Source organism: Salmo salar, chromosome 09 (genome assembly GCF_965601325.2).
Source record: "Salmo salar chromosome 09, fSalSal1, whole genome shotgun sequence".
Taxonomy (NCBI): Eukaryota; Metazoa; Chordata; class Actinopteri; order Salmoniformes; family Salmonidae; genus Salmo; species Salmo salar.
The window spans coordinates 128714814-128775761 of record NC_138299.1 but is presented as its reverse complement, the minus strand read 5'-3'; the positions used below and the strand labels follow the sequence as shown (position 1 = coordinate 128775761).

Genomic DNA, 60948 nt, shown 5'->3' with positions numbered 1-60948 from the left:
GGGCTGCTTTGCTGCCTCAGGGCCTGGACAGCTTGCTATCATCGACGGAAAAATGAATTCCCAAGCTTATCAAGACATTTTGCAGGAGAATGTAAGGCTATCTGTCCGCCAATTGAAGCTCAACAGAAGTTGGGTGATGCAACAGGACAACGACCCAAAACACAGAAGTAGATCATCAACAGAATGGCTTCAACAGAAGAAAATATACCTTCAGGAGTGGCCCAGTCAGAGTCCTGACCTCAACCCGATTTAAAATGCTGTGGCATGACCTCGAGAGCGGTTCACACCAGACATCCTAAGAATGAAGATGAATCGTCCAACATTCCTCCTGACCGTTGTGCAGGTCTGATCCACAACTACAGAAAACGTCTGGTTGAGTTTATAGCTGCCAAAGGAGGGTCAACCAGTAATTAAATCCAAGGATTCACATATTTTTCCCACCCTAAACTGTGAATGTTTACACGGTGTGTTCAATAAAGACATGAAAACGTATAGTTGTTTGTGTGTTATTAGTTTAAGCAGACTGTGTTTGTCTAGTGTTGTGACTTAGATGAAGATCAGATCAGATTTTATGACCAATTTATGCAGAAATCCAGGTAATTCCAAAGGGTTCACATACTTTTTCTTGCTACTGTAGCTCAGCATTTGTATTATTTATTTTATAGTCTTTTTTGCTCATCTTTATCAAGGGATCCAATAATTTTGGACCCCACTGTATATTATAAAGGGGTGGCAGGTAGCCTAGTGGATAGAGCGTTGGGTCAGTAACCGAAAGGTAGCAGGGTTGAATCCCTGAGCTGATAAGGTAAAAATCTGTCATTCTTCCCCATGAACAAAGCAGTTAACCCACTGTTCCCTGGTAGGCTATCATTGTAAATAAGATGTTCTTAACTGACTTGACAAGTTAAATATGTCTTTTTAATATGGACAGAGTAAAAAACAGGCATTGCATGCAAACTATTGAGATGTAATCAGGTCATAGTGCAAGCCAATGTCCTGCACTGTACTGTATGTATATTGATGGTGCATGTGTAGTCTCCATGCCAGAGAATCTGCCAATCACTGAAAATCACTGTTATTGACACAAATTGGTCAAACATTCACAAGACTTTAACTTCAATCATTCAACCTGGCTACACCAGTTCGTCTGCTTGTACTCTACACAGTGCAGTAGGGAGGCCTTGCCAGTAGGAATACTGGGACATAGGTTGACTTGGTGTTTTTTATTTCTCTCATTGAGTCATGGTTCCTTCTGGGCTTCACGTTTGGAGATGGATATTCTTTGCCTGCTTTCACTGGCTTTGTGTCTGTCAAAACACTCCAAGACCGTAAGTAAATCTGCACAGTCAGTTAGAATTTAGTAATCAGACGTGGCGTCTCGTCCTGAGCAAATTTAGAACTGTTTTTCATCTACCCTTTCTGCAGATATTTGTTCTGTGTATTTCACCTATAAGTATAGGCTTTTTAAAAAGGAATCTTTATTTTTTTATCTTAATTATTATGATTGAATTTTTTGGGGGGCCCAAAATAAACTTTGTTTTTACAGCTTTTTATTTTGTTGTTACATGTACTCTCTACACACATTTTACATGCATGGCGCCGCAGGAAATGCAGACGAGCATTGTGTTTGACATAAATTAATTGAAAACCTGCACTAACACATGGTTATATTTACAAGTATTGCACTTTTCATGCAACCTGTAGCCTACTTTTGTCCAGCTAATTGCGGAACCACATATCAAGCAACATTATGGACAAAACATTCAAATCGTGTTGCTGCAGGATTATTTTGCAATAACAATACTTGTGAAATTAAGATCCTACATCTGTAGTTTCTTGTTTAGAGGTGCACTCTCATTTTGTACTGATTTTCCTGTATGTTTGCTGCTGTGCATGCATATGTTCTCTCTAGGGTTTACATGGTAGCCATTCCTGCAGTGATCCAGGCAGGCTCAGAAGCCAAGCTTTGTGCTAGTCTTCTGCAGCCCAACGAGACCCTGGTCATGACCATATCTCTGATTGCCGATGAGCAGAGCAAAATTCTTCTCCAAGAGAGTTCTGACCAAGAGTTTCACCGCTGCTTCCAGTTTCAGGTCAGCCTAGCACTGGTGGACATCCAGAACCATTCCAATAAGAGTATACAGTACTTTTTAGCTTTGTGATACATCTCTTCATTTTGCGTGCAATGCCAGGTTATTTTATGGGAAATATAAATGTGGTGGCTTACTATAACTTTTCTGGAATTCTGGCTGAAATTTGACATAAAAAAGATGACATTAACTACTAAAGAAAAATAATTTTTAAAACACACTGATGAAAGGAGAAGTGATTGAATCTTCACAACCTTGACATTGTTGCAGCACCTTCTTACCAACTAAGCCACACTGGATCATGTGTTATTGGTTCATTGTCTCCCTGACAGGCCCCTCATGTGGAGAGTGACGAAGTGCAAAACTTTAAGGTGGAGGTTCGAGGTGAAACGTTTCTGTCGACAGAGGAGAGAAAGGTCATGATCAAACCGTACAGCCCGATGACATTCGTCCAAACGGATAAACCAATCTACAACCCGGGACAAACAGGTAATTTTACATAGAGCCAGTAACCTACACAATTAGTCTCCTTGCTAAGAAACAGGACAATTAGGTGGGAGCATGTTTCTATGATGGTTTGCTCTGTCATCCCAGAGACACTTGAAACAGTACCATCAGGTGCAGATAAAGAAAAAAATCCGCTGTGGGTTCACTCAGAATATGTACACTGGCATTTGAGCCAACATATCACATGTTACAAACTGTTCTTCTCCTGGACATTATCTGTTGATTCCAATTGGCTCATTCATCACTCCTACTCTCCCCTGTAACTATTCCCCAGGTCATTGCTGTAAATTAGAATGTGTTCTCAGTCAAATTATATTGATAGTGTAAATATTTTCAGCGAACTCAGTGCAGTTTTCCTTTATCTGCAATTGATTGAATTGGGGCCTTAGTACCAACAGTGTAAAATACTATCCAGAGTAGCTGTCAAAAGTTTGTCTTGCAAAATTCTGGTAACTTTCCCAAAAATCCCAGGTTTTACAGAAATCCCGGTTGAAAGATTCCTGGAATCTGGGAATCCTTCAACAGGGATTTCTGGAAAACATGGGAAAGTTAGCTAAATTATGCTTCTAAATTTCTCATTGACGCTTTGTCTTTTCATTGTCTTTTTACAGTGCAGTTTAGAGTGATCACCTTGGATACCAATTTTAGCCCTGTCAATCAGCTGGTGAGTCTTGAAAATGTGAATAATTGAATATTGAAAACAATGACCTGTATTTGGTCTTCATTTAGATCAGTATCTCAATTACTTAAAAAAAAAGACAAATACAGAAGAATCTCAAGGAGCACTTCACATTACTGTCTGATAGATGTAGCAATCAGGTATCATGTAACACTATGTACGATATTGTTCAACCAACTCAACTCTGCGGCCTTGTGGTTAGTGTCCTCCTTGAGAATGGAAGGTTTAGGGTGTCGAGCCTTACCAAAGAACGGGATCAGATGCCTCTCTACTTGGCACTGAACATTAAGGAGATGGATTGAGGTTAATGCCCAGCAATAGACAAGCGTCCTGTCCAGGCTCCTTCACTCTACAGAAACAGGACATAGGCTCCTGCCTTATGGACAGGGACAAGGCTTATTATGGACAATATACTGTAAATGGTTATTTTAATTCAGTAATCAACTAGCCACAACATGTTATACACATCTCGTTAGTACTCCATGAACAATAAGACTTTGGAAATGGGAAATGTTTTGAACAACTATGGGGCAAAATCTAAATCTTTAGGCCATGTCTGTTTGATAAGGCTACACAAACATTTGAGACCCATAGCACTCAGTGCAAAGGTTCTGCAGAGGTTCTCTAAATAAACCTGTGTGGGTGGATTTTAGGGTCCTCAAACATTCACCACAGGACATGGGATTTTCCATTCATTTACTGTAGGTCAGATTGGAATGTATGGGATTTTTTTCCTGAGATTGAATGAATCTACTGAATTTATATTAAAGTCCCAGTGCAAATACTACTTGTGATATTTAGTTGAAGAGACAAACCCAAGCACCTGCCTAATTCCTATAGTTGTAGACAGCTTTGCTCCTCTGTTCATTTTGGGGGAATTTGAGTTATTCATTAAACATTAACCAACCTTTTGTCTTGCCCTTCACAGTACAATGTTGTGGAACTTGAGGTAAGACCTTTATTAGTAATTTACTTTATGATGAGTGTCACTAAATACTACAACATGATAAGACGATGACTCCACCAGCTAGGTAGGTCATCATTCATTTCCACATGGCAGTTACCAGAAGCCTCCATATCAGCTTTATGTGAACACATCTGGGCCACCTTCAGTAAGCAAACTTCAGAACGTTGCAGATAGAAATGTCATGAATAGAACTGACGTGACTCCTTATTCTACATGTCAGACAGGCATGTTTAGCCTACATAACATGTTTGTATCTGAACGTTCCACAGTGTTGTGCCCTGCTAAATGTGTCCCTTGTTCTATGATGATTAAACAGGATATTCATCAGAACAGGATTGGACAGTGGGTCAATACATCATCTAGTGGTAACATTCTGCAGCTTTCTCACCCCCTGAACTCTGAAGCACCCATAGGATCCTATGCTATTGTAGTGTGGATTGGTGATAACAAAATATACCATCACTTCAAGGTAAAAAAATATGGTAAGTTGAGCTTCTTTATTTTACCTTTCATGCTAGGTAATATTATGGATCTGGCAGTTGAATCAATGAATCACAATTCAGGAACATTCATGAGTTAACTGCTGTTCTTTTATATCTAGTTTTGCCAAAGTTTGAGATCAAAATGAACCTCACCGATGAGATCAGCATTGTTCAAGAGGAGTATAAAGTAGAAGTGTGTGCAACGTGAGTCTACACTATCGCCGTTTTGCAATGCACTGTTGTTATGTGTAACTCCACTAATGTCACTGTCTAATTAATCGCATTGCGCTAATGCAGACCTTGAGTCAAATACCAATTTAATTACTTTAATTACTTTTGCATACATTTCAAAGTAAGTATTTACCGAGTGGCGCAGTGGTCTAAGACACTGCATTTCAGTGCAAGAGGTGTCACTGCAGTACCTGGTTCAAATCCAGATTGCATCACATCTGGCTGTGATTGGTCCCATAACGTGGTGCACAATTGGCTGGGGTAGGCCGTCATTATGAATAATAATTTGTTCTTAAATGACTTGCCTAGTTGAATAAATACATGTTTACTTTTTTTAAATACAAGTAATTCAGTATTGGAATGTATTTGGAAATACTGAAATACATTTAAAATACAAATATTTTAATACTCCATACATTTCAACCCATGTCTGTTTGCTCCTAGGGGTATTTGAAATAGTGTATTTGGAAACAAATACTTAAATATGCATGTATTTGAACCCAGATCTGTGCTAATGACAAATACTAATTGAAGACCTGCAATGCTACTACTGCTCAATGTTATAAATTGCATCTATGAGTACCCTGAAAATTTAAAAGTTTGGGACAGTGGCATTTACATGAACAGCTGGGCCTTTAGTCATAAAGCATCTCAGAGTAGGATTGCTGATCTAGGATCAGGTCTCCCCCTGTACATGTGACCAAACGATTACACTGATCCTAGATCAGCACTCATACACATAGGCTTTATCAATACAGGTCTAGATGCATTGACAATGTTGAAAGTACTTGACTTAAAGAAAAACTGCAGGAATAATGCATGGTCCTGTGTGGCTCAGATGGTGTTTGCAATGCCAGGGTTGTGGGTTCAATTCCCACAGGGGACCAGTATGGGAAAAAAAAAGATGTTTGAAATGTATGCATTCACTACTGTAAGTCGCTGTGGATAGGAGCGTCTGCTAAATTACTAAAATGTAAATGTATTTTAACTTGTTGTAAGCATGCGTGTATGAGCCTTTGTAATGTCTCATATGAGGTTTATAATATACAGTCTCTCTAAGTCGGAAATCTTTTCATTATGAAATAAAATCAGATACACGTATGGACAGCCTGTACCTGGAAAAGCAGAGGTAGAGTTGTGCCGACCTTTAAGGAACGATGTACTTATATCAATGAGATTTGATGTGGAAACTCAACAAGGAGTTCCTGATTATACAGCCCCCTGCCACAAAGAGTCAATAGAGGTCTGTATGCTTTCCTGAAGAAACTATCATCAGTATAATTGTTTTTACCAACATATTACATTTAAATGTGATGTGGTTAAATGCATTTAAATCAGTTCTTAATGTGTGGTTTTGCATGCTTTTCCCAGATGGACCAAACTGGCTGTGCTTCTCATGTCTTCAACATGTCCATTTTCACAAAGAATGCCGGACAGAAAATGCTCATAGACAGGCTTAGTTTTAATGCAAAAGTAGAGGAGGAGGGGACAGGCAAGTAATTTATCACAAAGATTTGGAGTTGGGAAAAGTGATGACAACATTTGCTGATTTTGTACGTTTGCCCACTGACAAAGAAATTATCAGTCTATAATTTGAATGGTAGGTTTATTTGAACAGTGAGAGACAGAATAACAACAAAAAAATCCAGAAAAACACATGTCAAAAATGTTATAAATTGATTTGCATTTTAATGAGGGAAATAAGTATTTGACCCCCTCTCAATCAGAAAGATTTCTGGCTCCCAGGTGTCTTTTATACAGGTAACGAGCTGAGATTAGGAGCACACTCTTAAAGGGAGTGCTCCTAATCTCAGCTTGTTACCTGTATAAAAGACACCTGTCCACAGAAGCAATCAATCAGATTCCAAACTCTCCACCATGGCCAAGACCAAAGAGCTCTCCACGGATGTCAGAGACAAGATTGTAGACCTACACAAGGCTGGAATGGGCTACAAGACCATCGCCAAGCAGCTTGGTGAGAAGGTGACAACAGTTGGTGCGATTATTCAAATGGAAGAAACACAAAAGAACTGTCAATCTCCCTCGGTCTGGGGCTCCATGCAAGATCTCACCTCGTGGAGTTGCAATGATCATGAGAACGGTGAGGAATCAGCCCAGAACTGCACGGGAGGATCTTGTCAATGATCTCAAGGCAGCTGGGACCATAGTCACCAAGAAAACAATTGGTAACACACTACACCGTGAAGGACTAAAATCCTGCAGCGCCTGCAAGGTCCTCCTGCTCAAGAAAGCACATATACATGCCCGTCTGAATTTTGCCAATGAACATCTGAATGATTTAGAGGACAACTGGGTGAAAGTGTTATGGTCAGATGAGACCAAAATGGAGCTCTTTGGCAGTATCTCAACTCGCCATTTTTGGAGGAGGAGGAATGCTGCCTATGACCCCAAGAACACCATCCCCACCGTCAAACATGGAGGTGGAAACATTATGCTTTGGGGGTGTTTTTCTGCTAAGGGGACAGGACAATTTCACCGCATTAAAGGGACGATGGACGGGGCCATGTACTGTCAAATCTTGGGTGAGAACCTCCTTCCCTCAGCCAGGGCATTGAAAATGGGTCGTGTATGTGTATTCCAGCATGACAATGACCCAAAACACACCGCCAAGGCAACAAAGGAGTGGCTTAAGAAGAAGCACATTAAGGTCAGCCTCAACCTTAATGACTTGGAGAAGATCTGCAAAGAGGAGTGGGACAAAATCCCTCCTGAGATGTGTGCAAACCTGGTGGCCAACTACAAGAAACGTCTGACCTATGTGATTGCCAACAAGGGTTTTGCCACCAAGTACTAAGTAATGTTTTGCAGAGGGGTCAAATACTTATTTCCCTCATTAAAATGCAAATCAATTTATAACATTTTTGACATGTGTTTTTCTGGATTTTTTTGTTGTTATTCTGTCTCTCACTGTTCAAATAAACCTACCATTAAAATGATAGACTGATCATTTCTTTGTCAGTGGGCAAACGTACAAAATCATCAGGGGATCAAATACTTTTTTCCCTCACTGTGTGTATATATATATATATATATATATATATATATGTTCTTAATCATGTTTCAAAATCTTGCGTAAGGTGCACTGTAATTGAGCTCCTGCATTGTGAACTGTCATTGTGCATCATGGTGGCATGTGTTCTTGTTAAATAAACCATCCTATTCTCATTTGTTTTCCTTTAACAGGTATTACACGGTCAGAGGTAAAACAAATAGCACTCTCCTATGTGATTGGAAAACTCACATTTGTCGACACACCCACAATCTATGAACATGGATCAATTATCGAGGGCAAGGTAAGTCCAAATCCAGTGTTATTGTTCCTTGTACTTTGTTGAATTGTGGATGCCATTTGTTCTTTGACATTTCTGTTTACTTAACTACTAATGGTAGGTAACAGTGACACATGTAGCATCACATTCCTCCTTTTTTCCTCAGATAAACGTTGTTCACTTCAACAACACACCTATCTCTGACATGTTAGTCTACCTGTTGGAGAAGAAAGGCTGGTCCTCACATCGTCTCCAGAACCTAACCACAGACAGTCATGGTATTGCCAGTTTCTCCCTCAACACAACCATTATGCCCAAAGAGGATATTAACCTCATAGTAAGTATGATTCCTTCTAGGTTTTGAAAGACTCCGAGACTCTTTATGCTCAATCCCAAATCACCCCATTGACCCTACACCCTGAGGTCTATCATGCTCTTGTGGAGATCTGAGGAGATTCCATTGGTATAATAAGCAATATGGTGAAACTTCCACCTATCCTATCAGAGGGTGAGGTGGAGCTCAAAGGGTCGATTTGGGATTGGGCCTTTAGTTATACTCTCTCTTCCCTCTGTTGCTTTCCAGGTTAGCAACACACCAGAAGCGGAGAACACTGGATACATGGTCCCCTATTTCAACAGAGGGCAACACACTCTCTCACTGATCCAGCCCATCTCCCCTCACAGTAAAACGTCCAGCTCTCTGGCTATTCAGAAGATGGAGAAACCACTGGCATGTGGGGAGGAAGTGTCAATCACCATCCAGTACGCTATCGTAGGGGAGACCGTCCCAAAGGGCTCCGTGGATGTCGTCTACCTGGTGAGTAGAACCAGAAACAAGTTGTGACAACCTGCAAACCCAGGGTGCGTCCGAAATGGCACCCTATTCTCTTGTGCACTATTTTAACCAGGGTCATTTCAGACATAGTCCCAGCCTCTCACCTTTAAAGGAAGGATGTCCCTATACAACACCAATATTCCTCATCATCTCCTTATTCCTGACTTGATGGGAAAACTGTTTTTCCCTCCTCCAGGCCTTATCCAGGGGGGCGATACTTCAGCATGGACATATGAAGGTTACTGTACAGCAGGGGAGTCCTGGTGAGGAAGTTTTATTAAGTAATTATGGACGTACTGGGAGGTGCTTGATGACAATGACAGTGTGTACGGTTACATGCGCACAATAATGCGATTATTGTGGCTAGGCAGATTAATATAACACTTAGATTAAAACGTTTACATGCTTTGCAAGAAGAACACTTTCCCTAATAATCCTGTTTACATGGAAGTCTGAAATCAGGCTACTGATAAATAAACGTTCAGCCAAGTTCAAAATAAACATTTTACCACAGCGACCATGCTATTTTTGGGAAGCATATTTGATTCTGAGTTCGGACATATAAAGTTTGTATGTGAAAACTACTTCTAAAACACATACATTCAAACTCACTTCCTTTGCGCTAAAGAAGGCAGATCGCTCGGCTGGTGCTAGCACATGAGCAGATCAAATACACTGCTGGAACACCATTAAGGTGTTTGCATCACCGAATAAGGTTTTTACAAATACTAATCATTTGAATGATTGTACAGAAAACCGGGGGCCTCATTCATAACCGTTGCGTAAATTTAACACTAAATATCTGCGTGCACCATTTCTGAAAAGACTGCACATACACACAAATATTGAGATACATAAACTTGGTGCATGCCATACATACGCATGTTTCTGATTATACATCAGACCTGTTATAAAACTGTGCGCGCATCAACGAGCATTATAACTCCGCCTAGAAAACGCTCATCGTTTACCTTTTATGGTATTAGAATTTGGCCAAGACAGTAACGACAGGAAATAGTAATGGCGAACTTTATCAAATGTCTTTGGAGGTGTTGCCAGAATTATTTATTTTGCAGTGACATTTGCTGTTGGCTACCAGGCCATTTCTGAAAGACAAAACCAATTGAAAATTGTTGTGGACCTCTAAACAGATCGCAGGTCGCAGTTGTAAATGAGAACTTATTCTCAACTGGCATACCTGGTTAAATAAAGGTGAAATAAAAATATATAGTTTGAATGCAATAATGTTTTGCATAATTATTTTCCAAAACATAAATATGCTGCACAGCCCACGAATTCTGAAACATTGTCTAAAATGAAAACTACAGTATACCTAATTACAGTGGTAGCCTACCCACTTCAATACAAACAATCAACTGCTGTTCACCTGTTAAATTATACTGCATGTTATAAACCGCGCTCCCTGTCCAATGCGATGAGTAAAAACATGAAATGACAGTATAATAGCCTATCTAATAGGCCCAATTACATGAGCGATGCACATGGTAATTTCTTGTATGGCTACTTCGGGAATATGAACTCATTATGACCAGAAAATGTGAGGAATTTATTCTGCATGATATGTATTATGTTTGAGAAATTCAAGTAGCCTATCCTAACTTGCTGTAGGCCTATAGGCTATTTCGGGGGTAGCCTATGAAACCATCACAGCCAGAAAAGGTGAGGATTTATTCTGCAATGATCATGGTAATGAAATGAATAATTAGAAATAGGCATCTTTTAGAATGCAAAGATAAAATACATTGATTTTCGCTCTTCTCGCTAAGGGAAAATTATTATTAGTAGTATTATTGTATTTAGCTACCTGTTTTTTGTTATAAATAAGTGTCATATATTCCTGCACAATGCTACTTTTGCCATCTTGCAATGCAGTACTTCAATCACTAGAAACTGTGCGTACGCATGGTCTGAAGTTTACAGGAGGATAAGCACATTCTCACTTCAAGTTCAGTTTTTATAAACACCAACTTTTGAGTGAAAACTGGGCATGCATGTTTAGGGGCATATTTTGTGCATACCCAACGTTTTATATGTCCCTGGTGTTTTAATCGGTGTATGCTTTCTTTGATTTTGGCTTTACGCCGATTAAGATAAAGAGTATGATGACTATTGCATAATCTGTTTTCAGCCATAATCAGTTTACTATCGAATTATTATGGTGCATGTAAACGTACTCAGTGTCATATGCTCTTGCTTTGCAGTAACTGAGGGTGAAGTCACCTTGAAGTTGGCAGTAGTTCCAGAGATGGCGCCATTGGTACAGGTCCTGGTGTACAGTATGCTACCCAGTGAGACTGTCATCGCCCACAGCATGAATTTCCCCACTGAGAAATGTTTCAGACACAAGGTGTGTGTGTATGCATGTGAAAAATATGGGTCGTTTATGAATTCGAAGGACCAATAAAAAACTTAGGTGCTGGATTTTAGGCTCGTTGTAACAGCTGTCGTATAGAGGGGACCAAAGCGCAGCGTGTTGAGTGCTCATTATGATATTTATTAACTCAAAAAACACTAAAGACAAAATAACAAACGGAAACCGATCAACTTACAGTTCTGTCAGGTACATAGACTAAACAGAATGCAACTGCCCGCAAACACAGGTGGAAAAAACCCTACTTAAATATGATCTCCAATTAGAGGCAATGAGGACCAGCTGCCTCCAATTGGAGATCAACCCCTCCCCCCAAAAAAAACATAGAAATTGAGACCTAGAATTAAACATAGAAATAGAAAACATAGAAAACCACCCAAAACCACCCCGTCACGCCCTGACCTACTCTACTATAGAAAATTACATCTTACAAGGGTCAGGACGTGACACTGGTAGCAACCACCACAGGTGCCCGTTCAGAACACGAGGAAGCAGTAGTTCTAGTTCAAGGGTTTAATGAAGATCCACACACAGAAATACAACACCACCCTCTCTGATACTAATTGTGGTTCTGTAAAAAAAATAAAAAAATAGGAGAACTTAGGCTATAGCACAGTATGGGAAAAATATGCCTATTTGCATGTCAACAAACTAAACAAGCTATGTGGACCCAAACACATGCTAGATGCACAAATAAACAATAGAGCAATGTAGAAAGATCAACACATTATAAAACATAATAAGCATGAGCGACCTACAACCAAAAATAGCCTAGCACCACAGACAAAAGCTAACAGATGCTAATCGCTAATAAGCATGCTAAATAGTAATGCATTCCCGACGACAATGCTAATGCTAACGCTAAAGGGAGTACGCGAGCTAGCTAGCTACCGCTTTAACACAAATGGTACATATTTACAACAGACACTAAAGGTGTATCATGTACACGTATGTATGTCCTGTGTGCCAGGTGTTGGTGGAGTTCTCACCCTCAAAAGCAGTCCCAGGGGAGGAGAACACCCTGCAGCTCTCGGCCCAGCCCGGCTCCCTCTGTGGCCTCAGCACTGTGGACAAGAGTGTTCACATCATGGAGCCAGGGAAGAGGCTGGATGCTGACAAGGTAACAGAGCTCACTGAAGTGAATGTCAACAGTCATACCACCATATAAACAAGCTTTTGTGGTGCTGGCCACAACAACCAGCTTCAGGGGAATAAGAAGTGACTACAGCAGATATGGAGTGGGTCTGTTTACAGTGGGCCATTTGGTGTGCTGGAAAGCATATCCCTATTGGTACTTCAAGTGGAAATGTGAGTTATGGATCTACGGGAATACAAGTCTAAGAAACAGTATATCTGTTCTATGTGTGCTATTTCTATTTTACTTTTGGTTTTGTACACCGTCTTCAAACAGCTGAAACACCAATATTTTGGATTATGGAAAATATATTTCACAGTGGTTTAGATGGTTCAATGATTCTCTACACTATACTCACATGAGCCAGCAGCATACACTACCGTTCAAAAGTTTGGGGTCATTTAGAAATGTCCTTGTTTTTGACAGAAAAGCACATTTTTTTTGTCCTTTAAAAAAACATCAAATTGATCAGAATTATAACGTAGACATTGTTAATGTTGTAAATGACTGTTGTAGCTGGAAACTGCAGATTTTTTTATGGAATATCTACATAGGTGTACAGAGGCCCATTATCAGCAACCATCACTCCTGTGTTTCAATGGCACGTTGTGTTAGCCTTTTAAAATTATAAACTTGGATTAGCTAATTGATCATTAGAAAACCCTTTTGCAATTATATTTGCACAGCTGAAAACTGTTGTGCTGATTAAAGAAACAATAAAACTTGTCTTCTTTAGGCTAGTTGAGAATCTGGAGCATCAGCATTTGTGGGTTCGATTACAGGCTCAAAATGGCCAGAAACAAAGGACTTTCTTCTGAAACTCGTCAGTCTATTCTTGTTCTGAGTAATGAAGGCTATTCCACGTGAGAAATTGCCAAGAAACTGAAGATCTCGTACAACGCTGTGTACTACTCCCTTCACAGAACAGCGCAAACTGGCTCTAACCAGAATAGAAAGAGGAGTGGGAGGCCCCGGTGCACAGCAAGAGGACAAGTACATTAAAGTGTCTAGTTTGAGAAACAGACACATCACAAGTCCTCAACTGGCAGCTTCATTAAATATTACCCGCAAAACACCAGTCTCAACGTCAACAGTGAAGATGCGACTCCGGGATGCTGGTCTTCTAGGCAGAGTTCCTCTGTCCAGTGTCTGTATTATTTTGCCCATCATAATACTTTATTTTTATTGGCCAGTCTGAGATATGGCTTTTTCTTTGCAACTCTGCCTAGAAGGCCAGCATCCCGGGGGTTGCCTCTTCACTGTTGACATTGAGTATTTCTTATTAGACAAGTCCAAGTAGTCACTGCCTTCTGTTTGGTGCCCAATGAACAAGGTCATTTCACGTCTCCTTATCATCACATTCCAGATATTTGATTTGTTACCAGTCAAGGAGACAACATACATTCCCTACCAGCTTGAAGATCCAGTGTTATGTTTACGTGTAAGACCAAGGAGATATGTAATACCATACCCAGATGGACCAACTGACCAACAAAATGAACCTTTTAAAGTTTTTCAGGTAACTTCTGCCTTGTTTTCGCTTAACTTGAAGCCTGTTTTCCTCTCTCGTAAGAATCAGTTACTATTCTGTTACCATGCATTCATCTTCTTAAATTATACATTTCTAAAGTAGCCTATTGAGGCAAAAAATACATATAGAATAGAAAAATTAAATGGAGACATTCATTAATATTGAGCTCTCTTGTTTGTGATTCTGATATTTCTAGAACCTGGGACTGAAGCTGGCAACTAACCTGGTTATAAGAGTACCTTCCTGCCTAAGTTACAAGGGGAAGGAGTACCATCAGGCCTATGGTGAGATGTCCTCCTTACCACGTCTTTGAATCTTGGGAAATGTATGGTTTTTGTTATTCTAACATAGCTTGTGATAGGTTCTAAATAACAGAGTAAAAACGGACAACTATGAAAAGCTCAAGCCAAGTTTATTCACCCAATGTATCAGACAGCTGAACAGACAAAGACATAGTCACACAAATCAAATCAAACTTTATTTATCACATGCGCCGAATACAACAAGTGTAGACCTTACCATGAAATGCTTACTTACAAGCCCTTAACCAACAGTGCAGTTCAAGAAGAGTTAAGAAAATATTTACCAAATAAACTAAAGTAAAAAATTATAAAAAGTAACATAACGTTAACGAGGCTATATACACAGGGTACCGGTACTGAGTCAGTGTGTGCGGGTACAGGTTAGAGGTAATTTGTACATGTAGGTAGGGGTGAAGTGACTATGCATAGATAATAAGAAATGAGTAGCAGCAGTGTACCATTCAAATGGAGGGGGATGGGGGTGGTCAATGTAATAGTCCGGTGGCCAATTGATTAATTGTTCAGCAGTCTTATGGCTTGGGGGTAGAAGCTGTTAAGGAGCCTTTTGGTCCTAGACTTGGCACTCCGGTACCGCTTTCTGTGCGGTGGCAGAGAAAACAGTCTATGACTTGGGTGACTGGAGTCTCTGACAATTTTATGGGCTTTCCTCTGACACCGCCTATTATATAGGTCCTGGATTGCAGGAAGCTTGGTCCCAGTGATATACTGGGCCGTTCACACTACCCTCTGTAGCACCTTATGGTCAGATGCCGAGAAGTTGCCATAACAGGCAATGATGCAACCAGTCAGGATGCTCTCGATGGTGCAGCTGTAGAACTTTTTGAGGATCTGGGGACCCATGCCCAATCTTTTCAGTCTCCTGAGGGGGAAAAGGTTTTGTCGTGCACTCTTCACGACTGTCTTGGTGTGTTTGGACCATGATCGATCGTTGGTGATGTGGACACCAAGGAACTTGAAACTCTTGACCTGCTCCACTACAGCCCCGTCGATGTTAATGGGGGCATGTTCGACCCCCCCCCCCCTTTTCCTGTAGTCCACGATCAGCTCCTATGTCTTGCTCACATTGAGGGAGAGGTTGTCGGTGATCAGGCCTACCACTGTCATCAGCAAACTTAATGATGGTGTTGGAATCGTGTTTGGCCACACAGTCGTGGCTGAACAGGGAGTACAGGAGGGGACTAAGTACACCCCCCTGAGGGGCCCCAGTGTTGAGGATCAGCGTGGCAGATGTGTTATTGCCTACCCTTACCACCTGGGGGCGGCCCGTCAGGAAATCCATGATCCAGTTACAGATGGAGGTGTTTAGTCCCAGGGTCCTTGGCTTAGTGATGAGCTTTCGTGGGCACTATGGTGTTGAACGCTGAGCTGTAGTCAATGAACATCATTGTCACATAGGTGTTCCTTTTTTTCCAGGTGGGAAAGGGCAGTGTGGAGTGCGATTGAGATTGCTTCATCTGGATCTGTTGGGGCGGTATGCGAATTGGAGTGGGTCTAGGGTATCCGAGAGGATACTCTTGATGTGAGCCATGACCAGCCTTTCAAAGCACTTCATGGCCACCGACGTGAGTGCTACAGGTGGTAATAATTTAGGCAGCGTACCTTCGCTTCCTTGGGCACAGGGACTATGGTGGTCTGCTTGAAACATGTTGGTATTACAAACTCAGTTAGGGAGAGGTTGAAAATGTCAGTGATGACACTTGCCAGTTGGTCAGTGCATGCTTTGAGTACACGTTCTGGTAGTCCATCTGGACCTGCTGCTTTGTGAATGTTGACCTGTTTAAAGGTCTTGCTCACATCGGCTACTGAGAGCGTTATCACACAGTCATCCGGAACAGTTGGTGCTCTCGTGCATGCTTCAGTGTTACTTGCCTCGAAGCGAGCATTAACAACATTCAGCTAGTCTGGTAGGCTCACGTCACTGGGCAGCTCGCATCTGGGTTTCCCTTTGTAGTCCGTAATAGTTTTCAAGCCTTGCCGCATCCGACGAGCATCAGAGCCGGTGTAGTAGGATTCAATCTTAATCCTGCATTGATGCTTTGCTTGTTTGATGGTTCGTCTGAGGGCATAGAAGGATTTCATACAGTATAGGCGTCCAGATTAGTGTCCCGCTCCTTGAAAGCGGCAGCTCTAGCCTTTAGCTCGATGCGGATGTTGCATTTAATCCATGGCTTCTGGTTAGGATATCTACATACGGTCACTGTAGGGACGACGTCGCCGATGGACTTATTGATGAATCCGATGACTGAGGTGGTATACTCCTCAATGCCATTGGATGAATCCCAGAACATATTCCAGTCTGTGCTAGCATTGCAGTCCTGTAGAGTAGCATCCGCGCCATCTGACCACTTCCATATTGAGCGAGTCACTGGTACTTCCTGCTTTAGTTTTTGCTTGTAAGCAGGAATCAGGAGGATAGAATTATGGTCAGATATGGCAAATGGAGGGCGGGGGAGAGCTTTGTATGCATCTCAGTGTGTGGAGTAAAGGTAGTCTAGAATTTGTTTTTACCCCCTCTGGTTGCACATGTGACATGCTGGTAAAAATTTGGTAAAACTGATTTAAGTTTGCCTGCATTAAAGTCCCCGGCCACTAGGAGCGCCGCTTCTGGGTGAGCATTTTCTTGTTTGCTTATGGCCTTATAGAGTGTGGTCTTAGTGCCAAAATCGGTCTGTGGTGGTAAATAGATGGCTACGAATAATACAGATGAGAACTCTCTTGGTAGATAGTGTGGTCTACAGCTTATCATAAGGTACTCTACCTCAGGCGAGCAATACCTTGAGACTTTAATATTAGACATCGAGCACCAGCTGTTATTGACAAAAAGACACACACCCCTACCCCTCGTCTTACCATACGTAGCTTCTCTGTTCTGCCGGTGCAGAAGTGAAACATAATATATTACAATTCTTAATGTCCCGTTGGTAGAATAATCGTAATCATAGGTCATCCATTTTTATTTTCCAATGATTACATGTTAGCGAGTAGAATTGATGGCAATGGGAATTTACTCGCTCACCTACGGATTCTCAGAAGGCAACCTGATCTGCGTCCTCTTAGCCTCCGTCTTTTCTTCATGCAAATGACGGGGATCTGGGTCTGTTCCAGGGAGAGCAGTATATCTTTCTCGTTGGACTCGTTAAAGGAAAAAGCTTCTTCCAGTCTGTGGTGAGTAATCCCAGTTCTGATGTGCAGAAGTTATATTTGGTCATAAGAGACGGTAGCAGCAACATTATGTACAAAATAAGTTTAAACATAAGTTACAAACACGAAAAAACTAATGAAATAGCACAATAAAATCAAAGTTTATTTGTCACGTGCGCCGAATACAACAGTGAAATGCTTACTTACAGGCTCTAACCAATTGTGCAAAAAAGGCATTAGGTGAACAATAGGTAAGTAAAGAAATAAAAACAACAGTAAAAAGACAGTGAAAAATAATAGTAGCGAGGCTATATACAGTAGCGAGGCAATAAAAGTAGGGAGGCTACATACAGACACCGGTTAGTCGGGCTGATTGAGGGTATGTAAAACGTCAGCCATCCTCTTCGGCACCACAAGCACTGGTATTTAACCCTTCCTCCTATGCTGGGTCTCCTCCTTACACATCGGAACAGCCAGTACACCTCTGTTGCTAGACAGAGCTTTAGTGATTTCTGTTCTTACTCAATTCATCTGACCTGATCTCGGCCCAATTTCCTCACTCCTCCCCAACTCACGGCTGTCCTGTTGACTTGTACCAGACTGTGGCCCTTCTCCTTTCCAAAGGATCCCTGATGTCTAACAATAACATATTCTGACAGAATGTAAATGTTCTACATTCCCCTCTCTCCCTCAGTGACATGAATAAGGATATTTCATATATTCAAGTTTAGAAGTCAGAACCCATCACCTGATTAAACCAGTCTGAACACTGCATGCATCACAGTTGAAAGCAGCATTCAGTCTGGTTTGACCAGGCTGATTCTAACATGAGAATGACTATGTTTTGTTTTAGTAGTATCCTACAGACACTACGCCCACCCTATAGCCATGGACAGCCTTTTAACGGGTCATGGTGGACTTCCTGGAATATCCGGAGCCCCTCTGCCACCCATACAGACAGTCCGTACGTTCTTCCCCGAGACATGGATATGGGATCTTGTGGAAGTTGGGTAAGAGCACTGTACAGTGAGGCTGTTGCCTTATAGATGAGTTGGCTGACAATGTCACAAAAATAATGTGCGCGCATCGTTGAGGCAGAAGGCTGTGTGATGCTATGATTCTGAACGGTCAGATAGTAACAATGACAAGAAGCTGCCATGTGGGGAATAGTCGGTGGCTCGTTTCAGCTCGTTGTATCTTGTTATTGATACCATGTTTTGTTTTGACTCATGTCATGTCTATGCTAATATGGCAAAAATTCTCTAGCTAGCTAACCAACAAATGTAACGATGCAAGTGCTCATTGTACAAATGTATTTATGTTTTCAATAAACATTTGGAGGCAAAATATAGTTGTTGTCAACAATCTAAGCCAACCCCGTCTATTTTGCCCCATAGTTGCGTACGTGTCGGTTTTGTTGAAAAACAACCAACCCGCCTATATTAAAACATACATTAGTGGTCCAGATTAGGAACCTGTACCTCATTAAACTGCATTACAGAGTAGGGGTGCGTGGTGTAAATGTATACATTTTTTACATTCAACATCACTCCGCAAAGGGTAATATAGTATTCTTTCTAACAAAGATATCTACATATATTTCAGGATGTTGTGTATCCCTGGAAATAATCAGAATTAATGTAAACATTAGAGTATTGAAAACATAGCTTGTCCAAAGAAAATGCTCTCTTGGCACAACTTTCCCCACGGTACAGGGTAAGTAAACTGCCTACAAATTTCTGTACTGAGTGAAATATTACCACTACCTTTTGAAAACTATAGCTAGGTTTCCATCCGATTGGGGAGAGATGTTTCCATCAAATTGACTATATGATGAGATTATGATGGACATTATTTGTCAAATGACGGCCAAGCATCGATCATCATGTCACCAGAATAAAACCCTCAATATTTATTGGAAAGGAGCATCATCCTCATCACCTTGCACTTTCACCACCTTATGAAGTTCTTCAAAATGTATTTCATCTGTAGCCAAGTAAACTGCATGCTTTTCCTAGTCGTAGTGGGAGGACCACACAACATGTCATCGCATATTTCCAAGTTTTACTTAGATATGATGGTTATTATATCAATATTTGCGCATAAAAGCGTTTCTACCGCCATTTCTCGCATAATTTGTTTTATTGACACAAAAGGTCCCACCTTGTCTAGCATATTTTTGGGGGTCAAGAATTGAACATTTTTACAGACAAATTATCTGTTTCCATCAGGCCATAAAAATGTTTATCCGACATACTTTATGCTCGCAAAACGGTTGGATGGAAACTTGGTTCATGTCTCTCTATTTCCGAAACACAATTCAACACAAACACAACAGCTTTTTTGTCTTTTAAGCGTTTTAAGCATTTTGTAACACAAGTATAAAACCTAACAAACGCTTTGTACTTTTTTAAAAACACTTTTAACACAGGCCAGGCCTGTTACATCATATCCCAGCGATAACGCCTTGCATTAAGCCTGGGCAGGGTTGGGCGGGTGACTTGAAAAATGTAATCCGTTACTGATTATATACTGCTCAAAAAAATAAAGGGAACACTTAAACAACACATCCTAGATCTGAATGAAATAAATAATCTTATTAAATCATTTTTTCTTTACATAGTTGAATGTGCTGACAACAAATCATACAAAAATAATCAATGGAAATCCAATTTATCAACCCATGGAGGTCTGGATTTGGTCACACTCAAAATTAAAGTGGAAAACCACACTACAGGCTGATCCAACTTTGATGTAATGTCCTTAAAACAAGTCAAAATGAGGCTCAGTAGTGTGTGTGGCCTCCACGTGCCTGTATGACCTCCCTACAACGCCTGGGCATGCTCCTGATGAGGCGACGGATGGTCTCCTGAGGGATCTCCTCCCAGACCAGAACTAAAGCATCCGCCAACTCCTGGACAGTCTGTGGTGCAACGTGGCGTTGGTGGATGGAGCGAGACATGATGTCCCAGATGAGCTCAATTGGATTCAGGTCTGGGGAACGGGCGGGCCAGTCCATAGCATCAATGCCTTCCTCTTGCAGGAACTGCTGACACACTCCAACCACATGAGGTCTAGCATTGTCTTGCATTAGGAGGAACCCAGGGCCAACCGCACCAGCATATGGTCTCACAAGGGGTCTGAGGATCTCATCTCGGTACCTAATGGCAGTCAGGCTACCTCTGGCGAGCACATGGAGGGCTGTGCGGCCCCCCAAAGAAATGCCTCCCCACACCATGACTGACCCACCGCCAAACCGGTCATGCTGGAGGATGTTGCAGGCAGCAGAACGTTCTCCACGGCGTCTCCAGACTCTGTCACGTCTGTCACATGTGCTCAGTGTGAACCTGCTTTCATCTGTGAAGTGCACAGGGCGCCAGTGGCGAATTTGCCAATCTTGGTGTTCTCTGGCAAATGCAAAACGTCTTGCACGGTGTTGGGCTGTACTGGCCTGTCTCCTGGTAGCGCCTCCATGCTCTGGACACTACGCTGACAGACACAGCAAACCTTCCTGCCACAGCTCGCATTGATGTGCCATCCTGGATGAGCTGCACTACCTGAGCCACTTGTGTGGGTTGTAGACTCCGTCTCATGCTACCACTAGAGTGAAAGCACAGCCAGCATTCAAAAGTGACCAAAACATCAGCCAGGAAGCATAGGAACTGAAGTGGTCTGTGGGCCCCACCTGCAGAACCACTCCTTTATTGGGGGTCTTGCTAATTGCACCTGTTGTCTATTCCATTTGCACAACAGCATGTGACATTTATTGTCAATCAGTGTTGCTTCCTAAGTGGACAGTTTGATTTCACAGAAGTGTGATTGACTTGGAGTTACATTGTGTTGTTTAAGTGTTCCCTTTATTTTTTTGAGCAGTGTAGTTACAGTACTTGAAAAATAAATTCATCAGCAATGTAATGGATTACTCAAAATGAGTAATGTGATCCGATTGCATTTTATTACTTTTGGATTACTTTCACCCCTAACACCAGATATTTTAAAATGTTTAAAAACGTTAATCTAATACAGCATTATTTTATTTATTAACGTGAGTATTGGGAACTAGTGTGCTATCTATCCAATGTAGCTTATAGAGACCCCAAATGATGTATAGAACAATCTTAATTATCCACTTTAGATACAAGGCTCATGAAACCTAAATAAATGAATTTGACTTGGTAAAATATCTGTTTTTTGGACGTAAGTTGTTTACCACTTTTTCCATGTGGTTTCTTCCTTTACAGATTCCATCAAATGATGACCTCTTACTAAATATTTGGTCAAATTATACATTTTGTGTATGGTTTCCTAGAAACAAGTGTGGCTCAATTTACCCCGTTGGCTAAATGTTTATATTTTCACTTAGTGGCTTTCTGTTTGACCTCTGACTTCTGTATTACAGGGAATCTGGAACACTAGACATTCCCCTTACAGTCCCAGACACCATCACCACCTGGGAGACAGAGGCATTCTGCCTGGCCCCTGGCGGCTTTGGTCTGGCTCCTCCTGTGGAGATCACTGTCTTCCAGCCTTTCTTCTTAGAGCTCACCCTGCCCTACTCCATCATCCGTGGAGAGCATTTTGAGCTGAAGGCCACTGTGTTCAACTACCTGTCCAAGTGTATCATGGTACGGCACTGCATCATGATCGTTTCTTGAGTTGTTTCATGAGTTTCTCAAGTTGTATAAAATGTTTTTTTGTTCCAGTTTGCTTAGTCAGGGTTTTTATTTTTATTTTGTTATTACACCCAGTGTATCAGTCTTGGGTGTTCCATGTTATCTTACAAGTTTTCCTCTTGGGCAGGTTTCTGTGACTCCGGCTCCTTCCTTAGACTACACTCTCACACCCCTGAATGTTGTCCAGTATTCATCATGCCTGTGTGCCAATGGACGGAAGACCTTCAGTTGGACAATGGCACCCTCTGTCCTGGGTAAGTCACCAGTCTTTATTCAACTGTTCAAACAGCAGAATGGATGTTAACCTGAGTTGTTTACTCTCAGTCACCGTATTGGATGTTGTGTAACCTGTGCTGCACTCTGTCAATGTGTGTGTAGGGGATTTGAATGTGTCCGTTAGTGCAGAGGCTGTCCAGTCCCACATTGCTTGTGACAATGAGATTGTGAACGTACCAGAGAGAGGACGAATCGACACAGTTACAAAGAGCCTGCTGGTTAAGGTATGTAGTCTACTGCTGTTATGGAACTTACTGATGTACAGATACCATCTAGTGCCTTTGACTGAAAATAATCTCCTCTCCTCTCAGGCAGAGGGAACAGAGAAGACCGACACCTACAACTGGTTGCTGTGTCCAACTGGTCAGTAATGCATGAACATTGAATGTTCACTGTGATTGAACTGATCATCTCCATTCATCTTATCATCTGTGTCCACAGGAGAAGCTCTGACAGAGGAGGTGGAACTGCAACTCCCCAAGAATGTGGTGGATGGATCTGATCGAATTTCTCTCTCAGTCCTGGGTAATATACCATTGTATCATTTAGAGAGGTGTAGTGAGTTTTTTTAGGCATAGTGGTGGGAAAAGCAACCCTTCTCCAGCGATAATGCTGCTCCTGTTTGCTAAAGAGGTCAGTCTTACAGAAGTCCCATGTTTCTCTGTAGGGGACGTCCTGGGTCGGGCTCTCAAGAACCTGGATGGACTGTTGCAGATGCCGTATGGGTGTGGAGAGCAGAATATGGCCCTCCTCGCCCCCAATATCTACATACTCGAGTACCTGAGGAACACAGACCAGCTCACTCCAGCAATTCGAGACAAGGCTAACAAGTTCCTCACTAGTGGTAAGAGTCTCTCAAAATATAGATCGTATTGTTTAGACACCAAACGGAAGAAAACTGACTGAAACAGGGCTGGATTTGTCCAATCAGAGCCTTTTTTTCTGTTTTCCATTAAATATATTTCTTTTACATTTCACCACAGTGTACCCTAATGACTACAACCCTGCTATCATGTAAATGATAGAGCTCCAGCAGAGATGAAATCAGTGTTTTATCAACAGTGCATCACTGACCCAACACATGTAGGGACTTCAGGATGTTTTCCCACTGAAATAATTTGATCAGAGAATATTGAGGATGCATCCCAAATGGCACACCCAGGGTTGGGGAGTACCTGATTACATCTAATCAGTTCCATGTAATCTGATTAACAAAAAAAACAGTCACTGTAATCAGCTACCAGCTAAAATATTGTAATCAGATTACAGATACTTTTCAAAATCTAGATTATTGCTAATTTAAATTCAGAAAGAATGTTTGCTGAAAAAAAAAACACATTGACACCTTTCAGTTTCCTCAATGACATTCAATTCAGCATTGAAAAAGGCTGTTTAAGTTTGAGTTTGTTCCACCTGAGCATGTCTGACCACAAGTCACCAAATGTGTTCGATGGATACTTTTTTATCTTCTTCTATGCTTCTTAAGGGGAAAGTCATCCAAAAGTAACAAAGTAATCAGATTACGTTACTGAGTTTGGGTAATCCACAATTTACGTTACTGATGACAATTATGGACAGGTAACTAGTAACTGTAATTGATTACCTTTTAGAAAGTAATCTACCCTGCCTATTCCCTACACAGTGCACTTATATTTTCCTGGCAAAAGTAGTGTACTATATACGGAATAGGGTGCTATTTAGGGCATACACTCAGTGACTATAAAAAACACTTGGTCACTTTATTGTCCACTCTAAAACCACACCGACAGGTTACCAAAGGCAGCTGAACTACAAGCATTTTGATGGTGCATACAGCACATTTGGACAAGGCTCGGGGAACACTTGGTGAGTATAGTGTTTTTCAACTACTGGTAAACACATTATAACTGTGTTTGTTTCATTTAAGTATTGACCAATCAAATGGCATTGTCTCTGACAGACCATGGATGTGACATAAATTAAAATAAGCTGTCATTGCATGTAATGTCAAGCTCTAAGTCATGTTTATGACAACCTTATGTGGGTATTATGACGGGACATTCAAATCTAGTTCTCTTTCCTCAGGCTGACTGCTTTTGTCTTGAGATCCTTTGGCAAAGCACAGTCTTTCATTTATATTGACCCGGCGAAAATGAAAGAGTCCACGACTTGGTTGGAAAGTCGGCAAGGCAAACATGGGTGTTTCGTCAGATTGGGGAAACTCTTTAATAACAGAATGAAGGTACTTATTGATATCAAATTGATAATAAACTGAAGGAAGATGGAAGATGTAGTTGTGTGTCTCATCAGACCAGTCATGAAGTTGTGAATGATGCTTTCAACAGAATTGTAGTTTAATACACATTGTAGTATTTTGACATATTGTTTTGTAGGGAGGGGTGACAGATGAAGTCACACTGACGGCCTACATCACTGCTTCAATGCTGGAGCTCAACATATCAGTGTCGGTAAGTAGCATCTCCACAAAATATTTTTTATCTGGAAATAGTCAAAGAAATAAGCATAAGAATAGGTGTTACCGTTAGCAGATATGAGACCAGGCTAACATGTCTCGTAATGTGCTGCTCTGTTATTTTGTGCTCTAGGATCCTGTTGTGAACGGCAGTTTGTCTTGCCTGAAGAACTCCACCAGTGATTTGTCCAACACCTACACTACTGCTCTGCTGGCCTACACCTTTACCCTGGCAGGGGACATGGAGACCCGGGCCCAACTTCTACAGCACCTGGACACGGTCGCATTACAAGAGGGTGAGACATATCCTTTTTGGGGAGGGGGGGGGGGGGGGGGGGGGTAGATCAGCTTATAGATACATTGATGGAAGCTACAATCTAATTGTCTGCATTATTTCCAATCCCCCATATATTTTTTTGTAAATATATACATTACCAGTCAAAAGTTTGGACACACCTACTCATTCAAGGGGTTTTCTTTATTTTTGTTATTTTCTACATTGTACAATAATAGTGAAGACGTCTTCAAAGCTGAGGAGTTCACTTCTAGTGGATTGTGTTGATACTAAGTAGAATGTAGAATAATAGTGAAGACATCAAAACTATGAAATAACACATATGGAATCATGTTGTAACCAAAAAAGTGTTAAACAAATCTAAACATATTTTATATTTGAGATTCTTCAAAGTAGCCACCCTTTGCCTTGATGACAGCTTTGCACACTTGGCATTCTCTCAAACAGCTTCATGAGGTAATCACCTGGTATGCATTTCAATTACAGGTGTGCTTTGTTAAAAGTACATTTGTGGAACTTCTTTCCTTAATGTGTGGTTTATTTGAGTTTAACCACAGTATTTGTTGTATTATATGTTCTGTCTATTCTGGTGGATTAATCTGAAATTGCAACCAACTTTCTATGGCTTATTTTAAAAATAGCGATATTTTGGAGATGATTTCATTTTCAAATAACCAAAAGTGAGAGGTTGTAATCTGAATAAAGGGAATATGCCATTCTTGAACATGGGGTGAGACATCCTTACTAATCTGATAGAGAGCCAGTTCGGATTTAAGTATTACTTTTGTATGTCTCACGCCTTTAATGAGAGGTTTGATGCTTTGATATTTAATAATTTCTGCCCTCCATATTCATTATATACAGTGCCTTTGGGAAGTATTCAGACCCCTTGACTTTCTCCACAGTTTGTTAGGTTACAGCCTTATTCTAAAATTGATTAAATCATTCCCCCCCATCAATCTACACACAAGACCCCATAATGACAAAGCAAAAACAGATTTTTGGACATTTTTGCTAATAAAAATAAATTAAATATCACGTTTACATAAGTATTCAAACCCTTTACTTAGTACTTTGTTGAAGCACGTTTGGCAGCGAGTACAGGCAAGAGTATTCTTGGGTATGACGTTACAATCTTGGCACACCTGTATTTGGGGAGTTTCTAACATTCTTCTCTGCAGATCCTCTCAAGCTCTGTCAGGGTGGATGGGGAGCGTCGCTGCACGGCTATTTTCAGGTCTCTCCAGAGATGTTAGATCGGGTTCAAGTCCGGGCTCTGGCTGGGTCACTCAAGGACATTCAGAGACTTGTCCCGATGCCACTCCTGTGTGCTTAGGGTCATTGTCCTGTTGGAAGGGGAAACTTCACCCCAGTCTGAGGTCCTGAGCACTCTGGAGCAGGTTTTCATTAAGGATCGCTCTGTACCTTGCTCCATTCAGCTTTGCCTCGATCCTGACTAGTCTCACAGTCCCTGCCGCTGAAAAACATCCCCACAGCATGATGCTGTCACCACCATGCTTCACTGTAGGGATGGTATCAGGTTTCCTCCAGACGTGACGCATGGCATTCAGGCCAAAGAGTTCATTCTTGGTTTCATCAGACCAGAGAATCTTGTTTCTCATGGTCTGAGAGTCTTTAGGTCCCTTTTGGCAAACTCCAAGTGGGCTGTCATGTGCCTTTTACTGAGGAGTGGCTTCCATCTGGCCACTCTACCATAAAAGCCTGATTCTTCCAATTAATAATGATGGAGACCACTGTGTTCTTGGGGACATTCAATGCTGCAGAGATGGTTGTCCTTCTAGAAGGTTCTCCCATCTTCACAGAGGAACTCTGGAGCTCTTTCAGAGTGACCATCGGTTTCTTGGTCACCTCCCTGACCAAGGCCCTTCTCCCCCGATTGCTCAGTTTGGCCGGGCGGCCAGCTCTAGGAAGGGTCTTGGTGGTTCCAAGCTTCTTCCATTTAAGAATGATGGAGGCCACCGTGTTCTTGGGGACCTTCAATGCTGCAGACATTTTTTGGTACCCTTCCCCAGATCGGTGCCTCAACACAATCCTGTCTTGGAGCTCTACAGACAATTCCTTCGACATCATGGCTTGGTTTTTGCTCTGACATGCACGGTCAACTGCGGAACCTGTTATCGACAAGTGTGTGCCTTTCCAAATCATGTCCAATCAATTGAATTTACCACTGGTGGAATCCAACCACTGGTGGAATCCAATCAAGTTGTAGAAACATCTCAAGGATGGTCAATGGAAACAGGATGCACCTGAGCTTAATTTCAAGTCTCATAGCAAAGGGTCTGAATACATACATAAGGTATTAAAAATAAAACAGAAATACATTTGCAAAAATGTCTAAACCTGTTTTTGCTTTGTCATTATGGGGTATTTTGTGTAGATTGCTGAGGAATTTTTTGATTTGATCAATTTTAGAGTAAGGCTGTAACGTAAAAAAATTTGGAAAAAGTCAAGGGGTCTGAATACTTTCCGAAGGCAAAGTCTGGCTTGCCATTTCAAATAATATTGAATTTATTTTGCTAATCATTTTAAAGACTGGTAACTAGGTATAGGCAAGACCATAAGCAAATAGGTTAACTGGAATATGACTAAAGAGTTAAGCAGGGTGATTTTTCCACAAATAGACAGGTATTTTCCTTTCCATTGTAGCAAGATCTTATCTATTTTTGCTAACTTTCTATAAAAATGTATTGGAGTGAGAATTTCTTTCTTTCTGGATATGTATACCGAGTATGGCCACATCATCGTCAGACCATTTTATTGGTAAACTACATGGTAATGTAAAAGTTGTATTTTTTAGGGATCAAATATGTAATATAGTACGCATAATTTGGTTGTAATCCAGAGAGGTTTGTGCTGTCTTGCCTTGATTGAGTTTACCTGGGCAATGGAGTAATCACAAAAGTGCAAACCCTCTGCACATCTGACACATTAGTCTCAATTAAATTAGTATTTCAAAGAACTCAGGTGTCTGTCATATTCTGTATAATGATGAATAAGCTAGTCTGTCTCTCTGTCTCTCTCTCTGTGTCTCTCTCTCTCTGTGTCTCTCTCTCTGTGTGTTCCTCGTCCCTCAGGCGGTCTCCTGCACTGGACTCAGACCTCCTCAGAGACCTCAGCCTCCCTGGCAGTGGAGATCAGCTCCTACGTTCTGCTGGCTTCCCTCAGTGCCTCCCCTCTGTCTACCACTGACCTGGGCTACGCCTCCCGCATCGTCAGGTGGCTGGTGAGGCAGCAGAACGCATACGGAGGCTTCTCCTCCACACAGGTATACTTCCAAAACACATTTGGTCCGAAATGAAACTAACTTCTGCTGAAATGAAGGCAATAAATGATAATGAATGGAATTAAGAAATAGCCGCTCTTGAACTTTACTAATGTAAAATTACCCTTTCTGTAAAATGGGATAGCTCCATTCATTTTGAACAGATTTGTCTGTGGTTTGTTGGTGTTTGTGTTTAGGACACAGTGGTGGCCCTCCAGGCCCTGGCTCTCTACTCCACCAGGGTGTTCAGTAGAGAGGGCACCAGCACAGTGACAGTACAGTCTCCCAGTGGGGGACAGCACCTCTTTGAAGTTAACAAAAACAACAAGCTTCTCTACCAGGAGAGTGCACTGCAGGACACAGAAGGGAAGTACACGGTGGAAGTGAAAGGCAGTGCTTGTGCCTCAGTGCAGGTCAGTGAAGACACTCCTCCCAATCCTATGTTGCAAGATCTGATTTATATATTACTGTGAAGTTCAAACATTTAAGAAGCTTTGTCTGGCTTGATATCTAGTTTATGAAAAGTAAAAAAAAATGTCAAGCTTGTAAAATGTATATTTTTAGACAACCTTGTTCCCCTGACTACTTCTTCCCTCTTTCCCAGGTGGCACTCCACTACAACATCCCTACTCCTACTGACAGCACAACACTCAGTATCCAGGTCAAGACAGAGGTGGACTGCAACAGCAACTCTTTGAGACCCAGAGTCACGCTGAAACTCCAGTCTCAGTAAGAATGAATGACACATTTGCATTTACTGAAGCATTATTTCAATCAGGTCATTGATGACACTCAAGTGTTATTATGAAGCATGTCTAACAGAATGTTTTTGACCCAATTTTATTGGTGTTTTTATACCTACAGTGCCCTCCGTAATTATTGCGACTAAGAAGCATGTTTTTCTTATTTTGGCTCTATAATCCAAAAGTGTGGATTTGAAATCAGGGTATTTACAGGGTAAGTCAGGGTATTTACATCCATATCAGGTGACCCGTTTAGAAATTACAGCACTTTTTGTACATAGTCCACCTATTTTAGGGAACCAAAAGTATTGGGACAAATTCACTTATGTGTATTAAAGTAGTAAAAAATGAAGTACTTGGTCCCATATTCACTCATGCATTTTCTGTTTGTTTCAGATTATTTTGTGCCCAATAGAAATTAATGGTAAATAATGTATTGTCATTTTGGAGTCACATTTATTGTAAATAACAATAGAATATTTTTCTAAAAACGTGTATATTAATATTGATGCTACCATGATTACAGATAATCCTGAATGAATAGTGAATTAATGATGAGTGTGACAGTTACAGATGCACAAATGTCTTACCCCCAAGACATGCTAACCTCTCACCATTACAATTACAGGGGACGTTAGCATTTTTTGGGGGGTGTGTGTGTGTGATATTTTAGCATCTGTAACTTTTGTGTCTGTAATATAGATGTGTTTAGAAAAATATTCTTATTTGCAATAAAAGTTACTCCAAAATGACACAATGCATAATTTTCCATTCATTTCTATTGGGCACAAAATAATCTGGAACACAACCAAAACTAAACAGCAAATTAATCCAACACATTGTAGTCACAAGGTTGATGTAGTCATTATATGCTATGAATATGGGACCAAATACTTAACTTTATACTACTTTAATACACATAAGTACATTTTTCCTAATAGCCTACTTTTGGTCCCCTAAACTGGGGGGACTATGTACAAAAAGTGCTGTAATTTCCAAACGGTTTACCTGGTATGGATGCAAATACACTGATATTAAAGCTCAGTCTGCACTTTAACCTCATAGTCATTGTTTGATAAAAAAATGCTTCACTGTCCCAATAATTACAGAGGGCACTATATGTATAGGCTATTTAATTTCTAGTTTGTACCTAACAGTAAGAAAATTAAAGTATCCATTAATTTGATTATTACAAGCACTTGTCAAAATCAAACTTTGATGTCAGGGGCCTCTTTTCTTTCACAGATACAATGGAAAGGAGCTGACCACCAATATGATTATAGTGGATTTGAAAATGCTGTCTGGGTTTGCCCCAGACCCAGACTCTTTGGGGAGGGTAAGTTCTTTGTCATAACATACTTTTATGGTGTTACCTGTGGCCTTTTTCCATGTATTGTAGCTCTTGCCTCTTTCACATGGGAACCTTTCTGAAAATGAACTTTGTTGTCAATGCAAGATGAATAACATGTATGGCTTGTCTTTACAGCTGAGGAGTTCACTTCAAGTGGATCGGGTTGATACTGAAGATGACCATGTGTTAATGTACTTGACAGAGGTGAGACCAAAAGCAAATCATCCATTCTATCAACTTTTCACAACTCTTAGGGCAACATATGTCCATTGTTTTTGTCAAAATTGCTCAAGATCAGTAAATATGGTTGTGAATCATTGAATTTTCTTTCACTTTGGAAACGTGATTGTTTTCAATTAAAATTGTAAATTTATTTTATAATTGCTTCTTAGAAAATAGCAGATTCTCAAGCAAGAAAAAGAGGTTAAACCTGCATGAAAAGTTTCATGTATTCATTTTGTTTTAGTGTATGTGTTCTCTCTCTCTCTTGGAAAATTTGGCAAGGATAGGAAAACAATCTAATTTAAGGCAGCAAAATGTGAAGAATGTGCAAGGAGTGTGTAGACTTTCACTAGCGACTGTATATGTATTTTGATGTACTTGACATACAGTGCATTTGGAAAGTATTGATTTTTTCCACAGTTTACAGCCTTTTTTTACCCCATAATGACAAAGTGAAAACATGTTTTCAGAAAATGTTGCTAATTTATTAAAAATGTAAAACTGAAATACCTTATTAACGTAAGTATTCAGACCCTTTGCTCTGAGACTCGAAATTGAGCTCAGGTGCATCCTGTTTCTATTGATCATCCTTGAGATGTTTCTACAACTTGATTGGAGTCCACTTGTGGTAAATTCAATTGATTGGGCATGATTTGGAAAGGCACACACTTGTCTATAGTTGGTTCCGCAGTTGACAGTAAATGTCAGAGAAAAAAACCAAGCCATGAGGTCGAAGGAATTGTCCGTAGAGCTCCGAGACAGGATTGTGTCAAGGCAAAGATCCGGGGAAGGGTACCAAAAAATGTCTGCAGCATTGAAGGTCCCCAAGAACACAGTGACCTCCATCATTCTTAAATGGAAGAAGCTTGGAACTACCAAGACCCTTCCTAGAGCTGGCCACCCGGCCAAACTGAGCAATCGGGGGAGAAGGGCCTTGGTCAGGGAAGTGACCAAGAAACTGATGGTCACTCTGAAAGAGCTCCAGAGTTCCTCTGTGGAGATGGGAGAACCTTCTAGAAGGACAACCATCTCTGCAGCACTCCACCAATCAGGCTTTTATGGTAGTGGCCAGACAGAAGCCACTCCTCAGTAAAAGGCACATGACAGCCCGCTTGCAGTTTGCCAAAAGGCACCTAACGACTCTCAGAAACAAGATTCTCTGGTCTGATGAAACCAAGATTGAACTCTTTGGCCTGAATGCCAAGCATCACGTCTGGAGGAAACCTGGCACCATCCCTACAGTGAAGCATGGTGGTGACAGCATCATGCTGTGGGAATGTTTTTAGCGCCAGGAACTGGGAGACTATTCAGGATTGAGGGAAAGATGAACGGAGCAAAGTACAGAGAGATCCTTGATTAAAATCTGCTCCAGAGTGCTCAGGACCTCAGACTGGGGTGAAGGTTCACCTTCCAACAGGACAATGACACTAAGCACACAGCCAAGATAACGCAAGAGTGGCTTTGAGACAAGTCTCTGAATGTCCTTGAGTGACCCAGCCAGAGCCTGGACTTGAAGGCGATCGAACATATCTGGAGAGACTTGGTAATAGCTGTGCAGCCACGCCCCTCATCCAAACTGACATAGCTTGAGAGGATCTGCAGAGAGGAACAGGAGAAACTCCCCAAATACAGGTGTGCCAAGCTTGTAGCGCCATACCCAAGAAGACTCGAGACAATAGTCGCTGTCAAAGGTGCTTCAACAAAGTGCTGAGTAAAGGGTCTGAATAAACTTACACATTTATTCAAATGACTGTTTTCCCTGCCAAGACGTTTCCTTTCGTTTTAAAGTTTGTTTCTTAAAAACCTCACTTGGGGGGGGGGGGGGGGGGGACGCTACCGTCCCACCTGGCCAACATCCAGTGAAATTGTAGAGCACCAAATTCAAAAACAGAAATACTCATTATAAAAATTCATGAAACATAGAAGTGTTATACATGGGTTTAAAGATTAACTTCTTGTTAATCCAACCACAGTGTCAGATTTCAAAAATACTTTACGGCAAAAGATAACCATGCAATTATCTGAGAACAGCGCCCAGCAGACATATCATTACAAACAGTAACCAGCCAAGTAGACGAGTAACAAAAGTCAGAAATAGCGATAAAATTAATCACTTACCTTTGATCTTCATATGGTTACACTCACAAAACTCCCAGTTACCCAATAAATGTTTGTTTTGTTCAATCAAGTCCCTCTTTATATCCAAAACCTCAGTTTGGTTAGCGCGTTTTGTTCAGTAAAACACTGTCTCAAACAACATCCGGTGAAATTGCAGAGCTTGAAACTCAACAAAACAGAAATTCTCATAATAAACATACATAAAAGATACAAATGTTATACACCAGCTTAAAGAAACTTCTTGTTAATCCAACCGCTGTGTAAGATTTCTAAAAGGATTTACAGCGAAAGCAAACCATGCGATTATCTGAGAACAGCGCCCAGCAGACAAATCATTACAAACAGTTAGCAGCCAAGAAGAGGAGTAACAAAAGTCAGAAATAGCGATAAAATGTATCCCTTCATATGGTTGACCTTCATATGGTTACACTACGAAGACTCCATGTTACACAATAAATGTTCATTCTGTTCGATAATGTCCCGCTTTATGTCCAAAAACCTCATTTTTGTTGGTGCGTTTTGTTCAGTATTCCATTGGAACAAAGTGCGGTCACAAAAGACAGAAGAAAAATCTAAAAAGTACCATAAAGGTTCGTAGAAACATGTCAAACGGTGTTTGTAATCAATCCTCAAGTTGTTTTTGTCATAAATAATCGATAATATTACAAAAGCTTCGTAAATAGAATAGGAGAAACAAGAATGGCGCGCTCCCGGTAAGACGCTGGCTTCATGTCTGGAAATTTCCACTCTCCACTCATTGAAAGTGCTGTTTCTCCCTCATTTTTCAGAGTAAAAGCCTGAAACAATGCCTAAAGACTGGCCACGTGTTGTGGAAGGCATAGAGATTGTGAACTGCGTCATAAGTCTTTGCATGGTGGATAGGCTTTCAATGGAAAAACAGGCATTTCAAAATAAAGGCACTTCTTGGATGGATTTTCCTCAGGTTTTTGCCTGCCATATCAGTTCTGTTATGAGTGTTTTCTATCCAAATCCACCAATTATATGCATGTCCTAGCTTCTGGACCAGAGTAGCAGTCAGTTTAATTTGGGCACGCTTTTCATCTAAAATTCCGAATGCTGCCCCCTACCCTAGTGAGGTTAAATCCTTTGTTGTTGTAATGAATTCTTTACAGCCACTTTCATCGTATTTTAAATAACTTGCTCCTGAAACCTACTCCTGCATTTATCCTAGCTATCAGCAACAGAGCAATTACAACTACAATAATACTGTCAATTAAAAAGTATATAGTATATAACATAAACATGGAGGCTATAGTGTAATGGAATGTTTTGCCGTATGTGGTATGTTTTGTGGGTTTTGACAATCTTATGTAGGTGTCATAACCAGCCATTAAACAACATATATGTCACAACAGGTCTAAATATGTGTCATGACAGTGTTATGACCATATTATAACAGGTTATGACAAGTTACGTCAGCTGTTCTGACATATTATGACATGGTTAATACTGTTACTTGACACGCTGGGTGTCAAGTAGAGTGTTACTGAAACGGAAACTTCTGCTTAGAGCATTTCAATAATTGTGACCAATATGTTTTTTAAAATCTCCCAACAGTTACCATCACTATTGCCTTTCAACCACACCCTGGACATCATACAGGAGCTCCCAGTACAGAATCTAAAGCCAGCGGTGGTCAAGATCTACGACTACTACCAGCCAAGTAAGTTTATATATAACCTTCCCCAATATGTATTTTTCCTTTTTAGTAACATTTGGTTACTTGTATAAATTTACTGAGACTTATCTGTCTTATGGTTTAATTCAGGTGACCAGGCAGAAACAGAATATGTCTTCCCTTGCAAGTAGGGGTTACAAACTGGTGAGCTATTTTAAATATGAAATGATTGATGATGATGAATTATTGGGATTTTTTTATATAACTGACCCATATACTATACATGCATACTCTATACATGTACTATACATTATTTAGTTTAACTATGTTGATATTCCTTCATTCCTTCTACCAAAATGTTGGTCAGTTTGTTAAAGCATTAATTTCTTACATGTACAGTATATATTCACTCCTCTGCAGGTGTAAGAAGAAAATTACATTAAGAGGTCACACCTGCAAATGTAACTGGAATTAAAGTTTTCCATTATAACCCTATTCTTGAGCATTTTTTCCAGATAGTTTTGTCACACTGTGGCAAGCAAGGAGTTCCAAAGTGCAGGCTCAGGAGACAAGGTGAATATTGAAAGGCTTTGTGTAAGACAGTGGGTCTCATCCTGGGGTACTAGTACCCATGGGGGTACCTGGCCTATCCACAGGGGGTACTTTGGAAGACTCATGGGCAGTGCAATATGTGATTGGGAGTAGGGAAAACCAAAAAAGTTTAGAGCCACTGTAGTAGTAAGTAGTAACAGAAAATCTACACATGAATGGTTTATGACCATGATTTACGACCTAAATGTTAAAGGTCACGTAAACCAGTGGAGAATCCCCAGAGGAGGAAGGGCAATTTCATACAAATAAAAATGGTAAAACATTACAAAAGTTATCCTGTACAAATTATATTCGCGTCACCAAATAATGTATTAAAACACACTGTTTTGCAATGAAGGTCCACAGTAGCCTCAACAGGACAGCTAGCTTCCGTCCTCCTCTGGGTACATTGACTTCTTCAATACAAAACCTTGGAGGCTCATTGTTTTCACCCCCTTCCATAGACTTACACCGTAATTATGACAACTTCTGGAGGACGTCCTCCAACCTATCAGGGCTCTTGCAGCAGGAACTGACATGTTGTCGACCCAACCAAAGGATAAGAGAATGAATCTAGTACTGAAAGCATAAACTACAGCTAGCTAGCACTGCAGTGCCTCAAATGTGGTGCATAGTTGACTTAAAGAGAGAGAAAGACAATAGTTGAACAGTTTTGAAGAAATTAATTTAATCAAAAATGAAGGAGAAGTAAGAGATTTTGTAAATATTTTTTTACTTTCAGGTTCACTTACTTAGCAAGCAAATGCAGCTAGCTAGTATAGCCTACTCAAAACACCCTCAGAGGGATGCTATGTTAGCTAGCTATGACTATCCAACACAACACTGGAACTCTTCCAAGTCAAGGTAAACTAATGATTGTCTGTCCATGTGTCACTGTCTGTCATCTCAACATTTTCTCTCAACCTGTGTGCACCTATGTTGTAATCTTCCATTCATAGGCTCGGTTGTAGGAACCTTATGATGGGTAAAGGGAAAATTAGAGTATCATGTAGTAGCCTAACCCTATCGATGTTACATTGAACTGAGTGAATGGAATATGAATGACAGTCATCCAATAAGCTGTAATAGAAATAAATAAATAAATAAATCTTAAACGGCATTGACCACCACTGACGTACACATACATGTACGTACGTGTTTGAAGTACGCCAGGTGGTTTAGACACTGAAGGGATTTTGTTCATTTCAGAATGTGTAAGTATCCTTATGATGATGTACAGTTGAAGTCGGAAGTTTACATACACCTTAGCCAAATACATTTAAACTCAGTTTTTCACAATTCCTGACATTCAATCCTAGTAAATACACCCTGTCTTAGGTCAGTTAGGATCACCACTTTATTTTAAGAATGTGAAATGTCAGAATAATAGAGTGATTTCTTTCAGCTTTTATTTCTTTCACCACATTCCCAGTGGGTCAGAAGTTTACATACACTGAATTAGTATTTGGTAGCATTGCTTTTAAATTGTTTAACTTCGGTCAAACGTTTTGGGTAGCCTTCCACAAGCTTCGCACAATAAGTTGGGTGAATTTTGGCCCATTCCTCGTGACAGAGCTTGTGTAACTGAGTCAGGTTTGTAGGCCTCCTTGCTCACACATGCTTTTTCAGTTCAGCCCACAAATCTTGTATAGGATTGAGGTCAGGGCTTTGTGATGGCCACTCCAATACCTTGACTTTGTTGTCAAGCCATTTGCCACAACTTTGGAAGTATGGTTGGGGTCATTGTCCATTTGGAAGACTCATTTGCGACCAAGCTTTAACTTCCTGACTGATGTTTTGAGATGTTGCTTCAATATCCACATAATTGTCCTTCCTCATGATGTCGTGTGTTTTGGGAAGTCCGCCAGTCCCTCCTGCAGCAAAGCGCCCCCCCAACATGATGCTGCCACCCCCGTGCTTTACGGTTGGGAGGGTGTTCTTCGGCTTGCAAGCCTCCCCCTTTTCCCTCCAAACATAATGATGGCCATTATGGCCAAACAGTTCTATTATTGTTTCATCAAACCAGAGGACATTTCTCCAAAAAGTACGATCTTTGGCCCCATGTGCAGTTGCAAACCGTAGTCTGGCTTTTTTATGGCGGTTTTGGAGCAGTGGCTTCTTCCTTGCTGAGTGGCCTTTCGGGTTATGTCAATATAGGACTCGTTTTACTGTGGATATAGAAACTTTTGCACCTGTATCCTCCAGCATCTTCACAAGGTCCTTTACTGTTGTTCTGGGATTGATTTGAACTTTTCTCACCAAACTACCTTTATCTCTAGGAGACAGAACGCGTCTCCTTCCTGAGCAGTATGACGTCTGCGTGGTCCCATGGTGTTTATACTTGCGTACTATTGTTCATACAGATGAACGTGGTACCTTCAGGCATTTGGAAATTGCTCCCAAGGATGAACCAGACTTGTGGAGGTCTACAATGTTTTTCTGAGGTCTTGGCTGATTTCTTTTGATTTTCCCACGATGTCAAGCAAAGAGGCACTGAGTTTGAAGGTAAGCCTTGAAATACATCCACAAGTACACTTCCAATAGATTCAGATGTTGTCAATTAGGCTATCAGAAGCTTCTAAAGCCATGACATCATTTTCTAGAATTTTCCAAGCTGTTTAAAGGCACAGTCAACTTCTGACCCACTGGAATTGTGATACAGTGAAATAATCTGTCTGTAAACAATTGTTATAAAAATTACTTGTGTTATGCACGACTTGCCAAAACTATAGTTTGTTAACAAGAAATTTGTGGAGTGGTTAAAAAACAAGTTTAAATGACTCCAACCTAAGTGTATGTAAACTTCCGACTTCAACTGTATGTACACTTCTGACTTCGTCTGTATATACAGTTGAAGTTTGGAAGTTTACATAAGGTTGGAGTCATTAAAACTCGTCAATCCCATAGAAAATCTGTGGGCAGAACTGAAAAAGCGTGTGCGAGCAAGGAGGCCTACAAACCTGACTCAGTTACACCAGCTCTGTCAGGAGGAATGGGCCAAAATTCACCCAACTTATTGTGGGAGGCTACCCGAAACGTTTTACCCAGCTTAAACAATTTAAAGGCAATGCTACCAAATACTAATTCAGTGTATGTAAACTTCTGACCCACTGGAAATGTGATGGGAGAAATAAAAGCTGAAATAAATCACTTTACTATTATTCTGACATTTCACATTCTTAAAATAAAGTGGTGATCCTAACTGACCTAAGACACGGGATTTCCACTAAGATTAAATGTCAGGAATTGTGAAAATCTGCGTTTACATACACCTTAGCCAAATACATTTAAACTTCCGACTTCAACTGTACGTACGTATACGTTGTATTTATGTACACATGTACGGTGGAGATATATGAGCAGGTGCATGTGTTTGGTGAAAAGTATATTTCTTTACTCAAGATTGTGAGTGTTGACTGATGTACTGTATATGTATATTCTACACGTTTGTATGTGAGTGATTATTTGTCTAGTACACACTCAGTTTAAATATGTATATGGGTTTGTGTAAGACCAGTTGTATGTTTGGGTTTAAATATGTGAGTGTGTGAGATAGCTGGGTCAGCTCAGGGCTATGTGATGTAAGAGTGAGTAAAGTAAACAGACGTTTTAATTTATTTTTATTCACCTTTATTTAACCAGGTAGGCCATTGCAACCTGGCCAAGATAAAGCAAAGCAAAGCAAAGCAAAGCAAAGCAGTGCGACAAACAACAGAGTTACACATGGGATTAACAAACGTACAGTCAATAACACAAAGAAACATCTATATACAGTGTGCAAATATAGTAAGATTAGGGAGGTAAGGCAATAAATAGGCCATAGTGGTGAAATAATTACAATTTAGCATTAACACTGGAGTGATAGATGTGCAGAAGATAATGTGCAAGTAGAGATACTGGGGTGCAAAGAGCAACAACAACAAAAATAACAATATGGGGATGAGGTAGTTGGGTTGGCTATTTACAGATGGGCTGTGTACAGGTAAAATGATCGGTAAGCTGCTCTGACAGCTGATGCTTAAAGTTAGTGAGGGAGATATGAGTCTCCAGCTTCAGTGATTTTTGCAATTCGTTCCAGTCATTGGCAGCAGAGAACTGGAAGGAAAGGCGGCCAAAGCAGGAGTTGGCTTTGGGGATGACCAGTGAAATATACCTGCTGGAGCGCGTGCTACGGGTGGGTGCTGCTATGGTGACCAGTGAGCTGAGATAAGGCGGGGCTTTACCTAGCAAAGACTTATAGATGACCTGGAGCCAGTGGGTTTGGCGACGAATATGAAGCGAGGGCCAGTCAACGAGAGCATACAGGTTGCAGTGGTGGGTAGTATGAGGGTTTGGTGACAAAACGGATGGCACTGTGATAAACTACATCCAATTTGCTGAGTAGTGTTGGAGGTTATTTTGTAAATGACATCGCCAAAGTCAAGGATCGGTAGGATAGTCTGTTTTACGAGGGTATGTTTAGCAGCATAAGTGAAGGAGGCTTTGTTGCGAAATAGGAAGCTGATTCTAGATTTAATTTTGGATTGGAGATGCTTAATGTGAGTCTGGAAGGAGAGTTTACAGTCTAACCAGACACCTAGGTATTTGTAGTTGTCCACATATCCTAGGTCAGAACGTCCAGAGTAGTGATGCTAGTCAGGCGGGAGGGTGTGGGCAGCGATCAGTTGAAGAGCATGCATTTAGTTTTACTTGCATTTAACAGCAGTTGGAGGCCATGGAAGGAGTGTTGTATGGCATTGAAGCTCGTCTGGAGGTTTCGAGAATTGAACCCTGTGGCACCCCCATAGAGACTGCCAGAGGTCCAGACAACAGGCCCTCTGATTTGACACACTGAACTCTATCTGAGAAATAGTTTGAACCAGGCGAAGCAGTCATTTAAGAATGCGGTGATTGACAGAGTCGAAATACTTTGCCAGGTAGATGAAGACGGCTGCACAGTACTGTCTTTTATCGATGGCGGTTATGATATCGTTTAGGACCTTGAGCATGGCTGAGGTTCACCCATGACCAGCTCAGAAATCAGATTGCATAGCGGAGAAGATACGGTGGGATTCGAAGGTACGGTGGGATTTGTTAACTTGGCTTTCGAAGACTTTAGAAAGGCAGGGTAGGATAGATATGTCTGTAACAGTTTGGGTATAGAGTATCTCCCCCTTTGAAGAGGGGCTGACCGCAGCAGCTTTCCAATCTTTAGGGATCTCAGATGATACAAAAGGGTGGTTGAACAGGCTAGTAATAGGGGTTGCAACAATTGCGGCTGATCATTTTAGAAAGAGAGGGTCCAGATTGTCTAGCCTAGCTGATTTGTAGGGGTCCAGATTTTGCAGCTCTTTCAGATCATCAGCTATTTGGGTAAAGGAGAAGTGGGGGAGGCTTCAGCAAGTTGTTGTGGGGGTGCAGTGATGTTGGCCGGGGTAGGGGTAGCCAGGTGGAAAGCATGGCCAGCCGTAGAAAAATGCTTAATGAAATTCTTGATTATCGTAGATTTATCGGTGGTGACTTTCCTAGCCTCAGTGCAGTGGGCAGCTGGGAGGCGGTGCTCTTATTCTCCATGGACTTTACAGTGTCCCAGAACTTTTTAGAGTAACAGAAGGCACATTTCTGAAAAAGCTAGCCTTTGCTTTCCTAACTGCCTGTGTACATTGGTTCCTGACTACCCTGAAAAGTTGCATATCGCTGGGGCTATTCAATGCTAATGCAGTACACCACAGGATGTTTTTGTGCTGGTCAAGGGCAGTCAAGTCTGGTGTGAACCAAGGGTTATATCTGTTCTTAGTTAAAAAAAAATTGAATGGGGCATGCTTATTTAAGATGGTGAGGACTTTTAAAGAATAACCAGTCATCCTCTACTGATGGAATGAGGTCAATATCCTTCCAGGATACCCGGGCCAGGTCAATTAGTAAGGCCTGCTCGCTGAAGTGTTTTAGAGAGCATTTGAGAGTGATGAGGGGTGGTCGTTTGACCGCTGTCCCATTACGGACGCAGGCAATGAGATCCTGATTGAAGACAGCAGAGGTGTATTTAGAGGGCAGGTTGGTCAGGATGATATCTATGAGGGTGCCCGTGTTTACGGATTTAGGGTTGTACCTGGTAGGTTCCTTGATAATTTGTGAGAGATTGAGGGCATCTAGTTTAGATTGTAGGACGACCGGGGTGTTAAGCATATCCCAGTTTAGGTCACCTAACAGTATGAACTGAAGATAAATGGGGGGGGCAATTAATTCACATATGGTGTCCAGGGCACAGCTAGGGGCTGAGGGGGGTCTATAACAAGCGGCAACGGTGAGAGACTTATTTCTGGAAAGGTGGATTTTTAAAAGTAGAAGCTCGAACTGTTTGGCACAGACCTGGATAGCATGACAGAACTCTGCAGACTATATCTGCAGTAGATTAGACTCCACCCCCTTTGGCAGTTCTATCTTGATGGAAAATGTTGTAGTTGGGGATGGAAATTTCAGAATTTTTGGTGGCCTTCCTAAGTCAGGATTCAGACACGGCTAGGACATCAGGGTTGGCGGAGTGTGCTAAAGCAGTGAATAAAACAAAACTTAGGGAGGAGGCTTCTGATAACATGCATGAAACCAAGGCTTTTACGGTTACAGAAGTCAACAAATAATAGCGCCTGGGGAATAGTAGTGGAACTGGGGGCTACAGGGCCTGGGTGAACCTCTAAATCACCAGAGGAAAAGAGGAGTAGGATAAGGGTATGGCTAAAGGCAATAAGAACTGGTGCATTGGGAACTAGTGCGTTGAGAACAGAATTAAAGGAGCCGATTTCTGGGGGCTTGGGGCTTGTAGGGATAGCTCAAGACTATGTGAGGTAAGAGTGAGTAAAGTAAATTTGGGGCTTATAGGGATAGTTCAGGGCTTACAGCCCTTTTGTACAGTGTGAGTAAGGCCCCCTCTCTCCCTACATAGAGCCGTGTATTGAAAGGGGGAGAGTAAGGTCGAGTCAAGATTGAAGACTGTGTCCATGACCGAGATTCAAGTAACTGGGGAAGTTAACTTCACTGGAAAAGTTACCGGTGTCAAGTTTGTCTCTAGAAAGTTGGAGAAACTTATACAGGTGTGGCTTTAATTAGTCTCTCTGTCCCAGGTCCATAAAATATGTGTGTTTTCCCCACTAGATCCCCATCAGCCCCACTAGATCTTGTAGGCATAGTCGGAAGCATTTTGTTCACTTAGGAATCTGGGCATATCCTCGTGATGATAGAAGTACAAGTGTACAGTGCATGTACCCGATAGGGGTGCAGTCAAGATTCAATGAGTAAGATTATTCCAAAACACTCTCAAACCACCTGTCAAAATGACTCTCGGCTTTACACTACGTAAAAAAAATGAAGTGTCTGGGCCTCTGCACCACTCTCTCCAAATGTTGTGTCTAAGTCATTATCTTCATTAGCATATCTGTAAAAGCCGAGTCCTGACATACAAGATGCAGATGATCTAGTTTTAGACCTAATCAAATCAAATGTCCTAGTCAGGCACTAATGACTTATAAAGAGGCTATGTAAATAAACTGATGCCTCTATAATTCCATGTGATTGACACTTATTTTACCAGGTAAATTGATTGCTGTAAATGATGTTTCATCAACGAACTGGAGAATACAGGGGAGTACACAGTGGTGTAGTGGGCATTGCGTATATTCATTTCTTAATCCCCACTGATGCGTATCAATGTAGGGGAGGTATATGCCGTATCAATTATGTAGTACAATAGAGAAGTCATGCGCAAAGTAACCTACAACGCAAAGCACATTAAATATTTGGCATAGCCAACCGCATGTGAATAAATGCAAATGTTACATTTAAAAATGGCCAACAAAGAAATAATGTGCACGAGAATATCAGCTGAAATGGCTCCGATTGACTGGTCATTCAGACCGTTATGTGCTTAATCATAGGTTGACAGTAGGTGGGGGTGTGAGGTCCAGTATAAACAAACTCACTTCCTTGACAACATCTCTGCTCTGCAAAGTGCAAGAACTACACTATATATATATATATATATATATATATACATATACACAGTTTCGTGGAGGATGAATAATGGTCTGGGGCTGTTTTTCATGGTTCGGGCTATGCCCATTAGTTCCAGTGAAGGGAAATCTTAACGCTACAGCATACAATGACATTCTAGACGATTCTGTGCATCCAACTTTGTGGCAACAGTTTGTGGAAGGCATGACAATGCCCCCGTGCACAAAGCGAGATCTATACAGAAATGGTTTGTTGAGATTGGTGTGGAAGGACTAGACTGACCTGCACAGAGCCCTGACCTCAACCCCATTGAACACCTTTGGGATGAATTGAAACGCCGACTGCGAGCCAGGGCCTAATCGCCCAACATCAGTGCCCGACCTCAGTTAGGCTCTTGAGGCTGAATGGAAGCAAGTCCATGGAAGCAATGTTCCAACATCTAGTGGAAAGCTTTCCCAGAATGGGGGAGGCTGTTATAGCAACAAAGGGGGGACCAACTCCATATTAATGCCTAGGAGTTTAGAATGAGATGTTCGACGAGAAGGTGTCCACATACTTTTTGTCACGTAGTGAATGAATGCTCTGACTTCGCAGTAAATGCTATACGGCCACTGCAGACATCAGATTGACCATGCAGAGCCTTTAAGGTGGCTGGAAATACTGTATGATGCAAGTTGATGTACGTGCGTCGCTAGCCTAGTAAAGGAGCCCTTTGAAGTGATTGTTTGACAAATCATATGAAAACATCATGACAAGTTCTGTTTATGCCACAATTAAAAGGTAATACATTTTAAAAGTGAAATGACAAATCTTTATGGATAGGCCCACAAAGATCCTATTTAATTAATGGGGATTCTAAATGTAATTATTTGATTAGGCCCATAAGCACATGTGCACATAGGAGGTCCCGTACTGGGAAGAAATTAAATCTACTTTCATCCCTGACTATACAGTGCATTCGAAAAGTATTCAGACCCCTTGACATTTGTCATTTTGTTACGTTATAGCCTTATTCTAAAATTGATTAAAAGTTTTTTCCCCCTCATCAATCTACACAGAATGCCCAGTAATGACAGGTTTTTAGAATTTTTTTGCAAATGTTTTTAAAATTAAAAACTGATATAACATTTACATAAGTACATAAGTCACTCAGTACTTTGTTGAAGCACCTTTGGCAGCGATTACAACCTCAAATCTTCTTGGGTATGACGCTGCAAACTTGGCACACCTGTATTTGGTGAGTTTCTCCCATTCTTCTCTGCAGATCCTCTCAATCTCTGCCAGGTTAGGAAGGAGACTCAGAGACTTGTCCCGAAGCCACTCCTGCGTCGTTTTGGCTGTGTGCTTAGTGTCATTGTCCTGTTGGAAGGTGAACCTTCCCCCTAGTCTGAGGTCTGAGCGCTCTGGAGCAGGTTTTCATCAAGGATCTCTCCATTCATCTTTCCCTCCATCCTGACTAGGCTCCCAGTCCCTGCCACTGAAAAACTTCCCCACAGTATGATGCTGCCACCACCATGCTTCACCGTAAGGATGGTGCCAGGTTTCCTCCAGACGTGACACTTGGCATTCAGGCCCAAGAGTTCAATATTGGTTTTATCTGACCAGAGAATCTTGTTTCTCGTGGTCTGAGAGTCCTTTCGGTGCCTTTTGGCAAACTCCAAGCGGACTGTTATGTGCCTTTTACTGAGGAGGGGCTTTCATCTGGCCACTCTACCATAAAAGCCTGATTGGTGGAGTGTTGCAGAGATGGTTGTCAATCTGGAAGGTTCTCCCATCTCCACAGACAAACTCCGGAGCTCTGTCAGAGTGACCATCGGTTTCTTGGTCACCTCCCTGACCAAAGCCCTTCTACCCCAATTGCTCAGTTTGGCCCGGGCGGCCAGCTCTATGAAGAGTCTTGGTGGTTCTAAGCTTCTTCCATTTAAGAATGATGGAGGCCTCTGTGTTCTTGGGGACCTTCAATAATGCAGACATTTTTTGGTACCCTTCCCCAGATCTTTGCCTCGACACAATCCTGTCTTGGAGCTGTACGTACAATTCCTTTGACCTGATGGCTTATCTCACCACTACGCCTCTCTAAACTCACTATGTCTCTCTAACAATGGTTTATTTTACCCAGGACTGAGAGAGAAATTCGATCAGATCCATCCACCACATTCTTGGGGAGTTGCAGTTCCACCTCCTCTGTCAGAGCTTCTCCTGTGGACACAGATGATAAGATGAATGGAGATGATCAGTTCAATCACAGTGAACATTCAACGTTCATGCATTACTGACCAGTTGGACACAGCAACCAGTTGTAGGTGTCGGTCTTCTCTGTTCCCTCAGCCTAAGAGAGAGTGATAGAGCACAGAGAGAGGAGAGAATTGGAGGAGATGAATAGAGAGGGAGATAATTTTCAGTCATTGGCAGTTACACAAAATGGTATATGTGCAATCTAACAGTAAGTTCCACCACAACAATAGGCTACATACCTTCACCAGCAGGCTCTGTGTGACTGTGTAGATGCGTCCTCTCTCCTTTACTTTCACAATCTCATTGTCACTGTTACGAATCCCTTTGGCCCTGCAGTCTAGGGGGGATGGAAACGAGACCCGTAACAAAACTCATACAAATCATAATAGTGAACAGGAACAGTGAGAACAAAAAAAACACAGACAACTTAAATCTACTGTCAAACACTATAGGTTTATTTTTAAACACACGGTAAAGGGGGGCGGGTAGAGGGGCTGAGCTGGACCCAAGGAAAGATATAAGTATTCATAAACACCCCTAAGCTAGTCTACCTGCTTGAACAACAGCTAGCTCACTAACCAATAAATCAGAGTGGGTGGTCCGCTCAGTTCTAACTAGTGTACTTAGACACCGTATTCCTACGGGTATTGTATGCCCATGGGCGACTTGTCTTGGTACCCCCTTTTCCCACCAACAAACAAACACCACAACAATACAATATTTACAGGTGGGACAAAGGGACATGTAGTTGCAAAAACAAAAAAGATCTAGCTAGAGAGAGCGGGAGATTGAGACAGATAGATTGAATGACAGAGAGATTGCGCTGAGAAAACAACTGAAGGGTTTTTTAAACCAAGGGAAAGGGGATGTGATTGGATTAGGGAAAAGGAGCAGGTGTCTTCTGATTTGATGACTGATTGGGGAATGATGATTGCCACCTGTGAGGGGAGAAGGCGAGAAAAGAAATACACACACAGGATACACACTAAGGATACCTGTATCCGTAACAGTCACACACAGCGTGGGACTGGACAGGCTCTGGACGTTAAAATCCCCTACACACACATTGACAGAGTGCAGCACAGGTTACACAACATCCAATACGGTGACTGAGAGTAAACAACTCAGGTTAACATCCATTCTGCTGTTTGAACAGTTGAATAAAGACTGGTGACTTACCCAGGACAGAGGGTGCCATTGTCCAACTGAAGGTCTTCCATCCATTGGCACACAGGCATGATGAATACTGGACATCATTCAGGGGTGTGAGAGTGTAGTCTAAGGAAGGAGCCGGAGTCACAGAAACCTGCCCAAGAGGAACACTTGTATGATAACATGGAAAACCCAAGACTGATACACTGGGTGTAATAAAAAATAAATAAACACTGATTAGGCAAACTGCAACAAAACAACTCGAGAAACAACTCAAGAAACGATCATGATGCAGTGCCGTACCATGATGCACTTGGACAGGTAGTTGAACACAGTGGCCTTCAGCTCAAAGTTCTCTCCACGGATGATGGCATAAGGCAAGGGGAGTTCCGGGAAGAAGGGCTGGAAAACTGTAAGTTTCACCGGAGGAGCCAGACCGAAGCCGCCAAGGGCCAGGCAGAATGCATCTGTCTCCCAGGTGGTGATGGCGTCTGGAACCTTAAGGGGCACATCTGCTGATCCAGACTCCCTGTAATGCAGAGGTCAGAGTTCAAACAGAAAGCCACTAAGTGTCCCATAGAGAACAATGGAGTATGACTTAAAAATTCTTTGAACAATGTTTCTTTAGATTTTTTAAAATGTATTTAAGCTTGCACCATTAAGGTCAGAGGACCTCTTCCCTAAGAGAAATCTGGCCTAGGGAAAAGTGGGCCAAGTTGAGCCTCCCTTGTTTCTAGGAAACCATACACAAAATGAATCATTTGACCAAATCTTGAGGAAGAGGACATCATTTCATGGAGTCTGTGAAGGAAGAAACTACACTGCATGCACAATTATTAGGCAAGTGAGTATTCTGATGTCATCATTGTTTCTATTCACATTTTTGAACTCCAAACCATATAAACTTGAATGCTTATTGGATTGAATCATTTTCAGGTGATATGTATTTGTGTAATGAGGGAGGGTGTGGCGAAAGTGAATAACACCTTATATCAAGGTGTGCATAATTATTAGGCAGCCTCATGTCCTCAGGTAAAATGGGCCAAAAAAGAAATTTAACTGACACTGAAAAGCCCAAAATGTAAAATGCCTTTCAGACGGATGCGACACTCTTTAAATAGCTAAACTATTAAAGTGGGACCACCGGACATTCAAACGTTTGGTTGCGAATAGTCAACTGGGGCGCAGAAATCGCATGGGGAAGAAAAGGCACAAATTAACTGCAAAAGACTTGAGAAGAATTAAACATCAAACTACCAGAAGCCCATTATCCTCCAGTGCCACCATATTCCAGAACTGCAACCTACCTGGAGTGTTCAGAAGTACAAGGTGTCAAGTGCTCAGAGACATGGCCAAGGTCAAGAAGACAAACAAGACCACCACTGAATAAGATTCACAAGTTGAAGCGTCAAGATTGGGCAAAGAAATACCTGAAGACAGATTTTTCAAAGGTTTTATAGACAGATGAAATGAAAGTGACTCTTGATGGACCAAATGGATGGGCCCGTGGCTGGATCAGTAATGGACACAGGACCCCACTTTGAGTCAGGTGTCAGCAAGGTGAAGGATGGGTACTGGTATGAGCTGCTATCATTGAGGATGAGGTAGTTGGACCTTTTCGGGTTGAAGATGGACTGAAATTCAACTCCCAAACCTACTGCCAGTTTCTGGAAGATTCTTTCGTCAAACAGTGGTACAGGAAGAATCAGCATTCAGCATTCTAGAAGGCCATGATCTTTATGCAGGACAATGCTCCATCACATGCATCCAAGTACTCCACTGCTTGGCTAGCCAGCAAGGGCCTCAAAGATGCCTGAATAACGACCTGGCCCCCTTCCTCACCTGACTTAAATCCTATTGAGAACTTGTGGGCCCTTCTCAAACGTGAGATTTACAGTGATGGAAGACAATACACCTTTTTGAACAGCATTTGGGAGGCTGTGGTTGCTGCTTCAGCGAAAATTGATCGTAAACAGATCAAGAAACTGACAGACTCTATGGATGGAAGGCTCATGGCAGTTATGAAAATAAGGGTGGCTATATTGGTCACTGAATATTTTTGAAAGGCCAAAGATTGTATATAATTGTCATTTTGTGTTACTTATCTGTTACACTTACTCTAAAATTTGAGATTAAACAGGTGAGTTGAGAGAAATTATTTTTGTAATTTAGTTGTAATTATTTTTGTAATAATTGTGCACACATATTTCCCTGAGAAAGACAAAACTCACTTTTCCTTTGTTAAACATTCAGGTTTGAGGTTCAATAACATTTTGGATTGACTGAGAGCATTGTGTTGGTTCAACAATAAAATTAATCCCGAGGAATACAATTTGCCTAATAATTGTGCACGCAGTGTATATGGAAAAAGTTGGTTCCATAAAACAGATTTCCACCAAATCAAATTAATTTGTGTTAGCGGTTTCACTATGCTTGTATCTAAACCAAAGTAGATATTTGCAATATTGTTCTATACATCAGTTGGGATCTCTATAAGCTTCAATTTGATGTCCTAAACCTAGCATGAAAGTGCATCATTGTGGCTGTGTGGGCAAATATAGTCAAAATATTTGTCTTGGGATAAGTTGAGTCGATCGCCATGTGGTAAATTGAGCTTCTGTAACGTCCGTCGTTAGAGTGAGACCAAGGCGCAGCGTGGGTTGGGTTCATCATATTTTAATATAAACGGTGAACAAGCAAAAACAATAAACAAGAAGCAACACAACAACCGAACAGTTTCACAGGCTACTAACAGCAATGCAAAATCAACTTCCCACAAAAGACAGGTGGAAAAAGGGCTACCTAAGTATGGCTCCCAATCAGAGACAACGATGTACAGCTGTCCCTGATTGAGAGCCATACCAGGCCAAAACAAAGAAATACAACACATAGATAGGGAACATAGAAATAGAACATATAGAACATACATCAAAACCCTGAAACACACAAAACAAACACCCCCTGCCATGCCCTGACCAAACTACAATAACAAATAACCCATTTTACTGGTCAGGACGTGACAGCTTCATAGGCATAATGCAAGGCAATATCCCTCGGATATTACATTAAACAAATGTAAAAAAATGTTTTATTTACTTTTAGCATTCGCTCTTATCCAGAGCTGTATTGCATGCTAGCACAAACCCAAAGACAAACCCAACTACCTCAAACTTTCTTAATTTTGAACACAGAGACATAAAATTGTATTCACAAGTTCCTCTGACTCAGTGGAAGTATATAATTTTTCTGCGAAAATCTCAAAGTATCCCTTTAAGTGCCTTGCTCAAGGGTACATCAACTTATTTTTCACTTAGTCAGCTCAGGGATTCAAACCAGCAACCTTTCAGTTTCTGAGCCAATGCGCTTAACCACTAGGCTACCTGACAATATGAGGTAACAACAGGGCCTGGCCTATAGTAAAAGTGTTTAACCTGTTTAGGATAGGGGGCAGTATTTTCACGGCCGGATAAAAAACGTACCCGATTTAATCTGGTTATTACTCCTGCCCAGAAACTAGAATATGCATATAATTGTTTGATTTGGATAGAAAACACCCTAAAGTTTATAAAACTGTTTGAATGGTGTCTGAGTATAACAGAACTCATATGGCAGGCCAAAACCTGAGAAGATTCCATACAGGAAGCGCCCTCTCTGACCATTTCTTGGCCTTCTATAGCCTCTTTATCGAAAATAGAGGATCTCTGCTGTACCGTGACATTTTCTAAGGCTCCCATAGGCTCTCAGAAGGCGCCAGAATGGGGAATGATGACTCTGCAGTCCATGGGTGAAAAACAGTAGGGCTTTTGGAAAGTGGTCGTTCTGAGAACAATGACACGGGGGCGCGCGTGCATGTGAAGACTCCATTTTCTATTTTCAGTGTTTGAACGAAAACAAGGTCTCCCGGTCGGAATATTATCGCTATTTTACGAGAAAAATCGCATAAAAATTGATTTTAAACAGCGTTTGACATGCTTCGAAGTACGGTAATGGAATATTTTGAATTTTTTTGTCACGATACACGCCGGCGCGTCACCCTTCGGATAGTGTCTTGAACGCAAGAACAAAACGCAGCTATTTGGATATAACTATGGATTATTTGGAACCAAAACAACATTGGGTGTTGAAGTATAAGTCCTGGGAGTGCATTCTGACGAAGAACAGCAAAGGTAATCAAATTTTTCTTATAGTAAATCTGAGTTTGGTGAGTGCCAAACTTGGTGGGTGTCAAAATAGCTAGCCATGATGGCCGGGCTATCTACTCAGAATATTGCAAAATGTGCTTTCACCGAAAAGCTATTTTAAAATCGGACACCGCGATTGCATAAAGGAGTTCTGTATCTATAATTCTTAAAATAATTTATGTTTTCTGTGAACGTTTATCCTGAGTAATTTAGTAAATTCACCGGAAGTTTTCGGTGGGTATGCTAGTTCTGAACGTCACATGCTAATGTAAAAAGCTGTTTTTTTATATAAATATGAACTTGACTGAACAAAACATGCATGTATTGTATAACATAATGTCTGTCAAGTTGTGTATGGTTCACACTGCAGCTCTTTGCCCAAACTTGAAAAAGGCCTTTAAGGACAACTCAATTTTCTTCTGACTTCTTTTATTTCTTTAGTCAGTTAGTTAGTTAGGTTGATAACCTTTAAAGGCAAAACACAAAAAGAAATACATTACTTCAAGTAAGGTCATTTCAAATTAAATATATAATCTTAATGTAGTCATATTATCTAAATTATACTATATGCTAAATTAGACAATTGGTCTCAATTCTCAACACAAATAAACACCTAACTGGCAACAATTTTACACAACAATGTCCATGTGCCTACCGGTTGAGTCTCCAGAATCCTAAATGAGCTGAATGTGTATGGATGAGAGTCTCCTCTTCCGTGAAGGACTTCCAGTGAAATGCTTTTCCACCAACTGCTATCACAAAGGTGCACCAGTATATATGTTCCCCAGGGAAACATAATGATGGGTTCCACAATGCATACACTCTTTCGCCCCCTGCTGGTGTTTTATCTTTGAAATCAGTTGAAAATCTGAACGCCTTGAATATGAATACCTGTCTTTTGACGCAACACCTCCCACTTGATCTCCTGGTTCTTGAACCCAAGGAGGTCACATCGGCTCCATCTTCGATGGCTTTACTTCTGCTCTTCTACAGGTAATAACACAACCAAACGCCTGACGTCCCTGTGAAGAATTGTAGCAGGGATTTTGGTTGAACGTTTCTTTGCTTTGTCTCCACAAACATGCTTCAAAGTTGAGATGGGATAACTTGGGAAGGTTCGTATATTTGCATCTCTCACAATGCCCTCCTTGTCAGCGTTGACATTGACGACCCTACCAAGCTTATACTGACTCCTCAAAGCGTTCTGGTCTGCAAGCCAGCCGACGTCTCCAACGGCCACGTTTCGCTGCTTTGTGTGCCACTTACTCCTCACAAACAGGTTAGGTCCAGCCAACTGACTCCACTTCCTCCAGAACCAGTTAACTTCTGCTTGAATGACTCTTAACCTTTTGTAGGAGTAGTCTTCAAACTCCAAGCTTCCTAAGTCTCCCCTAGGTCCAGTCCTTCCAAGCAGAAGAGAATTAGGGCTGATGTATTCTATACAGTCCTCCCGGCTCTGAGTCCTGGCATCTATGGGCCTTTCATTGGCAAGGTTAGCAGCCATGAACATAAATGTTTGAAACTCACTCCATGTGAAGAGTCCTTCGCCTCTCATATTGTGCAAGGCCTGCTTCACAGTGCGAACAGCTGCTTCTGCAGCACCATTCCTGTGAGGGGAGTCTGCTGGGTGGATCTTCCAGCTCCACTCTGTTCCATGCTTTGAAGCTTCATTTTCAAGCTCAGATGTAATTTGTTGATCCAGGAAGTGGTAAAGCTCTTTGAGGGCAGGTCTGGCACCCACAAAGTTCTTTCCAGGATCTGACCACAGTTTCTTTGGATGCCCTCTCAGTGCCGTGAATCTTTGGTAGGCCAGTAAGAAGCCTTCAGTTGACTGGTCACTGACAACATCTGTGTGTATAGCTCTGGATGCCATACAGCAGAAGACAATTCCCCACACCTTGAGCTTGACTTTCTTTCTCACCTCGTCCTTGACTTCATATGGTCCAAATAAGTCCACTGTTGTGTACTCAAATGGTCTGGCTGGTGTTATACGCTCGGGTGGAAGGTCACTCATGAGCTGTTGGCACTTTCTGGCCCTAGCCTTTCTGCACACCACACAGTTGTCAACTCTCTTTTGAGCCAGCTTCCGGCCTTTTATCACCCAGGCTTTCTTCCTCATCCGGAGGAGTGTACCTGCTATTTCTTCCTGGTTTGCATCATGGGCCTCTTGGGCTAGGAGAGTGGATATCCATGCCTCATATGGTAGAATTGGTACAGCAGTCTTGTCCTCATCAAAGATCTTGAACCTCCCTCCACAAACCAAGAGCCCAGTCTCTTCATCTCTGTAAACAGCGAGTCTGTTGAGAGTGGTGCCTTGAAAGGTTATACCTTCTTGAGCTGCAAGGAACAGGTCTCTTAGTGCATCTTCACACTCCCCAACAGTGAGTACAGCTTGTTTGCCTCTGGACTTCCAGTTTGTTGAAAGAATTTCCTCCCACTTTGGTTTATCTGAGGCTGAATTCCTGGTCAACACTTCTTTCCATTTCGTTGCAGCTCTCCAAACCCAGGCAGTGACTCGGATCAGCCTGGTCAGGCTGCTGAATTTCCTGATGTCAATCAGTTTTGTTACCGCAGAGCCAGCTGGTGGTCTTCGGATCTTAGTCTTAGGTTCATCTGGGTTATTTTGCCTGCTTTGCATCACTCTGACTTTCCTTCTGAACTCCCACTTCAGGAAGTACATCATTCTTGTTTCTCTTGGCCTGCGCTCTGGTCAGTGCTGCAGAGAAATATTTCCTTTGAAGTTTGTTTATGCCTTCCTTGGCATAAGCTGCAATTTCTTTGGCTGACTTCTGTGGCCACTCTTCCATGGGTTGCCGCAGGAACGCTGGTCCATTTTGCCACATGGAATCTTCTTGGAGGTCTTCCGGGGCTGCCCCTCTTGTTATGATGTCAGCACTGTTCAGGCCTCCCGGGATCCACCACCAGTCTTTGACGGATGTGGATTTCTGGATCTCTCCAACTCTGTTCGCGAAGAAAGATTGATACCCATAACTGTCTCTCTGGATAGCTCCCACCACAGTTTGACTGTCCAGCAGATGGAGCCATCGTTCAATTTCTTTATGACTGTGTTTTTCAATGTACTTTCAAAGTCGTGCTGCGCAGACAGCACTGCAGATTTCAGCTTTCACTGCCTCCCCCTTTTGGTCCAAAGGTGTGAGTTTTGCTTTGGACTCAACCAACCTGACTTGGATGCCTTGCTCGGTTTCCCATCTGAAGTACACTACAGCTCCATAGCTCTTCTCACTTCCGTCAGAGAATTTTATTCCCCAAGGTTTACCAAGCCAGTTGACTGATGTGAGGCTTCTGTGGAAGGTGATTTGGCTAAGACGTGTGTACTCCTCAAACAGTTTGATGGCTTCTTCTCTCAATTGTTCAGACAGAGGTTTGTCCCACGTGTTTCGGGTCAGAGTTTTGCCTCCAGCTTCTTGAAACGCCTTTCTGACAAGAATGGCGCCCTTTTGCTTGGCAGGTGTGACGAGGCCTATTGGGTCATACAGGCTAGCTACTTGGCTTAGCAGTTCTCTTCTCGTCAGTGGGTTTGGAGTTTTCCCTCTCACCTCTTCTTCAAGGAGATTTTGTCCGACTCTCATCTTTTTCCTCTTTGAGAAATTGATTGAAGTCATAAGGTACAGTTTGTCCTCTTCAACAAGGTATCCAACTCCAAGGGCTTTATTGTCTCCTTTCCTCATCTGGTTTGGGAGAATAAGTACTGTCCCTGACACCGCTCCTTGTTCTCCTGGTACGATCTCCTGCCTCCCACTTTGGCCTGACCGGACCCAGGGTTTGAGGAAGAATCCGCCTGTCCTCAGGATCTCTTCAACTCCTTTGGTGTCCTTGTCCAGCTTTTGTAAGTCATTATGGGAAGTCAGCATGTCATCGACATAGGCATCCTCTTCAAGGATCCTACGTTCCTCCTCCAGGTGAGCGAACATGGGCAGTTTTGCTGTCTCTCTCATGGCCAGTTGTGCAATGCACCCTGCTGGTCGATCGCCAATGTTGACTCTGGTGATGGCATACTCTTCAATCTGTGGAGATGCATCTCCAGGTTTTCTAACCACACCGAATTGTACATCTTCCTGATGTCGCCAAGAGCAGCATGGACACCTCTTCTGAACCTGAGTAGTACTGCTCGGATGGGATTGAGAACATCAGGCCCTTTCAGCAGCAGGTCATTCATGCTGACCCCTTTAAACTTCTGGCTGCTGTTCCATACCAGTCGCACAGGTGTTGTGACAGTGTGGGTTTGGCGCCACCAAGTGGCCTACATACCATACTGGTCCTTTCCAGCTGGCGATCATCTCTTTGGTGAGTTTCTTTGCTGCTCTTCTCTCCACCATTTCATGCACTTGAGCTGTGTATGCTATTTTCCACTCTGGCTCTTTCTTGAGTTGTTTTTCTGTTCTTAAGAAGGTGGCTTCAACCCCACTCCTGTTGTAGGGAAGGGAACTTGGATCTTGAATCCAGGGGTATTTTGTGTCCCAGTGCGGTTCATCGCTGTGAGCATCTGCTTTGATGTACGTGAGGCCTTTCCTTATGATCTCCAGCTCTCTTTCCTCACTCGAGTCATTTCCTTGCCTCCTGGTTGACAATTGCCGCACCGGCATCCTCCACACTTCGGTTCGCAAGCTGCTCCAATGCTATCCCATTTCCACCAATCCAAGAACTCTCTGCGAGCAACTGTGCTTTTGGTTTCAGCTGTGAACTCTTGTGTTTAATTATCTCTTGATACTTGACAGCGGTTGCTCTCATGGATCGAGCAAAGTGCGTTCCAGACCTGTGCGCGGCCATATCGACTTCTTCAAACAGATCTGGATGTGCTCCACCAACAATCTTTCCTAGCGGGCTCTCCCATAAGACAAGGTCTCCAATCACCTTCACTCTTTGCGGAGCAAGTCTTCCTTCGCGGTGGCTTATCAGTAGCTCAATGCTCTCCGGTCTCCTCAGATCTCCTAGACTGACTTCTGGGAAGAACTTCTTGAGTTGCTCAGGTTTGATGACTCTGTGGATGTTGGCAATTTCATTCAAACCATAGCAGACAAGCTCATGGGCTCTTTCTGTGCTTCTAGGCATTTTGACCCTCACTCTGAGGAGATATCTTCTGGTTTTAACCTTCATGGCCATCCCCCCAACTCCATGGACGACTAAAGTGATGTTTTCACTTCGAAGATTTAAACTCCTGGCAGCTCTGTGGGTGATATAATTTGTGTCTGATGCCAAGTCGATCAGGGTTCCAATTTTTTGTCCTGCATTGGCAGTTACCTCGAGCAGCATTAGAATAACTGGCAATTCTTCTACTGCACCTGACACAATCTCTCCAAGCTGGATCTTTTCACCACAGTTTGTCTTTGCGGTGATGTTGGTGAAGGCTCTCTTGAATTTGTCCGCCATCTCTGGGGAGAGTTTAGATACAAATTCTTCCTGCTCCTCAGTCCGCGTATGCCTTCTCACATTGAATTGTCTTCTTTCTGAGTCACTCCTCCTCGAGTCTCCCTTCAGGCATAGAAAGAAATGGTGGTCTTTTTTACAGTTTCTGTTCCTGCACAGGTATGTCTCTTTGCATTCATCATCTTCTCCATGACAGACCAAGCACCTCTTGCAGGCCCCCAGCTTTTCTACAGCAGCCAACCTTTCCACCGGCTTCAGTTCCTTGAAACGCTTGCAAAAGAATATATTTTCTCTGTGCTTTTCATCACCACACACACACAACACAGCCTCCTTTCGTTGTGGACCGCGTGGATGCATATTTCCTCTCCATGCAAGCATTTCTCTTTTCTGGCCTTTCACTCACTCCCAGCTGCTCCAGTTTTTCAAGAATTTCCTCTTGTGTTTTCAGGAATTTAAGAAGGTTCTCAAAGTGATTATCTGGTGTGACATTATTCCTCGGATTAACCATGAAGACAAGCCACTCTCTCTTGATGTCGTCAGGTAACTTGCTTTCTATGGATCTGATCACTAGAGGGTTGTTGATGGCTCCTGTGTTTCCAAGCTCCGTGAGGTCATCCAGGGCCTTCTCTATAGTTTGGATCATGTCGATAACTTTTCTAGGCTGATTTGCCCTTAAAGCAGGAATTTTCTCCAGATCCTCCATTATCTCCAAGGCAATTGTAGACTTGTTTCCATATCTGTTTTCCAGCACCCTGAACATGTCCTCAGCAGTGTTGTAGGAAGACAAACGGAGGCCTCTGCATATCCTCTCATCTATACTGTCAATGAGTTGGATCCTCTTTACTTCGACTGAGCCTGTTGGTTCCCCCTGCTTTTGCAGACTCTCCCAGTCTCTTCTCCATCGATGGAAGTTCCTTTTGTACCCACTGAACTTGGGAAGACAGATTGGCTTTATCCTCAGTGTCGGTTGTGGAGCTGGCATGGGCACCTGCGGCACTCTCCCTCTGTCTCTCTCGTCTTCTGCAATTCTTTGTGCTGTGAGAAATCCTGCCCTCCTTGCTTCAAGGTTGTTGCCGAATGCCTTCAGATCCTTCACTCTCCCTCCGCGCCTTTCCTTTTCTGCCACCGGAATCCACATCTCCCACTCTGCTAGGCTTGCGATTGCATTTTGGACTTGTGTTTTCACACTATCCCACCGTAGCTCAAAGCCATCTCTGTTTACAGCGGTAACAGGTATCTGAGCAACTCCATCACAGGCTGTCTCGGCTTCATGGATTGCAGACTTCCTCATTTTCGCAATATCTAGGCCATAGATTGGACTGGACTATCTCCCTGACCTCATCCAATCGTGCTTCGCATTCTTGGAACGTCTTCTCAACTTCAGTCTGCTTCTCCTTGCTCAGTTTAGCTTCTTCACCCTCATCGGTTCCAGCTTCAATGTCTGCCAGAAGGCCAGCCCTGTACTCGTCATTTGTCTCACTGACCGTCCTCGCCTCCGACTTGAGCTTCTTGAACTCCTCTTGTAGTTCTCTTTTAGTCATGTGCTTTGCGACTCTGCTGAGGAAGTTTGCCTGCTTGGTAAAAGTGATTTTAGCTAAAGTTCTTTTTTGCTTCAGCTCCTTCACTGTTATTCCAAGAGCTTCCTCCGCCATGTTGAGATGTCAGTCAATATTCCTCTCTGCGACGACAGCTTTCCTGACTTCAGGCCGTTAATCCTTTTGTCTTCACTGCCACACGGTTATCAACTGTCAAGTTGTGTATGGTTCACACTGCAGCTCTTTGCCCAAACTTGAAAAAGGCCTTTAAGGACTGAAGGACGCAAGGGACAACTCAATTTTCTTCTGACTTCTTTTATTTCTTTAGTCAGTTAGTTAGTTAGTTAATTAGTTCTTTAGTTAGTTAGTTAGGTTGATAACCTTTAAAGGCTAAACACAAAAAGAAATATACATTACTTCAAGTAAGGTAATTTCAAATTAAATATATAATCTTAATGTAGTCATTATCTAAATTATACTATATACTAAATTAGACAATTGGTCTCAATTCTCAACACAAATAAACACCTAACTGGCAACAATTTTACACAACAATGTCCATGTGCCTACCGGTTGAGTCTCCAGAATCCTAAATGAGCTGAATGTGTATGGATGAGAGTCTCCTCTTCCGTGAAGGACTTCCAGTGAAATGCTTTTCCACCAAACATTTCACCACCTGCTATCACAAAGGTGCACCAGTATATATGTTCCCCAGGGAAACACAAGCTAATGATGGGTTCCACAATGCATACACTCTTTCGCCCCCTGCTGGTGTTTTATCTTTGAAATCAGTTGAAAATCTGAACGCCTTGAATATGAATACCTGTCTTTTGACGCAACAATGTCCTAGGAGTGTCATCTGATGAAGATCATCAAAGGTTAGTGCTGCATTTAGCTGTGGTTTTGGTTTTTGTGACATTATATGCTAGCTTGAAAAATGGGTGTGTGATTATTTCTGGCTGGGTACTCTCCTGACATAATCTAATGTTTTGCTTTCGTTGTAAAGCCTTTTTGAAATCGGACAATGTGGTTAGATAAAGGAGAGTCTTGTCTGTAAAAAAATGATGTAAAATAGTCATATGTTTGAAAAATGGAAGTTTTGGGATTTTTGAGGAGTTTGTAATTCGCGCCACGCTCTATCATTGGATATTGGCGAGGCGTTCCGCTAGCGGCACATCTAGAAAGAGGATTAAGAGAGTACAAAGTGTTTTTTAGGTGTGTGTGTTAAAAGATGCTTAACAAAGAAGTGATTGTGTTGAATTTAGTTTGGGAAATAAAGATAGACATGGTTTTAGAAAGGTAGTGGTAATATTTCATCCAGTACAGGCATTTGTAGGCGACTTAACTTACACTGTCACGCGGCTCAACTTACCACATACCGGGGGTAAGTTGTGCCAAGAGACCGCTTTTTTTGGACAAGCTATGTTTTCAAAACTGTAATGTTTACATGAATTCTGATTATTTCCAGGGATACACAACATCCTGAAATATATGTACATCTTTGTTAGAAAGAATACTATAATTTCCTTGATGAAGTAATACTGAGGCTCAGTTGGTAGAGCATGGTGTTTGCAACACCAGCATGGTGTGTGCAACGCCAGGGTTGTGGGTTCGATTCCCATGGGGGGCCAGTACAAAAAAAAATGCATGAAATGAAGTGTATGCATTCACTACTGTAAGTCGCTCTGGATAAGAGCGTTTGCTAAATGACTAAAATGTAAATGTATGAATGTAAAAAATCTCTCAATTTACCCCAATCTCCCCTACTCTGTAATCCACTTTAATAATTAAAGAGATACAGGTTCCTAATCTACACAACTACTGCATGTGTTGATATTAGGCAAGAGCTAAGAGGGCTTTCACCCAAAGTTAGCCTCACTGTGCAGTGCTCTTACCCAACTTCCACAAGATCCCATATCCATCTCTCAGGGAAGAACGTACGGACTGTCTGTATGGGTGGCGGAACTGGAGCGTCAACAAATCCGGCACCAGCTACATGATGTTGAAGTCTGGCCGTGGTTACAGGGTAGGAGTAGCATCCGTAGGCTACCACTAAAACAAGTCATTATGCTCGTGTTAGAATCAGCCTGATCAAACCAGACTGAATACTGCTCTCAATGGTTATGCATGCAGCATAAAGACTGGTTTAATCAGACTGTTAGAATAACAAAAGCCATACATTTCTCAAGATTCACTGAATACTTCTGGCAATGAGAAGAGTAGGAGGTGGGAAGGATATCTTACCATAGGATCAATGGTACAGTTTCCCCTTGTAACTTACACAGGAAGGTACTCTAAGAACCAGATTAGTTGTCAGCTTCAGTCCCAGTTTCTAGAAATGTCCAAATCAAAAACAACAGAGCTCAATATTAATTAATACCTCTGAGTTTTATGTTTCTATTCTGTATGTCTTTTTTAAACAGAAGACAACAGACTGAAATGGGGAGGGACAACTTGGACTTGCTAAACATATTTAACCCTCGTACTACCGACTGGGGTCATTTTGACCCGAAAGGTATATTGTTGATCTTATCCCAAAGATGGTTTATTCAATACTTCAAATCTAAAAAAGTATTTGAATCCAGGTTTCTCTGGAGATATAATATTAAGTTTGTCACGTAGTTGTGTAGTATTTTGTGTAGTATTTTGGTCAGGACGTGGCAGAAGAAGTCTGTGTTCGGATTTTCGTTATTTAGCCCTCCGAAAAGGCTCACCAGGAAGCACACAATGTCATGACTCGTGTTTTGTCCTTAATTTTATTTTAAATCAAATGACCACAGGTCATAAACCTGAAATACAACAAACAAGTAATGACAATATATTATTCAGATATATTATTTAGTATATTATTCAAGTAATATAATAATAATGTAAATAATAAATCAAATAAGCCTGCAACACCATCAAAGATGTGGCGAATCTGGCTTAAAACAGCACCGACTACATCACCCAGAATGCCCAGCGCCAGAGGAGCATGCGCACAGTGACTCTGCCATCACAGGTTGCTATGGACGCTGTCACAGGACACAGAACCCATGCCACCACATGCCTCGTCCAAAGGATTTACACACAAACGCAACATAATGCGGCACTCCACCATGGATCACCGAACCAAACCACCGCTATCACCACCGCCACCAGAAACCAGCAGAGTGCTCCGAACAATCAGCACAATGCAAATGGCTGATAATAATAGCCTAATGCTATATAGCATCTGGTTCACTGAGCTAC

General features: G+C 41.8%; 2 protein-coding genes across 3 annotated transcripts; one reads left to right on the top strand and one right to left on the bottom strand.

Annotated features, from left to right (window-relative positions):
• The first annotated feature begins 1125 nt into the window (after nt 1-1125).
• Nucleotides 1126-35150, top strand: LOC106612536 (alpha-2-macroglobulin). Of its 2 annotated transcripts, none has more exons than XM_045724502.2 (36): nt 1126-1328; nt 1913-2093; nt 2423-2579; nt 3209-3261; nt 4205-4225; nt 4560-4725; nt 4845-4929; nt 6049-6199; nt 6328-6448; nt 8161-8270; nt 8413-8583; nt 8830-9063; nt 9278-9344; nt 11304-11449; nt 12444-12593; nt 13975-14127; nt 14336-14423; nt 18460-18613; nt 22003-22228; nt 22404-22530; nt 22655-22776; nt 22864-22915; nt 22994-23077; nt 23220-23396; nt 24322-24397; nt 24617-24773; nt 24925-24999; nt 25138-25300; nt 28395-28585; nt 28780-28995; nt 29187-29311; nt 30571-30661; nt 30812-30880; nt 34595-34700; nt 34806-34859; nt 35076-35150. In XM_045724502.2, exons 1-35 carry the CDS (start codon nt 1243-1245, stop codon nt 34844-34846), a joined length of 4392 nt encoding a protein of 1463 aa, XP_045580458.1. In that variant the 5' UTR covers nt 1126-1242; the 3' UTR covers nt 34847-34859; nt 35076-35150. The 2 variants fall into 2 exon arrangements, with proteins under 2 accessions (XP_045580458.1, XP_045580457.1); XM_045724501.2 differs by having other exon boundaries at nt 18457-18613.
• A 9533-nt stretch (nt 35151-44683) lies between these two features.
• On the bottom strand, nt 44684-46208 carry LOC106612516 (alpha-2-macroglobulin-P-like). The gene is made up of 4 exons (XM_014213718.3): nt 46190-46208; nt 45704-45834; nt 45507-45558; nt 44684-45428 (listed from the first exon to the last, which is right to left on the bottom strand). Exons 1-4 carry the CDS (start codon nt 46206-46208, stop codon nt 45325-45327), a joined length of 306 nt encoding a protein of 101 aa, XP_014069193.1. The 3' UTR covers nt 44684-45324.
• Between the last annotated feature and the right edge of the window lie 14740 nt (nt 46209-60948).

Excerpts from the sequence above, each read along its gene's own strand:
- LOC106612536 (XM_045724501.2), top strand. The coding sequence starts at position 1,243 with ATGGTTCCTTCTGGGCTTCACGTTTGGAGATGGATATTCTTTGCCTGC. Across the intron at positions 4,726-4,844 it reads CTTCAAGGTAAAAAAATATG|TTTTGCCAAAGTTTGAGATC; the intron begins GTAAGTTGAGCT and ends TTTTATATCTAG. Across the intron at positions 25,301-28,394 it reads CACGGTCGCATTACAAGAGG|GCGGTCTCCTGCACTGGACT; the intron begins GTGAGACATATC and ends CTCGTCCCTCAG.
- LOC106612516 (XM_014213718.3), bottom strand. Across the intron at positions 45,559-45,703 it reads CACAGAGCCTGCTGGTGAAG|GCTGAGGGAACAGAGAAGAC; the intron begins GTATGTAGCCTA and ends ACTCTCTCTTAG. Across the intron at positions 45,429-45,506 it reads CTGGTTGCTGTGTCCAACTG|GAGAAGCTCTGACAGAGGAG; the intron begins GTCAGTAATGCA and ends CTGTGTCCACAG.